The following is a 72,089-nucleotide window of genomic DNA, read 5'->3' as shown; positions in this document are numbered from 1 at the left end:
ACATACATTTAAAGCTACTGGATTTTTAATATCATGGTGTTTGTATAGGTTCACTATAGGAACTGCATTAGTACCGTGAGTCTTTAAAACGCAGATGAGATGACAGTGTTTGACTCAACCCACACCTCTAGTGACAAATTAAAAATTGTTGACTAAAATGATTACGTTGTGTCATCTTTCGAAATATCTTCATTGCTTTGTTTTGTGTTCTTTTTTTAAATTTGGGAGAGGGTACATGATGAGCGGGTACATGAAGAAGGGAGACTGGTTTAAATATGCATTATAGTATTCGATAGACTACAAGGTCATCATGTACCCGCTCCCAATAGCATGTCACGAGAATTACCTTTTATTTTATGTAATGTTACGAAAATTGCCTTGTAGTCTACAAATGATACGAGAACTGCTTCGTGGTCGATAGAAAGAATGTCGCGAGAAGTACCTATTTGGATCTATAATGTTACGAGAATTACGTTGTAGTCTATAGAATAATACGAAAATTACTCTCTAGTTGATAAAATGTCACGAGAGTTACCTTGTGGTGCCTAGAATGTTGCGAGAATCACAATGTAGTCTATTGAATGTCACGATAACTCTCTTGTGGTCTGTAGAATGTCACAAGAATTACCTTTTAGTCTGTAGAATGTCCATGTAATGAATAGAATGTCAAGAGAATTACCATGCAATGTCTAGAATGTCATGAGAATTACCTTGTAGTCTGTAGAATGTCGCGACAACTACGTTTTACTCCGTAAAATGTCCAGAGAATTACATTGTAGTCTAAAGAATGTCACAAGAATTACCTTGTATTTTATATAATGTTACGAGAATTGCCTTGCAGTCTATAGAAGGTCACGAGAACTACTTTGTAGTCTATAGAATGTTACGAGAATTGCCTTGCAGTCTGTAGAAGGTCACGAGAACTACTTTGTAGTCTATAGAATGTTACGAGAATTACCTTGTATTTTATATAATGTTACGAGAATTACCTTGTAGTCGATAGAATGTCACAATAACTACATTGTTGTCTATCGAATGACAAAGAATTACGTTGCAGGCTATAGAATATCACGAGAATTACCTTGTAGTCTATAGAATGTTACGAGAACTGCATTGTAGTGTATAGAATGTTACGAGAACTACTTTTTGGTCGATAGAATGTCACGAGAATTACCTATTTGGATCTAAAATGTTACGAGAACTACCTTGTAGTCTATAGAATGTTACGATGATTACTCTCTAGTTGATAAAATGTCACGAGAATTACCTTGTGGTGCCTTGAATGTTGCGAGAATCACAATGTAGTCTACTGAATGTCACAATAACTCTCTTGTGGTCTGTAGAATGTCACAAGAATTACCTTTTAGTCTGTAGAATGTCACGAGAACTACCTTGTAATGAATAGAATGTTAAGAGAATTACCATGCAATGTCTAGAATGTCATGAGAATTACCTTGTAGTCTGTAGAATCTTACGAAAATTGCCTTGTAGTCTAAAGAATGTCACGAAAATGACCTTGTAGTCTGTAGAATGTCACGAGAATTACCTTGTAGCCTAAAGAATGTCACGAAAATTACCTTGTGGCCTGTAGAATGTCGCGAGAATTACCTTGTATTTTATATAATGTTACGAGAATTACCTTGCAGTCTATAGAATGTCACGAGAACTGCATTGTAGTCTATAGAATGTCAAGAGAATTAAATTGTAGTTTATGGAATGTCAGGAGAATTACCTTCTATTTTATAAAATGTCACGAGAATTACCTTGAAGTCTATAGAATGTTACGGGAATTGCCTTGTATTTTATATCATGTTACGAGAATAGCCACATAGTCTATAGAATGTCACGAGAACTACCTAGTAGTCTATAGAATGTCACGAGAATTACCTTGAAGTCTATAGAATGTTACGAGAATTGACTTGCATTATTATAATGTTACGAGAATTGACTTGTAGTATATCGACTGTCACGAGAACTATCTTGCAGTGTATCTAATGTTACGAGAATTACCTTGTAGTCTATATAATGTTACGAGAATTGACTTGCATTTTATATAATGTTACGAGAATTACCTTGTAGTCTATAGAATGTCACGAGAATTACCTTGAATTTTATATAATGTTACGAGAACCGTCTTGTAGTCTGTAGAATGTCACGAGAACTACCTTGCAGTCTATAGAATGTCAAGAGAACTATCTTGTAGTCTATAATGTCACGAGAACTACCTTGTAGTCTATATGTCACGAGAATTACCTTGTATTTTATACCATGTTACGAGAATTGCATTGTAGTCTACAGAATGTCACGAGAACTAACTTGTAGTCTATAGAATGTCACGAGAATTGACTTGCATTAGTATAATGTTGCGAGAATTGCCTTGTAGTCTATCGAATGCCACGAGAACTATCTTGTAGTGTATCTAATGTTACGAAGAATTACCTTGTAGTCTGTAGAACGTGACGAGAATTACCTTGTAGTCTATAGAATGTTACGAGAATTGCCTTGTATTTTATATAATGTTACGAGAATTTCCTTGTAGTCTATAGAATATCACGAGAATTATCTTTAATTTTATATAATATTACGAGAACCGTCTTGTAGTCTATAGAATGTCAAGAGAATTACCTTGTAGTCTATAGAATGTCAAGAGAACTATCGTGTAGTCTAGAATGTCACAAGAACTACCTTGTAGTCTATAGAATGTCACGGAACTACCTTGTAGTCTGTAGAATGTCAGGAGAATTATTTGGAGTCTATAGAATATCACGAGAACTACCTTGTAGTGTATATGATGTCAGAGATTTGCCTTGTATTTATAATGTCACTTTCGTACCGTAGTTCAAATATACTCCGCTGTCAAAACAAAAATACACTCTATTTTTAAGAATGAGCTTAAGCATTTATTTATGAAAGTGTTGATATGCAATGCATAACTTGATTCATAATAATAGTAATATGTGTGAGATTTATTTCTTGATATCCTTTAAGTTTCTATCCTCAAAACGATGATGGCATCATTGGTTACAGTGTCAAGGTGCCCTGTTTACGAAATTCGCATCTCTTCTGTAAAGTTGCTGCATGCAAGTGAAACTTTAGAAAATATTACTGTATCTAACGCCTGTACAGTGATAGTCTAAGAGTTTCAGATAGTCGGATCAAGGAGGAAGCTGGTATCCAAAAACACCGCCAAAGTTCAGTTGCTGTGCAAAGTGTGTTTTAGTCGCACATTTTCCACAGTTGACGTATTCTCCTGAAACATGGAGATAACATTGCTGTGTCACAAATTGATACCTGAATATGCTAGGTGATTCTGTCTTGCCTGCGTAAGGACAAACACCTTTTCAACCTATGCATTCTTTTCATTAAGAATATGTTTTGTTTGTTTTCTTTCACCTTAAGCAGCAATACTACAAAATCTGTTGATAATTGCTGATTAGGGGTAGTGCTCTGAGTGTTGCACAATCTGTTCCCGGTAATGGCAGGATGTAGCATGCTGCTTGAATCAATCCAGTATTGGTGGAAATTTATACTTTCTAGAGCGTACCGGCCAATATATGGTATATGCCGGAATGTTACTATTCATTGCATATAGCTTGCTCGCTTGATAAAAGAGGTTCCTGATCAATTTCGGGGTCAAAGGTCAAGGTCACTGTTACTGAAAGAAACATCAATAGTTTCCACACAACGATATTAATTCTATAAGACAAAGCCATTCCAAAACTTATGAATGGTTTGCATTTGGGGTAAGGAAGGGGCCTGTTGGCCTTGGAGTCAAATGTTCAAAGGTCAAGGTCACTGTAACGGATATAAAAAAAATGATTTATGCACACAAACCTTTCAGTTATCGAACATGTATCTTCATCAAAGTCTGGCTATATCTTGCACACTGGATAAGATAAAAGCTATTAATTATGTGTCGAAATGTCAATTGTTATGGCTCCTGTGTCTAAAAGAAGAACACTGGCCTTTGCTAAAAATACTATGACACCAAGCCACTACAAAAATACTATGACACCAAACCACTACAAATATACTATGCCACCAAGCCACGGTAAAAAAAATATACTATGACACAAAGCTACTAAAAATATACTATGACGTTACGCCACGGCAAATATAATATTTCACTAAGCCACGGCATGTGTAATAACACCGAGCCACAACAAGTATACTATGACACCAAGCCATAGTAAAAATATAATATGACACCAAGCCACGGCAAGAATGCTATGATACCAAGCCACGGCAAATATAATAAAATACCAAGCCACGACAAGTATACTATGACACCAAGCAAAGCTGAAAATACTATGACCCCAAGCCACACCAGATATAATATGACACCAAGCCCCTACAAATATAATATGACACCAAGCCACGGCAAAAATTCTATGACACCAAGCCACGGCAAAAATTCTATGACACCAAGCCACAGCAGAAATACTATGAAACCTAGCCACGGTAAAAATAATACGACAAAAAGCCACACAAATAATAATAATAATAATAATACAGGAGCATTACTTCCATACATAATGTGACTGTCAGACTGAAAAGCTTGCATAATTAACATTTTTTCAGCCACTCTTCTTGATGAATGTATTGACCTTCTCTTCATCGATCACAGGTCTTATTACTGTTGTAGTCCAGATTTGAAATTAATCAATAGTTGGTATCTTTACAATGCAGATGAAAGTTTGTTGCAAACAACCTTATCACAAAGTCAATGGTATGGAACACTGCACAGCGGAAAGACGAAATTTCATTGATGCATGTATTGGAATGCAGGCAAATAGTTTTATAGTTTATAAACTAATGATTTTGTTACTTGATCATCTGATCGTGAAATGTGCAGTAACGTTGGGAGTCGCTTGAGGCAAAGGATCTCTCGTCTTCCATTCTTGTTATTGAAATATATTCTTGCATTCTGGTGGAGCCATTTCGTTTGCAGATATTTAAGAAGATCCAAAAAGCTATAATTCTACACGAAAATAATTAAATCAATTATGGCTATGCATGGGTTAATATGCAGAGCTATGTAACAGTAGAAATGCTTCATATTCGTTCGCATGGTTACTATAGAAACGGCTAAAACTTTTATATTGGTTTGTTGATTTGGCAACTCGAACATTACTTTTCGTAAACAGTGGACGTGGTGCCAGAAAAGAATACAAGTTTGTTTTATTATAACGTTGACTGGGTAATCTGAAGAATTCTGGATCTCTGCCGCTATGTCGGCCATTTAAATACTGTTGAGACTCGGATAAAATTTCATAATGGATAATTAGTTTCTGCTAATAACCAATCGATGAATAATAATCGATTTATTTGTACTCTTGGAAATAGCCCGAAGTCTGAGACAGCCTGGATTGCGCAGAACTACATTTTACACAAAAATCGATAACAAATCGTAGTTGATCAATTCTGAAGTGACCCAAGATTGACTAAAAGGAATGATCTGATTAGTACTGGCATGGAATCTACGATTGGGAAAGCTTTTGCTTAGAAAACAAAACACGAGAACTACGCAAATGTTATGATATCCTACGTACAGCACTACCGGTATCATTGTTTCTCATACATTTAGAGTTAGAAAGATTTTGCAAATGTTGTCATTTTGTTCAAACAGTATTTTATTCTAACTTTACGTGAAGAAAACTACCTGTTACCCGTGTGGGAAGGCTGCAAAATAAAACAACACAAGCATCCATGTGTTTGTGAAAATCAAGTCACTAATGTAATATCTTAAAAATTTGAGAAACTCAGTCTCTGTGTATGTGAAGCTAAAACTAATTTCTCAAAACGTTTCGAAAAACGTGTGTGTCTGTGTGCCCGCGTGCCCTAACGATACCATGTCAATCATTTTGAATGAAGTGCATTTGACAATCGAGGATCGCATTAATAATCTTATAAGTCTACAAAGCCACCGGCCAGAAGGTTATTTTAGGTCGTGGGTGAATGGTACCATGCTCCAGTCATTTCCCGAGAGCTTCAACTTACAAGTGAATCGTAAATCCTAATTTCTAACAACTTCTATGGAACTCTGCATTTGTCCATTGACCTACATCTATAGAAAGGTATGCTAACTGAATTGATAACATACTGAACGTTTCCTCCTGTATCCTGGATTATGTTCAATGTAATATTAATTACCTTCAAATTTCATCAATTAGTGAGAGTTAAGATTCATTCGATATTCCTAAGTTTTTCAATCAAATCAAAGGAAAAATAAAATTTCTTGAGGTATAACCAACACTAACTAATGAGACTGAATCGTCGACTTTCCTGTTATTGTGATTTCAGTTTACGTCGCTTTATTTTTAGTGAAAACTTCATTTAATTACACAACCTTCATTCTTCAAACAATCTCCTCCGTGTGTAAATATAAATGACAGAGAGCACGTTTGTCCTGACAGTGGCTTGCTAAATACCATTATTCATGCTTAATATAATTTTGTTTTCTTTTTCTGGAAACAGTTTATTGTAGACACGTGACAAAACACACTAACGAATTGGTTACAGTTTTAAATGAACTGACTTTATTAAATTTTTCAGTATTTTGTCCTTAGAGGTTAAAGAATTTGCTGTATTTTGACCAGTTGCATAATTATGCCAAATATAGAACTATTACATTTCTGAAGTCTCAAATAGCACATTGACGGAAAGCCACGTTTGATTCAATTGAGTGGTAATGGAATCGATCGCAAGTGGGTTTTCGAAAATGCAAGAGACATGTGTTCTCTTTTGCATAAATTGCAATTTGGATGTCCATTGCATTATGAAATGCTGTTACTATATTGTTTGGGGTTCTCTTGACAATAAAAAAGCGCATGTCTGCACTTTCTGTTCAAAAGGAATCATCAAGTAAATTACATATTATCATGTTATAATTCTATATATCGTAATCTGTTGCGCCCCCTCGGGTATTTCGTTCTATCCATCTATCTATCAATATATATATATATATATATATATATATATATATATATATATATATATATATATATATATATATATATATATATATATATATATATATATATATATATATATATATATATATATATATATATATATATATATATATATATATATATATATATATATATGTATATGTGTGTGTGTGTGTGTGTGTGTGTCTTGCCATCTCCTCTAGTCCGTTTTGAAGCAGTTTGTTCGTAGAAAATACAAAATTCTACTTGTATATCACTCAATAGTCGTACAGAACGATTTTAAATATAAGTAATACTAATCATGCAATCGAAATTCTGGTTATTTCTAAACAACATAATATAAAACACGACTGTAAATATGAGTTCCTTTAAGTTATTAGGAGTGTGACTGTATTGTGTATGTACTCCGAGCACAGATTTATTATAACAAGGCCCGAAGAGCATTATGCTTGAGAAGTCGACTAATGAGGGGCGTATAATCTATCTGATTTTGGTGGAAATGTAATCTTTTCGATTTTGATGGTTCTCTAACCATTTTTTTATTTTGGTGATACGTTAGTCTATGTGATATTGGCGGTACTGGAATCTATTTTAATTTGGTATTATAATCTATTTCATATTTCATTTTGGTGGTACTGTAATCTATTTCATTTTGGTGGTAATGAAATCCATTTCATTTTGGTGGTACTGTAATCTATTTCATATTTCATTTTGGTGGTACTAATCTATTTAATTTGGTGGTACTGTAATCTATTACATTTTGCTGGTACTAATCTTTTTAATTTTGACGATACTGTAATCTATTTCATTTTGGTGGTACTGTAATCTATTTCATTTTGGTGGTACTGTAATCTATTTAATTTTGGTATTACTAATCTATTTAAGTTTGTGGTAATGTAATGTGTTTCATTTTGGTGCTACTGTAATCTATTTCATTTTTGTGGTACTCTAATCTATTTCATGTTGGTGCTATTGTAAATCTATTTCATTTTGGTGGTGCTGTAATCTATTTTATATTTCATTTTGGTGGTACTGTAATATAGATCATATTTCATTTTGGTGGTACTAATCTATTTAATTTTGGCGGTAGTGTAATCTATTTCATTTTGGTGGTACTAATCTGTTATGATTTGGTGGTACTAATCTATTTCGTGTTGGTGCTATTGTAAATCTATTTCATTTTGGTGGTACTGTAATCTATTTCATTTTGTGGTACTGTAATCTCTTTCATTTGGATGATACTGCAATCTATTTCATTTTGGTGTTGCTGTAATCGATTTCATATTTCATTTTGGTGCTACTGTAATATATTTCATTTGGTGTTACAGTAATCTATTTCATTTGGTGCTACTGTAATCTATTTCATTGGGTGCTACTGTAATCTATTTCATAGGGTGCTACTGTAATCTATTTCATTTTGGTACTACTGTAACCTATTTTAATTTGATGCGACAGTCCAAAATGTACAATAACCATACATCTTACATAAACACATTAAAATTAAATTATTGCGCTCTTCTAATTGGCTTGTTTTCCATGGATAGATTCGCCTTGACCACAACCAGCAGTCTTTCTTTCTTGGAATAAGTGGTGACAGACTCTTGTTAAATCTTAGTGTACTTCTTGTATTCTGTAAAAACTGTGACATAATCTTGGAAGTTTCCTGTACAAACTGTGACATAATCTTGGAAGTTTCCTTTGCTGCAAAACTCACTATTTTATCGACATCACGATACTGACATAGTGCTTCCAATATTGTTATAAGAGATTTAATCGGGACGAAATTTTCTGAGGTTGATCCGGTGTTTCCAATGTCAGAATGAAGTTATATAATATGAATGAAATATGTTCAGTTTTCTCATTGCTGTCATAAAAATATTAGGAAGTGGCTAGTAATATTGTAAAGATAATAGGTCAATAAATCGGAGAGAGAGAGAGAGAGAGAGAGTAACTTTGTTAGAGAAAGATATGGGGTACGATGAATTGCAAGTAAAACTTCAGAAGGAATAAACAACACATTTTAATATGCAATACGATTACAGTGCATATAACCGATTCAGTATCATCATTTATTGGTGATGTGTGCTTTTTTCGTGATGGAATCTGGAATGGTGTGTGCAGGCAAGACGCGGGGTGCCGTTTACCAGCGGAACTGGGTTCCAATCTTCGTATATTATCGTTAAACATTTAGTCCCGTTCCTCTTTGATCTCAAATGTTTATGGTGTAAATAGCTTCTTCCTACTTTCGATAAAGCATTTCTTTGTAACTTCCTCAAACTTCCTATAGTCCATGGATTAAAAATATATTGAGCTGCCAGTTGAATAATCCCACATTTATTATGTCTGTCAATGAGTCTTAGCTACCACCATATCACACACCACATCAATCTTTGTTTGTGAAAGTTTGATATTTTATGTCATTTCATGGACAAACTGCATGCCATTGTTACTTTATGTAACTCCAGATGACTTTCCACCATTCTGTGGATTATTCATAGAACGACTGTGATGTATATATATATATATATATATATATATATATATATATATATATATATATATATATATATATATATATATATATATATATATATATATATATATATATATATATATATATATATATATATTAGTGATGAAATTTCATGTTCCTTGAGTTTCGCGGTAACGAACTTCCAGTGACTTTAGGTTTTAGATGACGGCATTTTTGTTTGTGGTACTTGACCCTTGACGTCACTGTTTATCTGTTAAAGGACTGTGATCTATGCACATTTATGTCCATGTCTAGTGACAAGGACCTTAATATCATCAGTCATACGAGAAACATGCAAACTCTGGATAAAAAGTTGACAGATTAATGAAGCAAAGCAGTTAAAGCATGGCACTATTTTGTTCCTAGTAGCAACCCTCCTTGCAACGGCATCACTTTGCTAACAGTATGCCATGACACAATATCTTCATACATATATATGTGTGTGTAATAATACACACACATATCTATGTATGTATCTATCTATCTGTTTGTCTGTCTGTCTATCTACATATATATATATATATATATATATATATATATATATATATATATATATATATATATATATATATATATATCGATTAAATTTTCCTTTAGGGGTATTTGCTGTATCATTTTGATTTTCAAACACAAAAGGTCTATGTTGCTTTGCCACACCACACAATTACAAAATGATTTTGTTACAAGTCATGAAAAGTTAACTTCAATGTTTATTTCTTATTATGCAAGAATGGAAGCAAATATCATATCTTTGCTGGAGTCATAAGTGTATGAGGAGGATTCAAAGAGTGTATCTGGAATCATACGTGTATGGTGTATGGGGAGGATGCAAAGAGTGTATCTGGAATCATACGTGTATGGTGTATGGGGAGGATGCAAAGAGTGTATCTGGAATCATACGTGTATGGTGTATGGGGAGGATGCAAAGAGCGCATCTGGAGTCATACGTGCATGGTGTATGGGGATGATGCAAAGAGCGCATCTGGAATCATACGTGTATGGTGTATGGGGAGGATGAAAAGAGCGTATCTGGAGTCATACGTGTATGGTGTATGGAGAGGAAGCAAAGAGCGTATTTGAAATCACACGTGTATGGTATATTGGGAGGATGCAAAGAGCGCATCTGGAGTCGTACGTGTATGGTGTATGGGGAGGATGCAAAGAGCGTATCTGGAGTCAAACGTTTATGGTGTATGAGGAGGAAGCAAAGAGCGTATCTGGAGTCATACGTGTATGTTGTATGGTGAATATTCAAATTAATAATAAAAGCACCTGTCTTCGTTGTTACTTTCAGTAAACATTTATTTTGACTTGATATTTTATTGCTTGTGCTTGTTTTAAGGGCAATTTTAACACATTATTAATTATATCATATATCAAACAGAGGAAATTAAACTTGGGTTGGCTGAAAAGGGTATCAACCCACGACTCTTTGATTACGATTCCAACACACTACTATCTGAGCTGATGCGACCCCTCTTCCGCGAAAATGGACTCTCCCTAGCAGATAGGAAATCAAGACGCTTTGAACATAGTTTTTGCTATAAAGACACCGTCTTATAACTATCTGCAATTTCCTGTTATATTCATATTCGCATGGCTTTCTTTAAAGAATAGAAGAACCCTAGTTATGTAAGAGTAATTTAGCTGATTTATACTCAAAGGAAACAATGAATCTAGTATTATCTCACTTTTTTCCTGTTTCTAAATAGTGTATCATGTGCGTAGGTTGCCCCCAAAATCCTAGGGAAAAAACGTTATTGTCACAATTCATGAATTCTTCAATAATAAGAAAATGTCAAAAGTGTAGAAATGTAATCTTATTTCATGTAGACGTTTTTAATTGATTCAGTCAAGGAAATATTATTTTCTTGGCTACAGATGTTCCTCCCTATATGAATACATGAATACGTCTCTAAGCTTTCAAAAAGGAAAACATGCCATTGACAAGTCCTAGATCAATTGTGAAGACAGCAAACATTAAATCGACCTAACAAAATGAGGAAAATCACCCCAGAGTTCATATTTCTACTAATTTAAATCGTAAATATTTCACTCGAAGCAATAGTTATTTTGTAGGTTGCCTCAATATGTGATTCTAAATAATGTTTATGTTAAAATTTAATTCAAAACCGGCGATTCAATGTCTGGGACTCGTTTTGTAATGGTGCCAGCTTCTCTGCATTCGAGCGTGTACAAGCAACCCTCGCTAAATTCAAACCTTAAATAAACACGGACATGCAATAATTCTTGTTTGAGAAAACGAGCATTCGGCTGCCAATTTTGGTCCGGGTTATCAAAACAATTTCCAGACAGATAATTATCTTACATTCAATCCACTATTGCTGATTAGACAAGAAATCGATTATGGGATGAAAGGTAGGAATATTATGGTATACGTGTTATACACAATAATAACAATATCCATAGGACTAAAACCTTTTAGAATCGACGAGATACTGGTCATCTCATGATTTGAATTATGATGTCATAGTTGGAAGATGAGTTTTAAACAACGGACTTTATTTAAATTGTACTAACTAAAGTCCTTAAACGTCCAGCAGGCCCATTTTTATATGTGTTCCTTTTATAATAAGAATGAATTTGTATCGTATAGTGGTTCAATCACTGTGTCAGTTCCACGTATACAGCTGTTGAAAAGATGAACCGTGTTCTTGAGATCTCTTGCCAAAACCTACATTCTCACAAACAATGCGTATGAATCTATTAGTGTTTAACAGCAAGTCAGCACAAAAATGGCTGTCTCCTGCTGATTAGCAATTAGAATTATACAAAAATAATTGGAAACACTTCCAACAAAGCATAAAATAAAATATGATATCTTCCGACTATCTTCCGACTCTATGGTCTTAAACCAAGTAACAGAAAAAGCAAAGCAACAAGTTTAGCAAAAGTTAACAAATAATTTATATGTTTTGAATTTAACGTGAGAATTTACAGTCTTGTGAATTAAATGCCAAATAATCCGAAAAGTCCTATTACAAGTCCAAAAGTATAGAGCGTTCCAAATGACTCCAATGCAGAATGTGCTGATGTGCCATAATTCTTGGATGAGTTGATGTGCCAACAGTCTTGATGTATCACAATGATATTATCAAGAGTGTCCTTCAATTTATTCACAATAATCCCAGATAATGTTTTAGTCCAAATTGTCAATGGGCACTTTGCAATTCCAACGAATAACTTACATAAATAATTCCTCTCAAATTATATTTGAACGCAACTAAAAGTAATTTCACACAGTGATATATAGGCGAAACTACATACGTGTTTTGTTCCGACGGGGCTGAAAGAACCAGTTTGATATGGCGTGTCGAGGCCGTAAGACCGATACCATGTTCCTACACGGTGCCAAATGAGTTCTTTCCCCCGACTCAATACAAACCACCTATTTCGTTTTGTATTTATTACATATCCACACATTCTTTTAATTACTTTTAATATATCCTTTTAAAAATGAGTTCGGCTTTTGACCCTTTGTGGAAGATATTGAACAGAATATCCCCATGTACATATCCAAGCCTAGGCCAAATATCTACTGTGGTTGTGTCATCGGTCTGTCTGCATTGCAAATATGGTGTTTAGCTTTGATATTTTTTTTAATGCTATATGTGACCTATAAAATGGATTTATTCTGCATTCACAGTCGAGTGTTTACGTACATCTCAAATGTAATAGGTTTTGGATCAACTATAGCCCTTTTCCTTACACTCTACTCAAGGTTTTCGACCAGTTATAGCCCCTTTTCTCACACTCTACTTTAAGTTTTGAACTAGTTATAGCCCCATTTCTTTCACTCTACTTTAGGTTTTGGACCAGTCATAGTCCCTTTTCTTACACTCTACTTTAGGTTTTGGACCAGTTATAGCCCCTTTTCTTCCACTCTATTTTAGGTTTTGAACTAGTTATAGCCCCATTTCTTTCACTCTACTTTAGGTTTTGGACCAGTCATAGTCCCTTTTCTTACACTCTACTTTAAGTTTTGGACCAGTTATAGCCCCTTTTCTTACACTCTATTTTAGGTTTTGAACTAGTTATAGCCCCATTTCTTTCACTCTACTTTAGGTTTTGGACCAGTCATAGTCCCTTTTCTTACACTCTACTTTAAGTTTTGGACCAGTTATAGCCCCTTTTCTTACACTCTATTTTAGGTTTTGAACTAGTTATAGCTCCATTTCTTTCACTCTACTTTAGGTTTTGGACCAGTCATAGTCCCTTTTCTTACACTCTACTTTAAGTTTTGGACCAGTTATAGCCCCTTTTCTTACACTCTATTTTAGGTTTTGAACTAGTTATAGCCCCATTTCTTACACTCTACTTTAGGTTTTGGACCAGTTATAGCCCCTTCCCCTTTTCTCACACACTACTTTTGGTTTTGGACCAGTTATAGCCCCTTCTCTTACACCCTACTTTAATTTTTGAATCAGTTATAGCCCCTTTTCTTACACTCTACGTACAAAATGGACACTACTTTCAAGCAAATTTCAGGGGAACTTTCACAGTATAACAGTAATTAAATACATTCAAGTTTATACAGAAAGCTTATGTATTTACCTTAAAACTCTCTATTAATATGTTTACATTTAATAAAAGACATTGTTGCTGCTTTGAACTTAAGTGATCAGTTAAGCATATATTTTTAGGGATATTTATTGCGAAATCGAAGATTTATTTGGTCTCTTTCTAACAAGCGGACTAGATTTTTAATATTTATTTGGATATAATTAAACAGTAAATTATAAATAATATTGCAGTATTGTTCTTCTCTTTATTTTCTACTTGAAGCAGTGGCAAGAATTTAAACTATAAACATACGGTTCGCTCTGTGTGACCCAATGATGAAAAAAGTTTCAACGCACTCTTACAAGATGTCATTATTACAAGATGTCATTATTCTAAATTTGAGCCACAATCAATACAGCTGAAATGCACATCACCTGCCCGTTGATACTTAAGGTACTCAACCAATAAATCCAGTCATGTAACAATCAAGAAAGATTTTTTTTTTTAAAGTCACTCTAAATTTTCACGTATCTACCCATTTTTGTTTCACCATAAAGATGCATACCACAAAACATCCAAATGAGATAGAAAAAATACGTATTTGAAAATTATAATTTGGCAAAACTGACAAACGTTTTATATGGTTACCATGGAAACCAGAAATAATCATAACTTTTGGAAAGTGTTCTTCCTTGTGACGCAAAGAAAATAAAAAAATTGTAATAAAATTAAACGTGCAACCATTCCAGAAAAAATAATAATTTCCAGGCAGATTAAAATTGGGTGGCAAATACATCATTTTAAAGTACCGTATATGCTCGCATATAATCGCTTATAAGAAGTGTCCAACTGCACACTACACAGACCAAGATCTGCCGTCGCATATTGTGCCTGCAAATCTGCGTCTGTGCAGTTTGATTGGAGTGATCAGTAGAACAAACAAGATATATCCTGATCTGCAGACGCATTATGCTAAGGTAAATCTGTTTCCTTGTTGTTAGCAGTTTGATTCGACTTATAAGTGAGTAACAACGGTATTAACATCTATAACAAATTGTAATTTTGCAAAGAAAAGTATGATTGAATTGTATAATATATTAAGTGTCCATCCATATTTCATTATTTAATACACCTTATCACAATTATTGTGATCAAATCATCTCTTTAATCGTACAATATGTGACTTCGACATTTTCAACTTTTTATAGCAAAAAATGAAATCAGATAGGAACATTCTAATTTCATGCCATTCAGGGAGTATTTGTTAACACAGTACAAAGCAGCAGCCTCCAATATAAAATAAAATGAAATAAAGTATGTGAATTCGAAAGGAAAATGTTATGGCACGTAATGTATCGTAGTACCTGTTACTGATGTGTAGCTATATGTACGAACAGTTTATAACAAATTCGGTATTTTGATCAGTTATTGTGACTGAGTATAACAATATATATATATATATATATATATATATATATATATATATATATATATATATATATATATATATATATATATATATATATATATATATATATATATATATATATATATATATATATATATATATATATATATATATATATATATATATATATATATCCAACAGTAATTCGATTAGAAAGGGGATATAACGTGATATTTATACAGTGCATAGAGGTATAGTGATATTTGAGTTTATAATGGCAAAAAAAATCAAATCCATAGTAACTAATAGCTTACTCAATTGAAGTGACACAGCAATACAATTAGGCCTATACATTCTTCTCCAGGGGCCCCGAGTGGCCGAGTGGTCTAATGCGCTCTCCGTTACGGATCACTGCCATCTCACCTCTGTCTGCGTGGGTTCGAGTCTAAGATTCGGCCAATGTGGGTATGTGAGAAAGCTTGCCAGTAGCTTCTCGTGGGTCGGTGGTTCTTCCCGGGGTTTTCCCGGGTTCTTCCTCCACCATTAATACTGGCCGCCATACATAGCCTATCATGTGCTGAAAAATGGCGTTAAACCCAACAACAACAACAACAACAACATTCTTCTCCATTGTAGACTAAAGAATAAAGCGCACACTGTTATTATATATTGTTATTACACTCTTTCATTTAATATTGTCTCATGTTTGTTTTGTTTGTTCGCCTTAACTATGTGTACCAAGAATCACCATACCCAACACCTAATCACCAAATGGTGGTGTCAAAAAGATATTCTACTTCCACTCACCTATACATAATGCATAATTCACAAGCATACACGGAACCTTTGAATCTTCTATGCACATGTTCTACACTGTCTAATGCAGGGCCAGAAACGGAAATAGATACCATAAGAAAAGGTCACAAAGTTATAATTTCATTGCTTTGAGCTCAGACTTGAAACTGGGTGCCTGATTATGGTTATGCAATAAACCATCGATCCATACTCCAGATGGTATAAAGATATGGGGTATACAAAGATATATACCAATAAAGCAAACGCTTCCACACAGACAGGTGGACAGACTAACAGTTGGGTATGATGATGGGTATATCAAATATCCTGATATTGTACCAACAATAGAACAAGTGGATCACTCACATCTCACCTATGTCCACGCGTGATTGAATCCCTCTCGACCATCGCGTGTATGTGCGAAAGCCAGCCAGTGGTTTCCCGGGGGTCGGAGGTTCTTCCTGTGTTTCTTCTGGGGTCTTCATGTATTCTTTCTACGGTCTTCCGGTGTTCTTCCTTCATCAAAAATATACTGACCGCTCTATGCTGAAAAAATTGCGTTAAACCCCACAAAACCAAACCAAACCAAAAAAACAAAACCAGTCTTTCATGAACGGGAATAGCTGCGTTTCACTTATATCTTTTTAAAATCTATTGGATTCGTTGCTTTCTTCAATTCTGACTTTTAAAGTGGACTGCGCACAGCACCATCCTCTCCATCTGAAGCATATTTATATTTTTGTTTTTCCAAAAGGCCTCCAGAATGAAGCATACTTTATATCTGCGCATATTCCAAAAGGTCTCCAGAATGCCAGAATGAACCATAATTATATATATGCATGCTCCCAAAGGCCTCCAAAATTGAGCATACTTTATATCTATGTATATTCCAAAAGGCATCCAGAATGAAGCATAATTAATGTCCATATATATATATATATATATATATATATATATATATATATATATATATATATATATATATATATATATATATATATATATATATATATATATATATATATATATATATATATATATATATAGTCTCATGTTTGTTTTGTTTACATTGATGACTGCGGTATGAATGAGGCATATAAGACTTCCAGAATGATGAAGTATAATTTATGTCTATATGTAGATATATATTCCAAAAGGCCTCCACTTGGTGCATACTTAATCTCTATGTATATTACAAAGGCCTCCACTTGATGAATACTTTATCTCTATGTATATTATAAAGGCCTCCATTTGATGCATACTTTATCTCTGTGTATATTACAAAGGCCTCCAGACCGTGAAAACCTTAATTGAATCAATGCAGATCTTTAAAGTACGCCCCAAGATTTCAAGTTAGAGACAAGTCCTTATGCTATTTCTGCAATCCGTATTGATAAATGTAATAATATCCCCACCCTCCCTATCCAATGCCTTTCTTCCATATTCTTCATATTTCTGGATCCATTTAGTAAAATAATAATTTTGCTATCACCTGCAAACAAAAGGCATTAGTAGTTCAATTAAATCATCATTTATAGTTTGAACTAGTGACAATGTAAATACTCTGGTATACTTAAAATGGAGGAAACTTATACAGTTCCGAAATATCATCATGACTTATAAATATCTGTCATTTTGAGAGGAGAGACAAGTACTAAACTGGTTGTTGAATAAATTAATCCAATTCAACAGTCATTGACATTTTGTCCCAGTTCATTTCTTCCGGGAGACGAGGCATTTGCATTGAAGCTTTGGGTATGAATGAGGCATTTGCATTGATGATTCTGGAATGAAATAGGCATTTGCATTGATGATTTGGGTATGAATGAGACATTTTCATTGATGATTGAAGTATGAATGAGACATTTGCATTGGTGATTTGGTATGAATGAGGCATTTACATTGATATTTTGGGTATGAATGAGGCATTTTGCATTGATGCTTGGGTATGAAAGAGGCATTTGCATTGATGATTTGGGTATGAATGAGGCATTTGCATTGATGATTTGGGTATGAATGAGACATTTGCATTGATGATTTGGGTATGAAAGAGGCATTTGCATTGATGATTTGGGAATGAATGAGGCATTTGCATTGATGATTTGGGTATGAATGAGGCATCTGAATTGAAGGTATGGTAAGGATGAGGCATTTGCATTGATAACTGAGGTATGAATGAGGCATCTGAATTGAAGGTATGGTAAGGATGAGGTATTTGCATTGATGACTGAGGTATGAATGAGGCATTTGATTTTAAAGGTAATGTAAGGATGAGGCATTTGAATTGAAGGTAGGGTAAGGATTAAGCATCTGTATTGACGATCTGAGTGTGAATGAAGCATTTGTTTTGCTGCTTGTGTACGAATAAGTATTTGAACTGATTTTGGTATAAATGAAGCACTTACATTGATGATTTTTATATGAATCGGGTTTTGCATTGCTAATTGGGGTATGCATGAGGAATCTGCACTCATGATTTCGGTATGAACTAGGCAATGCATTTATGACTGAGGTATGAATGTGGCATCTGCATTGATGCTTGGGTACGAATGAGGCATTTGCATCGATGACTTGATTATGAATGAAGAATTTGCATTTATGATTTTTTATGAATGAGGAACTCGCATTGATGCTAGGGAATGAGTGGGGCATTTGTATTAATGCTAGGAAATGAATACGGTATTTGCATTTGTGCTAGGGTATTAATTAGCTATCTGCATTGATGCTAGGAAATGAGTGATGTATTTGCATTAATGCTAGGGCATGAATACAACATTTGCATTGGTGATTTGTGTATGAAATAGGCATTAGTATTGATGCTTTTTGTATGAATGCGACATTTGCATTCATGATTTGGGTATGAAATAGGCATTGTTATTGATGCTTTTTGTATGAATTATTCATCTGCATGCATGATTCGGGTATGAAATAGGCATTGGTATTGATGCTTTTTGTATAAATGAGACATTTGCATCCAAGAGTTGGGTATAAATATGATATTTACATTTATGATTTTTGTACAAATGAGACATTTGCATTGATGATTTGGGTAGGAATGAGGCATTTGAATTGATGATTTTGTATAAATGAGGCATTTGCACAGATGATATTTTTTATGAAATAGGCATTTACATGTATGATTTTGGTATGAAATAGGAATTTGCATGGACTATTTGGGTATGAAATAGGAATTTGCAAGAATGATATAGGTATGAAATAGGCATTTGCGTGGATGATTTGGCCGTGATATACGAATTTGCAAGAATGATTTGGGTATGAAATAGGCATTTGCATGGACGATTTTGGAATGAAATAGGCATTTGCAAGAATGATTTGGGTATGAAATAGGCATTTGCATGGACGATTTTGGAATGAAATGGGCATTTACATTTACATTTATGTACATACATACATACATACATACATACATACATCCCTACCTACCTACCTATCTACATACATACATACATACATACATACATACATACATACATATATGAATTTTCATCAAATAAGTAACTTTGAAACTTGTTGGCAGCTAAGAATTCTATATCAAAGTTCTTTTTTATGCGAATCGGTCTTTTTACTCAGATTATACAGTTTAAAAAGTCTTGTTACGTATATAGCATGTTTTTGAATTAGAGCATATAAAATTTAGCAGGATATCGAATTTCGTCTTCAGCAGTGTAAAAGATAACTCCTTATGAGACCACAAGGTTTAAAAAAAATAAAGTTGTAATTGGGAATTTTATAGAACGCACATTAGCGGAAAAATAAATATCTCTGACCTTGGTAATGGAGCCAAATTTGGCCCCAAGACAGAGGCATGTGTCAGTACACGCCGAATCATCTCATATGTATACTTCAACCTTTACATGGTGGACACCATATTTTCATCAATGTCATTCGGTCCTGACAGGTGTACTGCGTCCACCATACATCGGAGGAATTCTGGAGACAGCGACAACAAGTATGTGTGTCTTCGATATGTCCCACCCAGTCACATTATCCTGACACCAGGCCGACCAGTCCTAACACTAACCTCTTAATGCTGAGCGCCAAGCGAGGCAGCTGTTAGTACCATTTTTGTAAGTCTTTGATATGACTCGGCCGGGGATCGAACTCACGAACTCGTGCATCCGAGGCGGACGCTCTAACCAGTAGTCCACCGTAGCGGTCCGCGACAAACAGTTATAAGTTTCATTTATTTGTTCTTTCTTCTCTGAGCGTGTGTGTGTGTGTGTGTGTGTGTGTGTGTGTGTGTGTGTGTGTGTGTGTGTGTGTTCTCCGTATACAGTTGTAACTTGCCAAATTTTACAGCAAATAATAGCCGATGGGTGTTATGTAAACTATTTACAGTGGCAGCTTGAAGGATGGATGGAAGTGGGAGGGAGCAATAGCCCACGGGAGCCAGGCAAAGGCGTCGTGTCCTATTTTTTCAGTTGATATTTTCATAGCTTTCACCTTCACCTCAGACTAACTGGGGCAATTCTTCACAAAACCTCTATAGTGGTGTGAGGGAGGTTTTCTGGACATATAAGTAAGCAAGTTAACGGCGCAACAAACGAACGTTGCTCACGGGCACATCGAACCCTCGCACAGCCAGTGACTATATGGTTAGGCAACTGGCAGTTTATGCCTCGATAAATGCAAAAGAAATAATGTTAAATTTTTCAAATTACAATCCTGAAATGATTTTATTATTATTATTATTATTATTATTATTATTATCATTATTCACTCGTGTTTATTTCAAAATGTTTTTTTTCTGACCTGACCTGAAACAGCTATTTTGGCGTCAGGGCATTTTTTAAAGACATTTAAGCAAATCTATTTTACCGAATAAAAATCCTTGTTTAGTTGACCGTCATGTAAATTAGCAAGAGGAATCAACAACATGAAAGAAATGTGTTGTAAATAGGTGAATAAATGTAATTTTCTTTAAACTATGAAGCCAGATTTTCTTAGCTAAAGGAATTTAATAAAAAGATCATACCAAAGGTGTCGCTTTTTCCAGATAAGGACTACCTGAACCAAACTTGTGTGGATTTTCTAGAGAGATAATCACTCTCCACTGCTTACTATTTTCCCCATATAGGCCTCAGCACCTCTCTTCAAAGTAGCAAATCAAAATTACTGAAGCTATTGCGTACTTTAAAACTCACAAGTGCAGTTTCAGGAACAATTGCTGTCGATTGTAGATGAACAAAATAAACAGTCATTGCTTCTTTATTTTTCTTCGCTTTGAATCAACTGAGTTATAGATGTGGAAAAGTATCGAGAAGGTAGTAATCCTAAAATGTCTCAGGTAGATTTTTAATCATGTATAGTATCAACGTTCAAGCAACAGTAGTGGCAAAAGTGAATTTTTCCTTGGCTAAATCACGCCCCCCATTCACTAAAACTTTCCTCCTCATATCGAGGTATTTCACTGTTTCCCTATCGCTTGGTTTTGGACAACGAGTTTTTCAACAACTGCTGGCAATCATCAATGAATAATATAGTCTTAATATTCACTATGTTTCCCTATCGCTTGGTTTTTGGCAACGAGTTTTCCAATAACTGTAGGCAATCATCAATGAATAATATACCGTCTTAATTGACCAGCTCGTGTTTTCTCAACATTCACTACTGTTTTTCAGTTACAGTTGCTATGAAACTGCGAATTTTTCTTACGAAAACATCAATACGTCATCGTGAATATTTCTCCAAAATTTGGACTCGTGTGGTTAGGTGCCATGATCAGGAGTAGATCGATAAAGCTTAAGGTTTCAAGTTTGTTTTGTGGCATAGCCCCACCCCAACCCCAATTCCTTGTGGCGAAGCACGTTAGAGTACCTTGAAGACACACGCTGTTTTTATTGATTTAGTTTCATGGAGTTGGATTTGAGTATCGTGGTAGAAATTCTACATGTGAAAGTTTCACAAGTTAATGTTTGTTAAGGACCTGCTCAGATTACTTCGAGTCATGGGAATTTCAATTTAGCTGCGTCCACATTGTATTGTCATTGACCTACCAAGGTCACGAAGTGCAGAAATTAGAGCGGACAGACATCTTACAACAATATTCCTTTCTGAGCGGTAATATAGTAGTGCCCTGATATTTAACTTTAAAGAAACAAACATGTATTGATTGTTTCTTCGATTGCTTGATCACACACGTTTAATTTTTATTAGACTACATGCATTAGGAACAGTAACACCCCTTTTATCAGAATGAGTCATATAGCCAGTCAAATTGATTGCAAATTAAGGATCTTGTGGCATGATCCTTTCGGAACTGGATGGTTTATGTCTTTAACTGTTGCATGAAAATGAAATATTTATATACGGAAATGAAGGATAATCCTGTCTTTCAATTTGAAAATATGGCATGACTTGAACGACAGCGAAGGTGATGTTGGAGTTTGGCAACAGTGCAACTTTAAAGCCCCTACCTGGCCGAAAGTGGGGACAGCCCCTTCCCCCGCTATAAAAACGTACACACAAATATACGGTCACTGTTCAGTTGAAATTTGACCATCGTTTTGTTTTTGTGCATGTGTATTGGCTATGATGCACACTTTGAGTAATTAGACACAGACTTTGCTGTGGTGCCCTTTGGCAGTTTGAACTCACCCATTCCAAACACTTAACCTGATCCGGCCCTACCTCCACCCCATCCCGCCATCTCTATATTATAAACACATAAACATCAATTGGACGAACATGTAATAGAAAACGAACATTCAACTAAAAATGATCCTTGTTAATGTTGAGAACCTTCACACCGATTTGTTTTGAATTTCGCATCTTCTGCTGACGTAGGCATACGGAATAAATCATGGGATAATCCAGAAAACCGGAAACTGATGTTGTAACTTAACCACTGTGCACGGTGCCCTTTTATCATTAGAGTTAGCCGCACACGCGGAGCGTTCGATTAAGAAAATGAACACTGTACTCTGATTGTCAATCAGGGGGCTGACAATGATTAGTTGTCACGTCACATTAAAGCTAATGCAACAGTGGGCACTGTTGTAATCATTCGAGCCATCTCGGTTGTGACTGTTACAAACTATCAGCAAGACTTAAATAATATCCATGAAATAAATGTAGTGGTCTGCCAGTAAATGTTTCGATAAGTCTTGCACATTACATTAAAAAAGTTTTACTGGAACCCATTTCGCTTACATCCATTATCTACATCTGACGCGTCAAAACATTTTAAATCGAAGCCTTTATCGGCGATTGTTTCACGATATCAGCCAAACACTAATCCATTAATCGACACAAAGTACCCCAAGGATATATATTTTTTTTAATGAAAAACATGACATTCCTCATGCTGATCGAGAGGATATATGAGCATTATGTCGATCTGGATCTTTTACTAAACATCAAAATAGGTACCATGAAAATAATTAATTTATTGTAGGATGCTGATTTATTAGAGGAGTGTTATCTAACAAAGAAATTGTTTATTTGATTCAGCCCTGTGTACAGGCCGGATTAATTTTTTTAGGTCTTGTTTTCTGTTTTAGGGGACAGATATACATTTGTTTTTACAGCGTATATTAATGGAAAATACATGCATAGAATAGACAACATATATTAATTGAAAATGCATGCAAAGAAACGACAGCATATATTAATAGAAACCACATGCATCACATGTAATGCATATTGTAATAAATTTGATATGCATATTTTGTTATAGTGCCCCGTTGTAAGGTATTCTAAGATTTTTTTGATTACTTGTTTGATTATGGGAACTCGGTCCTGTGGAAATATTCCTCAGCCCGAAATAATAAGCCACTTACTAGCAGCAAACGTCACAGAGTGAAGTGTTAGTGAGTTTCCATAATGCAATGGTTTACTTTTGGTGGATTCAGGTCAGATTCGTATGAGTGTCCATGTCGTTTCATATTCCCTATTAAATTCTAGTTGTATACATTGATCGCTTGACTCCAGGTGCAGTAATTAAGAATGGGGACTAGAATATTACACAATGGAATAAGTGAGAACGGACTGCTCCGTCGTCGGCAGGTACCGTTTATGCTGCCATGTTGGCAAATATGATGTAGTTTTATATGCGAAATGTGGCTTGAAACCATTATTTGACTGGCCTAAGGTGGCGTAGTTCCCTGTGTTAAGGGGAGTTGTATAGTTGAATTGTTTTACGGAGCGAAATGCTGGCGGTACGTTACGGAAAGTTGATCAAGATAAATCATGCAGATGTGCGGTTGATAGACAAATGGAAAGCTGTGAGATATGCGGTCTTGCGTTAATTAGAGTAAGATTATTTATAGAATGGACACGTTAGATCTAGTTTACAACAGTAATTGTATAGAGGTCTTTGGAATTAAGGGGACACTCATGACTCGTAGCGGAATCGCGCCAGGGATTGACACCTCTCGGTCAAGTAAAATCCCTTGATTGTTACAATATATTGATAGAAAATACATGCATGGAATATACAGCATATATTGAAAGAAAATACATGCATAGAATATACAACATATATTGATAGAAAATGCGTGCATATAATCTACTGCAAATATTAATAGGGAAAAAACATGCAAATAATTATGAAGGAAATCCCGTCTGTGCAACATATTTGCCTATATTTAGGTAAATTGTAGTGTGAAACTCCCAGAGGATTAAAAGCCATTAAACATTTAGTGGTTTTGTATAAGTTCAGCGTAATCGAATATTTTAATAAGCTTGTGAGGTAAAAACTTATTGGCACAACAGTCTAAAACCCCACACCTGTTCACTTGCGCTTTTGATTTATTTTTCCTGTAATTTTGTTTTCTTTTTTGTTTTGTCCGTGTCAGTAAAGGAATATGATCTTCCGGATAACTCTGCATGCATTTGGCATTTAATATGACCATTAAATTTATAAAATTTATTGCGTGCGTGTTGTGAATCATTTATAACATAGTTATGCGCACCGTTGCTATACGCTGTATGAGGCATTGTTCCAGTATTTCAAAAATTGTAAAGCCAAATCAAATCTGTTTCCCATAAAGATGACAGAGAAACAAATGCAAATGTGCTAAAGTTCCGTGTACATTATGGAGTTTTTGTCTCCTGCTTTTCTGCTCATAGCAAACAAGTGTATCGCATTTTAGATTAAATTTCTCGTATTTGATCGTGAGCCAATTGTTAATCAATTTGATCTCAATAGAAGAAAACAAAAATGATTTTAATGGATGCAGTGGTTATTTGGGGTTCTTTCCGCTTCTGATAGTTATTTTGTTTGATTATTTACATTTGAATGACGAACGAGCAGGTTATAAATCAAACGTAATAACAATTCTGGCTATCCCACACATATCGGTTCCTGGTGTTTCATACAACTGCTAACAGGTGGTTTTCACCTATAAGTAGGGACATACTCTTCTATAATTGCCTATGGAGTTGGATCATAAATATTTGAAGGCTGCCTTTCATTTCTGCCGTGTCAAATAGAGCTCCCAAGTGGCGCGAAGACACAAAGCACCATTGGACTAATCAAAAGTTCCGGTACCAAGAGAGGAAAACATCTCCACGATCAAGTACCATCTGTCCCAGTCAGTGCTCACATCCTAACACTTACACCTTCTAGTGGCAGTAATTCCATGAAATATTATACAATGTTTAAACTCTATGTTGATTCTAGTTCCCAATTCTAGCGCACTTATTTACAAACATAAACAGCGACGATGCATTTATAGATTGCTCTCATGGTCCGAGGACAGCAAGCCGAACCCGTACAGCATCTACATACAAGTTTGCGCTTTGTAATTACCATTCCCTAATTTTGGCAAGATATACAATGTTCCTTGCGAGTAGCTTGTTCACTTTTCATTTGGGGAGTGCGCCATTGTGCCAATCACCAGTTAAATGAAGTTTGCTCTCTTACAATAGCCGTCTCATCAGGGAAATCACGAATAGTTATATTTTGATCCATACTAAAAGATTATTTTGATGGAGATGTTTCTCGCTTGGTGGAATCAAAGCCTGCATGATCAACGTAGCTGCCAAGATACATTGAAACAGTTTTGAATCGATTTCATGTGTCGACATCGATGTAACATCGAGCACACGCTGAAACAGTTCTGAATCGACTTAATGTGTCGACATCGATATGACATATAGCATACACTGAAACAGTTTTGAATCGACTTCATGTGTCGATATCAATGTGACATCGAGCAAACACTGAAACAGTTATGAATCAACTTTATTTGTCGACATCGATGTGACATCGATCATACAGTGAAACAGTTTTGAATCAACGTCATGTGTCGACATCGATGTGACATGGAGTATACACTGAAACAGTTTTGAATCGACTTCATGTGTCGATATCGATGTGACATCGAGCGTACACTGAAACATTTTTGAATCAACTTCATGTGTCGACATCGAGCATTGGCCAGCAGATAGCCAAGAGACTAATTGTCCCGCATTTTGGTCACATTATGTCCAGCTATCAAAATGGGGAAATTGGCAGACCTTATGAAAAAATCTCAGACTGCATTGTATTTGATCATATACTACTAATTTCTGCATTTAAATTTACAATAACAATTCAAACTAAATTCTAACGTTTTATATTCTTCATCTCTTCAGCTAATTCACTGGACTGTCGCGATTGAACGTTTACTCACGCAGAATATAAAGATTTCTAAAGATTCTTGAGCGTCAAACTGACCAGGTTCGACTACTAGAGCTTATAAATTATGAAAAATGTATCTATCTACATATAGCCATGTTGCAAATTCGTGTTGGAGAAATGCGATTTGAGATTTCGAGAATTGAAGAAACCGACTGCACGTAATGGAAAGCTTCATTGCGTGAGTTACTGAAACACTATCATTGAAGGAGTCACTGTACTAATTCAACCCCCATGGTAAACATATGGAAAAACCATCATATTCAAAATTCAATAACTTAAAATTCTGGGTGCTGATGATCAGACTTATATTTCTCCATGCACACCTATCCTTGGTGCAAGCTTCTTTGTGGAGAACACCATATGACCCGCGGCATTTTTTTAATCTACATGTGCATGAAACACGTTATTGATTCTGCACCAAATGAATCAGGTGCTACTTTCATTATTGAGTACTCCTAAGTCAAGCCTGTAAAAATACTAAAATTGCATCAATATAATTTTGTCTATATTTTTTTTAAAATTACAGATAGGATAAGCTCTCAAAATATAATTTTACTAAAATTTTAATTTTCATTATTAACCAATTATGGACCACCAAACCCGTATATATTCTATTATTTGTTCACCCATTTCTAGACTGGTTCACAGTTCTTCCGTATAATTAGTACCGTGTGTCCTGAAAAAAGTGCCTTCTGCTTGACTTTCTCTCGAGTTTGTATAAACGAACCTCTATATTGCTAAGCGTTTCTGCGTTATGGCAACCGTTTACTGACAAATGCGCATTCTCGAGGCTCGAATATGCGATCCCGAGATGATCTATTAAAAAAAAAAAACCTGATTTTAACTATATATGCCTCTTTAGGTCTCGTATTCAAGACTGAAGATAGCATATTCGAACTCAAGAACAAGAATCACTTTTCAAATACGTTTTGCGGATAGAAATCATGTGGTTAGATACATTTATGTCCTTGGCTTTGTATCAAAAACATGCATTCCTGTTGTCTCGAATAGGTGATGAGGTGATTCAAAGAACCTATTCGATCGACTCTCTTGAGACTGCGTACTCGAGATACCTTTCCAACTGACTCACTCGACATCTTGAATTGGACTCACGGTGTATCCATACCTACTGCTTTGTCATTTGTCCATCGCCACAGGACAAGATGGTATTTGGTGGTGTGGGTGAGGGGGATGTCATATTTCTCGTCTAGGCCTGCCTGAATCCAGTGGTACGACAATGTCGAGACTTCGGGAGAAGAGTCAGTATGCAGTGGATGGCCATCAGTTCCTACTGTACCTAAGCTGAACTCTGCACTGACCACATAGCTGGACGATGAGCAATACTTGTTTGGCCGAATGAACCACCAGAAAGGAATTGCCAGAGGAACCAGGTGTAACTGTCTATCTCTGGGTCAAGTGTCATTGGTGGACTCAGATCACAATTATTTTTCCAATACTGTCTCTACGTTCGCTTCTTAGCTCTGAACTTTCCGCTATGTCCAAATCCGAATAAGTTATGTGCTTATCTAAACAAGCTTCAAAGATGAACTCACGGTGACGGTCTTGTCATAGGTTATCCATAATTTATTGAGAGGCTGTACTGTAAACAAAGCAAAATGCAGTGCCTCACTGATTTCACGAGTGTTCAATAAAAGTCCCGTTTTATATTTTACGAAGGTAACAAAGGTTCAAATTATTAAATGTCAAATTGAAACACATATTTTGGGTATTTGAATATGTAATCGATTTCAAATTGCCTATCTTTATTTACCTTTAGGCCGCAAGTTCTATTTCATTCACAACCAAGATCAGTTGTTGAATTTAAGTTCATCGCCGATATCCACATAAATTCCATCCAGTTTCAGTCGAAATATCGAAGACTTTTGACTGGGATTTTTAACTGTACGCTTAGTCAATTGCTAGGTGTAAATGTTCTGTTTAACTTTCTTCTCTGTTAAGTTCACTCCTTAGGTAGGTGTCAATGACATAATGAAAAGCATGAATTGCAGTCGAAGAACTGGATTGGATTTACGTGTCGAAAGTATGTGGGGTTTAGTGCATTACAATTAACATCTTCCAATTTAGGTGTTATGCGTATTGAGGAGGGAAAAATCTCAGATAAGGCGTCGAAGTTAATGAATTTACAATACATGAGGTAAAATCTGATATTTCTAATCTTAAATTGACATAAAACTTCTCCTATATATTTAAGACTTGTACAAATCGAGAAATACTAGGCTATGTTATTATTCCATATAAAACGGTGAAGTAGATCCACGTGTAGTATTTTTTCCTTCCATCAAATGTATGTTATCCGAAGAAAAGGATTATAAATCGGAGCTGGTTTCCTGCCTGCATTGATATGACCGCATTCCTTAGTCGGCCTGGTTTATATAAAACGTGGTGTCTTATCGCGCGGTAACACCACCAACATCAGGGAATTTCCGACCATATGTTTTATGTTTGCACATGAAAAAATAGCTCGAATATAATGTATTTCTAGTGTTAGGTTTGTCGCATTTTGGTGCTAAATTCAAAATTTTCAGGTCATTATAATACTGCGATTATCTATAGCTGATTAGATACCTTTCGACTGGACGAATGACTGAAGGCTGATTGGATTAATAGATGCATGCTTTCATATATATGAATGTACCGTTCAGTGACTAAAGGCTAATTATATTTTGGAGTCGATCGGTAATTCATTTTAGAAGATGGACACTCGTTCCTCGCAAGACAGGGGCATTGACTATAGGAAAACTTCTCCGGTTCATAAGAGTACGAATGTGTTAATTACATTTATATTTTTTGACTCATCTGAGTACGGTCGGGGAGACAAAGGTATTACTATTGTTGCGGTCACGGCAGCGAGCCATTCAAGTCAATAGCTTGTGTTAACTTCAAATACAGGGGGTAGGGTAATACATCAATGCAATGATACAGTTGAAACAGCTATTTCGCGAAACACTTGTTAGCTTTATTCCAATACATGTTTGTAATGTATGTATCCAATTAATAGAGAAACAAAATGTTCAATAATAATGTCCTGTCATTAAAACTGAACATAAAACTTCCAAATGAGTGGAAGCTCAAATTTCTAAAAGTAACTGTAGAAGATCAATCTTTCGTAGCCGTAAGCATTAGATATTAATCCCTTGTGAGCCACGAAATTTGAGGAAATAAGCCTAGTGATAGCTCCCATTTTGGATTATAAATAAAATACAAAAATGACATCTGGCTAGAAGTAAATGGGAAATCGTTCACAGAAGTAAAGAGAATGATTCCCGATCTGTGCATTCATTCAGCTGACATGGTATCATTAAAGTAACAAATATGAACGTAAAGTGTCACACCAATAAGGATTAGTGTTATTATTATATATACACAAGCCCAAGGATAATAGGTGTGACGACAGTTTACTTCCTGGCAACATTCGTGTATTTTAAAAGAGAGACTCAGATTTTAGTAATATAATGTCCAAATGAAATTTTCAAAGAATGCGGGTTACTTCTCGCTACAAATAGCTCAAGACAAACTTTTTTAAATTATGGAATCACACATTTCTTGTTTGACCAAACGCTTTCTTAAGAACTTTGGTATATGAGATGTCGTCGATGGTATTTTCGATGACTGGTGTAATATGGTATAACTTACATTTAATCATGCACAACTTCTTTGAGGAATAATGTATATAGTTCCTTGTTTTGTGTATGTTAAAGATGAAGTCATTTACACCAGGTATCAGTGATTAAAACTCTGCCACATGTAAGACGGGCGTGTTGTTATTTTGTTGTTTGCAAACTAGTTACCAGGTAAGCTTATAGTCCGTAAAAGGCGAACACGCTGTAGATCGATTGCCAGATTTATTAAGATATGCCAGATAAAAGAAAAAGAAAAAGAAAAGCAGTAAGAAATAACCAAAATGTTTCACAACAGAAATATCCACCTTATAATTGTCCTCTCCGTGAAACTTTTATATAAATTAGCCAGGCAGTAGCCTTACATAGATATACACAGCTGGGATCCAATTAAAACGATCGTTCTAAATTTTGATTATTGTGGGAAGTCCTAATCAAAGACGAATTTGTTCCCTATTGTTTAGATCATCCACCTAGCTCCAGTGCACCATATTGCGCTGATGGGCACTTCCAGCATCCATATCCACGATGGGGGGGGGGGGAAGGAAATCACCAACTGTAAGCATATGATATTCGAGTATGGCTCTGAGAGAAAACGGAAATGATATGCTCTCTTTGTGTTAATGAAGGCATCTATTTTTGTTGAAACTTGTTGAGTGGCTCAGAAAATTACATCACTGAAATCAATCTCGACAAGTCTATTGTACTGATCCATTTCATCCATTCGGGTCTATACCAAAGGTATTATATTATCGCCAATGTGTTGCATATGTCAAGTATATCACAGGTGTTATATTACCGCTAATGTTTTGCATATATCAATTATACCACAGGTATTATATTACTGCTAATGTTTTGCATATATCAATTATCACAACTCCAATGATTCATATAACTCACATGGATTCCATTATATTGTTCATTTTTCACGCTTAATACTCAAATTCCTGACACCGAGCTAAATCTAACATTACTACAGAGACATAAATCATCTGGTATCCATCAATATATTCAAATTTGCATTAGGTACTTTATTCAAATAAATTAAATTACATATTATTTCGTTTCAAAGTCTTTCATGCGATGCATTTTCATTTAACTATTTTGATATGATAATTGCATATTACGTCCAAATGGAAGGAAAACCTTCTAAAACAATGAAGTACGACACAGACATTACTGATTTTGACTACATGCACTATTTACTTTGTACATACAAGTATTATCGATTTTCATCTTTGTATTGTATTGTCAGTTATACTTAGACAATAAGTGTTTCCAGATAATTTAGACGTCTAAGTGAATGTATGTTGGGAGTGTGAGAAGAAAATACTTTTGTGCTACCAATGAATTAGGATCAACTATGAAACGAGAAAAAGGAAAGAAAAAAATTGACGAATTCTCTACAATAATTGACAGATCCATAATCAGAAAATATGTTCCTCATGCCGAATTTCCAGACGAAAAGTCATCTGGGCAATTAATGACTTACGCATAACTGGTGTGTTTTCTGTGACCTTAACCTTTGCATCAAGAAGTCTAGGGTACCATGTTGTTCGTTGGTATACGTCTCTATAACAATTTGATGCAAGCAACTGCGAATGCAATAGTTTCCAACAATACTTCCCAAATATCCATGCGATGCAAGTATTTAGTTCTCCTATCTCTAATTCAACAACATTTAATCTTGTTTTGTTTTGTGTGGGTTGGTTGATTGGTACTGTTTCTTTTTCCGTTTATTGAAAGTGTGTGGGAAAATCGGAGGAGAAGTGACCTTCAAGCCTCTTCGGAATATAAATATTGCTATTATTTGTTGCAGATTAAGCTTGGTTCAATAGGCAAATAGAAGTAATCACTATTATTAGAATTCTCCAAGGCCTCTTTTGCAGTTTCTACATTTCTGTTTCAGCTGTAGAGCACCTAAAACTCAGTATTTTTATTGTATTTTTCATTCGTTTGGTCCTATGGTCATTGAATGGTCTCTAATGCAAGAATAATTTATTCTCATAAAATAACGGATTTTTTTTTTCAATATATGAAACTTTGGTGCACGTGAATGTCTGGTTACACAAGAGTTCAGTACACTCGATACTGTGATCGGCACTACCATTAATTATGTACGTCATGTATTGAAGAGATCAAAGGTCATTCGTGATACAAGAACTTCTGTCCCTGCGATTACACACAAACATAAAGCGCATTTCAAGTCTATTGTAAAACCCTTTTGGTTATGTGAGAACTGAGACCAAACTTTGAAATATTTTGTGTTTTAATAATTTTCGAACGCATTCGAATTAGCATAGTAAATTGTCACCCCAGACGATCCTTGACGCATTGTAGAGTGGGAAACAACTTCCATATAAGGTGTAGATCAGTTTAGTTTAAATTATTTGACGATGGTGAGAGTGAATAGGAACTGAAGTCGATCTATATCAAGGAGCTGCATGGATTTACTCCTTGTCATTAATATATCTAAATAAATTACATATCTGAAATAACCAATATGGAGTTTGCGATTTCAAGACAATGTAAAGGAATGTTATCAGGAACTAAGCCATTTTTATCAGGTTTTAATCCAACAAACAGCAACAAAGTTGTACAATAATGCAGCATACTTTTCAATAACTTTAATATTTCATATCGTCATGATTGGAGATATAAAAATGGAAAAATAATAATTACTTCATGATTTAAGTCCCGAAGAACGTAAACTTTGTATATCACAGATTCGAAGAACCTATATTAACTAAGAAGGCAAGTACATACCAACATCATTATTATTATCAAACCGGAACAGTCGAATACTGGAGAGAATATGCCACATGAATAAATTCATTTTTGATGTTAAAGGCAGATAAAAATAAAACGGTCATATTTTTGGTACAAATATATAGTCTATACCAAGTATCAGGTCTTATGCGATGTGTGTTTAGGCAAGGTATCATGTGATGTGTGTTATAGGCAAGGTATCATGTGATGTGTGTTTTAGACAAGGTATCATGTGAGGTGTGTCTTAGACAAGGCATTTGTGACGTGTGTTTTAGACAAGGTATTTTGTGATGTGTGTTTTAGACAAAGTATTGTGTGATGTGTGTTTTAGACAAGGTATTTTGTGATGTGTAATTTAGACAAAGTATTAGGTGATGTGTGTTTTAGACAAGGTATTTTGTGATGTGTGTTTTAGACAAAGTATTATGTGATGTCTGTTTTAGACATGGTAATTTTTTATGTGTATTTTAGACAAAGTGTTATGTGATGTGTGTTTTAGGCAAGGTTTTATGGGATGCGTGTTTTAGGCAAGGTATTATGTGATAACGTGTTTTAGGCAAGGTATTATGTGATAATGTGTTTTAGGCAAGGTATTATGTGGTGTGTTGTAAACAAGGTATTATGAGATAATGTGTTTTAGACAATGTATTATGTGATGTGTGTTTTAGGCATGGTCTTATGTGATGTGTGTTTTAGGCAACGTATTATGTGATGTGTGTTTTAGGCATGGTCTTATGGGATAATGTGATTTAGACAAAATATTATGTGATGTGTGTTTTAGGCAAGGCATTGCGTGTTGTGTGTTTTAGGCAAGGTATTATGTGATGTGTATTTAATGAACGGTATTATGTTATGTGTGTTTTAGGCAAGGTATTACGTGTTGTGTGTTTTAGGCACGGTATTATGTGATGTGTGTTTTAGGCATGGTATTATGTGATGTGTGTTTTAGGCAAGGTATTATTTCATAATGTGTTTTAGGCAAGGTATTACGTGTTGTGTGTTTTAGGCAAGGTATTATGTGATGTGTATTTAAGGAACGGTATTATGTGATGTGTGTTTTAGGCATGGTATTATGTGATGTGTGTTTTAGACAAGGTATTATTTCATAATGTGTTTTAGGCAAGGTATTACGTGTTGTGTGTTTTAGGCAAGGTATTATGTGATGTGTATTTAAGGAACGGTATTATGTGATGTGTGTTTTAGGCATGGTATTATGTGATGTGTGTTTTAGGCAAGGTATTATTTCATAATGTGTTTTAGGCAAGGCATTGCGTGTTGTGTGTTTTAGGCAAGGTATTATGTGATGTGTATTTAAGGAACGGTATTATGTGATGTGTGTTTTAGGCATGGTATTATGTGATGTGTGTTTTAGGCAAGGTATTATTTCATAATGTGTTTTAGGCAAGGCATTGCGTGTTGTGTGTTTTAGGCAAGGTATTATGTGATGTGTATTTAAGGAACGGTATTATGTTATGTGTGTTTTAGGCAAGGTATTACGTGTTGTGTGTTTTAGGCACGGTATTATGTGATGTGTGTTTTAGGCATGGTGATATGTGATGTGTGTTTTAGGCAAGGTATTATTTCATAATGTGTTTTAGGCAAGGTATTACGTGTTGTGTGTTTTAGGCAAGGTATTATGTGATGTGTATTTAAGGAACGGTATTATGTGATGTGTGTTTTAGGCATGGTATTATGTGATGTGTGTTTTAGGCAAGGTATTATTTCATAATGTGTTTTAGGCAAGGTATTACGTGTTGTGTGTTTTAGGCAAGGTATTATGTGATGTGTATTTAAGGAACGGTATTATGTGATGTGTGTTTTAGGCATGGTCTTATGTGATGTGTGTTTTGGCATGGTCTTATGGGATAATGTGATTTAGGCAAAGTATTATGTGATGTGTGTTTTAGGCATGGTATTATGTGATGTGTGTTTTAGGCAAGGTATTATTTCATAATGTGTTTTAGGTAAGGTATTACGTGTTGTGTGTTTTAGGCAAGGTATTATGTGATGCGTATTTAAGGAATGGTATTATGTTATGTGTGTTTTAGGCATGGTCTTATGGGATAATGTGATTTAGACGAAATATTATGTGATGTGTGTTTTAGGCAAGGCATTGCGTGTTGTGTGTTTTAGGCACGGTATTATGTGATGTGTGTTCTAGGCAAGGTATTATTTCATAATGTGTTTTAGGCAAGGTATTACGTGTTGTGTGTTTTAGGCAAGGTATTATGTGATGTGTATTTAAGGAACGGTATTATGTGATGTGTGTTTTAGGCATGGTATTATGTGATGTGTGTTTTAGGCAAGGTATTATTTCATAATGTGTTTTAGGTAAGGTATTACGTGTTGTGTGTTTTAGACACGCTATTATGTGATGCGTATTTAAGGAACGGTATTATGTTATGTGTGTTTTAGGCATGGTCTTATGGGATAATGTGATTTAGACAAAATATTATGTGATGTGTGTTTTAGGCAAGGCATTGCGTGTTGTGTGTTTTAGGCACGGTATTATGTGATGTGTGTTTTAGGCAAGGTATTATTTCATAATGTGTTTTAGGCAAGGTATTACGTGTTGTGTGTTTTAGGCAAGGTATTATGTGATGTGTATTTAAGGAACGGTATTATGTGATGTGTGTTTTAGGCATGGTATTATGTGATGTGTGTTTTAGGCAAGGTGTTATTTCATAATGTGTTTTAGGCAAGGCATTGCGTGTTGTGTGTTTTAGGCAAGGTATTATGTGATGTGTATTTAAGGAACGGTATTATGTGATGTGTGTTTTAGGCATGGTCTTATGTGATGTGTGTTTTGGCATGGTCTTATGGGATAATGTGATTTAGGCAAAGTATTATGTGATGTGTGTTTTAGGCATGGTATTATGTGATGTGTGTTTTAGACAAGGTATTATTTCATAATGTGTTTTAGGCAAGGTATTACGTGTTGTGTGTTTTAGGCAAGGTATTATGGGATGCGTATTTAAGGAACGGTATTATGTTATATGTATGTTAGGCAGGATATTATGTGATGTGTGTATAAGACAAGGTATTATGTGATTTATGTTTTGGCAAGGTCTTATGTGATGTGTGTTTTAGGTAAGGTGTTATGTGATGTGTGTTTTAGGTAAGGTCTTATGTGATGTGTGTTTTAGGTAAGGTGTTATGTGATGTGTGTTTTAGGTAAGGTCTTATGTGATGTGTGTTTTAGACAAGGTTTTATGCGATATATATATTTTGGGCAAGGTCGTATGTGATAATGTGTTTTAGGCAAGGTCTTATGAGGTAATACGTTTTGGCAAGATCTTATGTGATAATGTGCTTTAGGCAAGGTCATATGTGATTTGTTTTTAAGGCAATGCCTTATGTGATAATATGTTTGTGCAAGGTCTCATGTGATAAATTGTTTTGACAAGGTGTTATGTGATAATGTATTTTGCTGTTGTTGCTGTTGTAGGGTTTAAAACCATTTTTCAGCACGAGATGGGCTATACAGGGCGGCTAGCATTAATGGCGAAGGAAGAACCCTTGAAAACCCCTGAAAAAACCACCGCCACACGAGAAGCTACTGTCAAGCTTTCTCAAGTACTAAAACTGGCCGAGCCCGAAACTCGAATCCACGCAGATAGAGGTGAAATGGCAGTGATCCGTAACGGTGAGCGCTTTAGACCACTGGGCCACTCGGGGCCCCAATAATGTGTTTGAAGCAAGGTCTTATGTGATAATGTGTATTAGGCATGGTCTTACTGATAATTGTTTTTGGTAAGATCTTATGTGATAATGTGTTTTAGGCATGGTCTTATCTGATAATTGTTTTAGGTAAGTTGTTATGTGATAATGTGTTTTAGGCATGGTCTTATGTGATAATGTGTTTTAGGCATGGTCTTATCTGATAATTGTTTTAGGCAAGGTCACATGTGGTGTGTGTTTTAGGCAAGGTCTTGTGTGATAATATGTTTAGGCATGGTCTTATGCGATAATGCGTTTTCGGCAGGGTATTATGTGGTGTGTGTTTTAGGCTAGATCTTATGTGATAATGTGCTTTTTAGGCATGGTCTTATGCGATAGTGTGGTTTAGGCCTGGTCTTATGCGATAATGCGTTTTAGGCAAGGTCTCATGTGATGTGTGTTTTAGGCAAGGTCTTATGTGATAATTTGTTTAGCCAAGGTCTTATGCGATAATGTGTTTTTGGCATGATCTTATGCGATACTATGTTTTAGGTATGGTCTTATGAGATAATGTGTTTAGGGATGGTCTTCTGTGATAATGTGTTTAGGCAAGGTCTTATGCGATAATGTGTTTTAGGCAAGGTCTTATGTGATACTGTGTTTTAGGCAAGATCCTTTGCGATAATGTGTTTTACGCATGGTCTTATGTGATAATGTATTTTGTCAAGGTCTTATGCGATAGTGTGTTTTTGGCAAATTCTTATGTGATTATGTATTTTGGCAAGGTCTTATGCCGTAATGTGTTTTAGGCAAGGTCTTATTTGATGTAATGTTTTACGCAAGGTCTATTGTGATAATGTGTTTTAGGCAAGGTCTTCTGTAATAATGTGTTTTAGGCAAGGTCTTTTTCGCTAATGTGTATTAGGCAAGGTCTTATGTGATAAGGTGTTTAAGCAAGGTCTTCTGTAATAATGTGTTTAGGCAAGGTCGTATGTGATAATGTGTTTTAGGCATGGTCTTATGCGATAATGTGTTTAGGCAAGGTCTTATGCGATAATGTGTTTAGGCAAGGTCTTATGCGATAATGTGTTAAGGCAAGGTCTTATGCGATTTGTAATTTAGGTCATCTGACTACAATCGAGAGCATTGAGACGACACATATACCGTCTAGCGTTATGCTGACCTTTCAATTCACACAAAAATTGCAGCTTCTATAAAAGTGCATACCTTTGTGAGAAACATATGATAACTCGCTTCAACGCGAAATGCAACGTCTCTCCTGAAAGGTTACTAAAATTAAATGGACCGGGAATTAAAATGTCGGTAAGACACAAGCCTGTACCGGTGCCTGTCCAAGCAACTTTTTCGTCAGATTTGTGGTTTAGGTGCTCAAAATAGAATAAATATTATAAAGTGTGTTTCTGATGTTCAAAGCACAGTAAGAAGATTAATTGTATCTGAACAATGATATGACTTTTAGATGGAAACATTAAAATACGACTTTCACTAAACATTTCTGATTCTAACGTTACACTAAACTGTGTTATTGGTGGTAATGGCACAACTTTGTGGCTAAGTGATATCGGGATGAAGACGAGTAGCATCTTTGGATATAACAAAAACTTATAAAAGTCTTCACATACAATAAAACTGGGAATAAAAATAATACCAGCAGCTGATAAACATTTTCCAAATATTGTCAAAGATAGATTACGATGTAAGAGAATAGAAAGTGTTCAATAATTGTGTGGATGAAAATTGCGAAAGTCTTTAAATTACAACAGCTCCATCGGAAGCTCATGATTTCAAAGGAATAGATTACAAAACAAGATCCAAGTGCTTATAATTATGTCTGTAGATGCAGGATCTGACGTAATTTATTTTCTGAAGCAAGTTATTAACGTTGTTATTCTAACACCGTAAAGGACAACAACTAAGTGTATGCGATGCCTAAATAGTTATAGGGAAATAAAATAAAGAAGGTAAGTCTTGTTGTCTGGGTAATCAAGTCATTTGTATACAATGATTTTGACTGCTGCGGTGATCTTCCTCAGACGCAAATGATCACGGGTTCGAATCACGGCCGCGTCATACCAAAAACTTATAAAATTGTTGCTAGCAGCTAGTACGATCATGTATAAGATATCTGTTTTGTAGTTAGTGCAAAATTTTGTATTGTAGGTTGTTTACCCTTTTCATTGCTCTATACCTGTCTTCTGTAAAACATATTCCGTTGGCATTAGGTTTCTTGTTTTAAAGTCTAGTCTTGAAATTAATTATGTCAATTAGTTGATACTTCAAATCTCTTTCTAAAGTTCCACCAAACTTTCATAATCTTTTCACGACACTGAATTTTCTTCCATTAATTTTGATTGGTACTTGTTTATCCATTTAAAAATTTTAACGGGCATTACTTGACACATGGTCATTTTTTATAAATTATTGGTATGAAAAGATAATGAATGACCTTGGCCTTGATTATCATATTCTAAGTTTATCTGTTTCATTAATTGTTGGCTTCGCTATAACGCTTATGATTTGCTTCAACATAAATATTCTATATCCTACTGAGTTCTCTCCTCCAATTCCATATTCAATTGTTTAAAACGTGTCATAAGATGTATTATTCTAACTCTACCTTACTTGCCATGTACAACAAATGTCACGTAACAACAAAGAATCGTTCTTTACGTTGTAGTCGATAAAGATTACGAAGTTAATTCAATTTTAAATGTTTCTGATTATTTTCTGTTTTTAGCAATGCAACTCTGACTATATCTGGAAGTAGTAATATTTGCCTATTTTCAACTTTGGGTGTTGCAAATATCTTCGAATAGAATTTTCTTTAAGAATAATCGACTGGAAAATAATACATATATTTGCCTATCCTTTATATTAAGAAATTATATATTTGCATGTTTAAAAAACACAAGAATTGTCTCTAACATTTTTATGAGCGGAACATTTAAATTGCCAGTTCTCTTAAACAACTCTTAAATATCAACGATTTTTAAACATGAAACAGGTTCTATGTATATTTGATGCTAAGATTTTTTTCTTCTTAAATTTTATATCCATTATACCTTTGGGAATTTCTTTTTTTTTTTAACTACATGTCTCCAGGATAATTCTTGAAAATCAGAAATGAAAATATAAAAAGTCTCCAGTCAGAATTGCCAAACATAGTTAAATTTTAGAAGCTATGTTATTAAATTCAATGATTGAAAATGTCAAATTATATATATCTTGGTATTTAATAAATCAAATAGCTGTAACAAGTGAACTATCTCGTTCTGTAACAAAGCTGTTAGCTGAAACAAGTACACAAATAGCTAAATCAAGCGAATTATCTCTTTATGTAAAATGCAAATAGCTGAGTAGAGGTGAACTGGGTTGTCCTAATTTGATTTATTCCGTCTGGCATTTGATTAAATTAGACAGTGAAGGTAAATAATTGGCAAATTGACAATTAGGAAAGCGTCGTTTAAAATGTACTACTAAAACTGCAATGTCTTAGTTATGCTGAAAGTCTACTCATTGGCTACAGTAAAGTAGGGCAGACCCTGTTTCATTATTACCTTTTTTCTGTTTTTTTGCTGAAAAAGATTTTATGATGCATCAGAGAAGATCGGGTATACCTTTGACGTGTCCTTGTTGCACTTACATGTGTGCGGCAGTCCATGTTAATTGTATCGTACGTGGTCTTATATATAGATTCGACCATGTCTACTTGATGTTTAACTTGATGATTACTATATATATATATATATATATATATATATATATATATATATATATATATATATATATATATATATATATATATATATATATATATATATATAAGTAAATGCTTTCATGAGTGTAGATACTTTACGTACTAAAGTATATCATAACTCTATAAATAGTGGTTCATGTATTTTATTATTTAGCTTTAAATGTGAGTTGATAACATTGAGGGTCCATGAGGTGAGACAAATAAATTGCCGATAAATCTTGCTTGTCTTTGTGTGACCAGTTTCTTTGTTCAAAAATGATATCCCACATATTTCCTCACACACACAACAGCTTAACCTATTGATTGTCGTACAAGGGAATAAGGAACTGGATAAATATAATATGTTATCGAACAGATATAAAAGAAAAAGTAACATATATTTGGAAAACCTACTAGGCGCGTACATACTATCAAATTCTTCTACTAATCTTAGTAGTCTAAAACTAGTAAAATACTTATATGGAGTGAATATCTCTGAAGATGCCACAACCAACAAACTACAACTATTCAGTGAGTAGTCCTGAATGCGCTACAACCAACAAACTACAACTATTCAGTGAGTAGTCCTGAATGTGCTACAACCAACAAACTACAACTGTTCAATGAGTAGTCTGAACGCGCTACAACTAACAAACTACAACTATTCAGTGAGTAGTCCTGAATGCGCTACAACCAACAAACTACCACTATTAACTGAACAGTCCTGAATGCGCTACAACCAACAAACTACAACTATTCAGTGAGTAGTCCTGAATGTGCTACATCCAACAAACTACAACTATTCACTGAACAGTCCTGAATGCGCTACAAACCAACAAACTACAACTATTAACTGAACAGTCCTGAATGCGCTACATCCAACAAACTACAACTATTCAGTGAGTAGTCCTGAATGTGCTACAACCAACAAACTACAACTATTCACTGAACAGTCCTGAATGCGCTACAACCAACAAACTACAACTATTCAGTGAGTAGTCCTGAATGTGCTACAACCAACAAACTACAACTATTCACTGAACAGTCCTGAATGCGCTACAAACCAACAAACTACAACTATTAACTGAACAGTCCTGAATGCGCTACATCCAACAAACTACAACTATTCAGTGAGTAGTCCTGAATGTGCTACAAAGAACAAACTACAACTATTCACTGAACAGTCCTGAATGCGCTACAACCAATAAACTATTACTACGTAATGAGTATCCCTGAATGCGTTACAGTCAATAATCTACTAATATGCAGTGACTAGCCGTGTATGCACTACAGTCAATAATCTACTACTATACCGTGAGTAGCTGTGAATGCGCTACAATAATAAACTGCTACTAAGCAATGGGTAGCCCTAAAGGAGCCAAAAGCAATAAACACCTACTGTGCAGTCAGTAGTTTTGAATGCGCAGTAACTAATATTAGGCTTTGATTAGCGGTGAATACCCTAGAAACAATACGCTCTGCTATGCATTTAGCAATCGGATTAAAATCACATCTCCACTGTCGTACGTTAGGTTCTGTCCGCTTAGAGGTCTTATTCTGATGACCTTTGAATTAGTCAATGGAAATACAGCTTTGCAGAAATTGAAAAGTGAATCAAATCTTTAGGCACACATGGATACTCTTCAGTCATACTGATCAGCCTCCCAAACGCGAGGATATAAGACTTCATCTGATTGGCCGATTAAATTAACGATTGTGGTATCAACATGGGTCACTAAAACATGACCCTTTAGCGGTCGCTGTCTGATTTTCACACAAAGGATATTGGAGATCTTATTTTAATCTGACTGATGCAGTGAGTATCCCTAAATAGTTTACAATTTACTACTGACAGTGTGCAGGGAGTAGTAGTGAATACGCTACAACCAGTAAACTGTCACTGTGCAGAGAGTAGTCATGAAGGCGCTGGAACGAATAAACTGTTTTTATGTCGTCGAGTCGCCCTGAAGTCGCTACATCTAATAAACTGCTAATGTGTTTTGAATCGCTGCTAATGCACTAGGACATATCAACTACTACTATACAGTGAATATCCGTGGATGTGTTAGAACGAAAAAACGACTACTATGCAATGAGTAGTCGTGCAGGTGCCACAACCAATAAACTACTACCATACATTTTGATAAATTGATTAGCAAACTTTTTAACCCCTGTACCATACGTGTCTAGAAAATAAATCTGCTTTGTAAAATGATGCATGAAATAATAACGCATGGACAGATTACACAAGAAAGGTCAGGGGAATAAAGCATATACATATTACACTAGGAAGGTTATGGGAATAAATCATGTACAGATTGCACTAGGAAGGTTAGGGAAATAAAGCATGTACAGATTGCACTAGGAAGGTATGGGAATAAAGCATGCACAGATTGTACTATGAATATTAGGGGAATAAAGCATGTACAGATTGCACTAGGAAGGTATGGGAATAAAGCATGTACAGATTGCACTAGGAAGGTTAGTGGAATAAAGCATGTACAGATTACACTAGGAAGGTTATGGGAATAAAGCATGCATAGATTGCACTAGGAAGGTTAGGGGAATAAAGCATACACAGATTGCATTCGGAATGTTAGTGGAATAAAGCATGTACAGATTGCACTAGGAAGGTATGGGGAATAAAGAATGTACAGATTGCACTAGGAAGGTTAGGAGAATAAAGCATGTACAGATTACACTAGGAAGGTATGGGAATAAAGCATGTACAGATTGCACTAGGAAGGTTAGGGAAATAAAGCATGTACAGATTGCACTAGGAAGGTATGGGAATAAAGCATGTACGGATTGCACTAGGAAGGTTATGGGAATAAAGCATGTACAGATTGCACTAGGAAGGTTAGGGAAATAAATCATGTTCAGATTGCACTAGGAAGGTTAGGGGAATAAAGCATGCACAGATTGCACTCGGAATGTTAGTGGAATAAAGCATGCACGGATTGCACTAGGAAGGTATGGGAATAAACATGTACAGATTGCACTAGGAAGGTTAGGGGAATAAAGCATGCACAGATTGCACTAGGAATATTATGGGAATAAAGCATGTACAGATTGCACCAGGAAGGTAAGGGAAATAAAGCATGTACAGATTGCACTAGGAAGATATTGGAATAACGCATGTACAGATTGCACTAGGAAGGTTATGGGAATAAAGCATGTACAGATTGCACTAGGAAGGTTATGGGAATAAAGCAAAGCATGTACAGATTGCACTAGGAAGGTTATGGGAATAAAGCAAAGCATGTACAGATTGCACTAGGAAGGTTATGGGAATAAAGCATGTACAGACTGCACTAGGAAGGTTATGGGAATAAAGCATGTACAGATTGCACTAGGAAGGTTAGGGGAATAAAACATGTACGTGTTGCATTAGGAAGGTTATGGGAATAAAGCATGTACAGATTGCATTAGGAAGGTTAGGGGAATAAAACATGTACAGATTGCACTAGGAAAGTTATGGGAATAAAGCATGAACAGATTGCACTAGGAAGGTTAGGTGAATAAAGCATGTACATATCGCACTTGGAAGGTATGGGAATAAAGCATGTACAGATTGCACTAGGAAGGTATGGGGAAGAAACCATGTACAGATTGCACTAGGAAGGTTATGGGAATAAAGCATGTACAGATTGCACTAGGAAGGTTAAGGGAATAAAGCATGTACAGATTGCACTAGGACGGTATGGGAATAAAGCATGTACAGATTGCACTAGGAAGATTATGGGAATAAAGCATGTACAGATTGCACTTGGAAGGTATGGGGAATAAAGCATGTACAGATTGCACTAGGATGGTATGGGGAAGGAACCATGTACAGATTGCACTAGGAAGGTTATGGGAATAAAGCATGTACAGATTGCACTAGGAAGGTTAAGGGAATAAAGCATGTACAGATTGCACTAGGACGGTATGGGAATAAAGCATGTACAGATTGCACTTGGAAGGTATGGGGAAGAAACCATGTACAGATTGCACTAGGAAGGTTAAGGGAATAAAGCATGTTCAGATTGCACTAGGACGGTATGGGAATAAAGCATATACAGATTGCACTAGGAAGGTTATGGGAATAAAGCATGTACAGATTGCACTAGGAAGGTATGGGGAATAAAGCATGTACAGATTGCACTAGGAAGGTATGGGGAATAAAGCATGTACAGATTGCACTAGGAAGGTTATGGGAATAAAGCATGTAATGATTGCACTAGGAAGGTTAGGGAAATAAAGCATGTACATATTGCACTAGGAAGGTATGGGAATAAAGCATGTACAGATTGCACTAGCAATGTTAGGGGAATAAAGCATGTACAGATTGCACTAGAACGGTTATGGGAATAAACATGTACAGATTGCACTAGGAAGGTTATGGGAATAAAGCATGTACAGATTGCACTAGGAACGTTAGGGAAATAAAGCATGTACAGATTACACTAGGAAGGTATGGGGTAAAAGCATGTACAGATTGCACTAGGAAGGTTAGGGTAATCCAGGCTTGCAGTTTAAGCTCTTACAAATGAAATGTAATTAATTTTCCCCAAGTATTCGCTCACTCTCGGTATGGACTAATTTACTGTTTTGATTTGACGATGTATATCATGATGTACTTGGAACCACAATATGTAATTAACTAATGTCATCAAATGAAGAACTAATCACCATCTGTCGTTAATGAATTAATATGATCACTATGGGCTTAAACAAAAGATTGCCATCCACCCGTTGTGAATAGCTTCATTTGAGTTTTGAAGGCAACGTGTAAAGACCTCGTTTATTTCCTTGATATTGTAATAGCAGAAAGAATGAGACAAGCATACATTCTAAACCACGTTCAAAAGGTACGTGCATCCCTTGGACTATAATTAAAAGCATTGACCACGTTCAAAAGGTACGTGTATCCCTTGGACTATAATTAAAAGCATTGACCACGCTAAAAAGGTACGTGTATCACTTGGACTATAATTAAAAGCATTGACCACGTTCAAAAGGTACGTGTATCCCTTGGATTATAATTAAGAGCATTGACCACGTTCAAAAGGTACGTGCATCCCTTGGACTATAATTAAAAGCATTGACCACGTTCAAAAGGTACGTGCATCCCTTGGACTATAAATAAAAGCATTGACTACGTTCAAAAGGTACGTGCATCCCTTGGACTATAATTAAGAGCATTGATCACGTTCAAAAGGTACGTGCATCCCTTGGACTATAATTAAAAGCATTGACCACGTTCAAAAGGTACGTGTATCACTTAGACTATAATTAAGAGCATTGACCACGTTCAAAAGTACGTGTATCACTTGGACTATAATTAAAAGCATTGACCAAGTTCAGAAGGTACGTGCATCCCTTGAACTTTAATTAAAAGCATTGACCACGTTCAAAAGGCACGTGTATCCCTTGGATTATAATTAAGAGCATTGACCACGTTCAAAAGGTACGTGCATCCCTTGGACTATAATTAAGAGCATTGACCACGTTCAAAAGGTACGTTCATCCCTTAAACTATAATTAAGAGCATTGACCACGTTCAAAAGGTACGTGTATCCCTTGGACTATAATTAAAAGCATTGACCACGTTCAAAAGGTACTTGTATCACTTGGACTATAATCAAGAGCATTGACCACGTTCAAAAGGTACGTGTATCCCTTGGACTATAATTAAGAGCATTGACCACGTTAAAAAGGTACGTGTATCACTTAGACTAAAATTAAAAGCATTGACTACGTTCAGAAGATACGTGTATCCCTTGGACTATAATTAAAAGCATTGACCACGTTCAAAAGGTACGTGCATCACTTGGACTATAATTAAGAGCATTGACCACGTTAAAAAGGTACGTGTTTCACTTAGACTATAATTAAAAGCATTGACCACGTTCAAAAGGTACGTCCATCCCTTGAACTTTAATTAAAAGCGTTGAACACGTTCAAAAGGTACGTGTATCCCTTGGACTAAAATTAAAAGCATTGACTACGTTCAAAAGGTACGTGCATCACTTGGACTATAATTAAAAGCATTGACCACGTTAGAAAGGTACGTGTATCACTTAGACTAAAATTAAAAGCATTGACCACGTTCAGAAGATACGTGTATCCCTTGGACTATAATTAAGAGCATTGACCACGTTCAAAAGGTACGTTCATCCCTTAAACTATAATTAAGAGCATTGACCACGTTCAAAAGGTACGTGTATCCCTTGGACTATAATTAAGAGCATTGACCACGTTCAAAAGGTACGTGCATCACTTGGACTATAATTAAAAGCATTGACCACGTTCAAAAGGTACGTGTATCCCTTGGACTATAATTAAAAGCATTGACCACGTTCAAAAGGTACGTGCATCACTTGGACTTTAATTAAAAGCATTGACCACGTTCAGAAGATACGTGTATCCCTTGGGCTATAATTAAAAGCATTGACCACGTTCAAAAGGTACGTGCATCACTTGGACTATAATTAAGAGTATTGACCACGTTCAAAAGGTACGTGCATCACTTGGACTATAATTAAAAGCATTGACCACGTTCAAAAGGTACGTGTATCCCTTGGACTATAATTAAAAGCATTGACCACGTTCAAAAGGTACGTGTATCCCTTGGACTATAATTAAAAGCATTGACCACGTTCAAAAGGTACGTGCATCACTTGGACTATAATTAAAAGCATTGACCACGTTCAAAAGGTACGTGTATCCCTTGGACTATAATTAAAAGCATTGACCACGTTCAAAAGGTACGTGTATCCCTTGGACTATAATTAAAAGCATTGACTACGTTCAAAAGGTACGTGCATCCCTTGGACTATGATTAAAAGCATTGACCACGTTCAGAAGATACGTGTATCACTTGGACTATAATCAAGAGCATTGACCACGTTCAAAAGGTACGTGTATCCCTTGGACTATAATTAAAAGCATTGACCACGTTCAAAAGGTACCTGTATCCCTTGGACTATAATTAAAAGCATTGACCACGTTCAAAAGGTACGTGTATCCCTTGGACTATAATTAAAAGCATTGACTACGTTCAAAAGGTACGTGCATCCCTTGGACTATGATTAAAAGCATTGACCACGTTCAGAAGATACGTGTATCACTTGGACTATAATCAAGAGCATTGACCACGTTCAAAAGGTACGTGCATCCCTTGGACTATAATTAAGAGCATTGACCACGTTCAAAAGGTACGAGTATCCCTTGGACTATAATTAAAAGCATTGACCACGTTCAAAAGGTACGTGCATCCCTTGGACTATAATTAAAAGCATTGACCACGTTCAAAAGGTACATGTATCCCTTGGACTATAATTAAGAGTATTGACCACGTTCAAAAGGTACGTGCATCCCTTGGACTATAATTAAAAGCATTGACCACGTTCAAAAAGTACGTGCATCCCTTGGACTATAATTAAAAGCATTGACCACGTTGAAAAGGTACGTGCATCCCTTGGACTATAATTAAAAGCATTGACCACGTTCAAAAAGTACGTGCATCCCTTGGACTATAATTAAAAGCATTGACCACGTTTAAAAGGTACGTGCATTCCTTGGACTATAATTAAGAGCATTGGCCACGTTCAAAACGTACGTGCATCCCTTTCACTATAATTAAAAGCATTGACCACGTTAAAAAGGTACGTGCATCACTTGGACTATAATTAAAAGCATTGACCACGTTTAAAAGGTACGTGTATGCCTTGGACTATAATTAAGAGCATTGTGAGTTAATGAGAGGATGTGAGGAAAATCAACCTGATAATGTAGTAGATTATCATTTGTTTCGTATTTGACTCCATCTTACCTTATCACACCCACTCTTATTATCCCTCCTTTATTATCGGGCATTCTAAAGGTTAGATTTTCTTTTTCTCTGAGAAAATTGTCTCTTTTTGAATTGTCACGTGTGTCATTTTTGCCACAATATTAGTTCCTGCATAGCCATAATATATATGTACTGCACTGCAGTAACTGCATACAATCAGAAATGACTATTATTCTACAAAAAAATCTCTTTTTTGTTCGTTGTTTGTTTGTTGTGAATGAAAGACCGTCTCACATTGAGCATTATTTGTTCCCCTTCTGCTCCTACTCAAATATAATCTGTAATGGTCATTGTTGGAATGATCACATGACCTGTGCGTGCTTATCGATTGGTGCAAAAAGGCGCATGGCATCATACGAAAGTATCAGCACTGAGCTCACAAAGATTTACTTATCCTTCAAGCTGATCAATTTTTCCAATTACTGATATAAGTGGTGTATATATCCTGTGTTTACGTTGCATTAAATGGCTCAAAATGAACATCTTTTTAAAGTGCTGAACGAAAATATTTTAACAGGAATTTTGTTTCTTGAAGCTCTATCAGGCATCAATCTTAATCCGGATAAACTTCACGCAACAACATCAGCCATAAAAAATGAAACTATATATATCCTCGTGCTTCTGTACATAATGGTAAACGTTTCTATGTAAATCTCGCCTATGACATAACATTCTGACCCTAATAATAATAATAATAATAATAATAATAATGATAATAATAAATCTTTTAGAAAAACTTTATGCGCTTTACATCAAGTTAACACATGAGGGCATAATCACAGTTTGCATACAGACAATCTAAAATACATGATAATCTCTCACAAACACTATAAAAGTTCATTAATTATTACACAAAATAACAACATGAAACACATAAATGGGTTTACAAAAAGGAACTTAAAAGTAGAAAATGAGTTTACAATATAGCTTCAAGCTAAAATGATGGTAAATGGATGAATGTCGAATGTGAAAAAGATGTGTCTTGAGAGCATTATTGAATGTGATCATGGTCTCGTGTCGTACCTGAGATTTGAAAGCTGTTAATGTCTCGTGTCGTACCTGAGATGTGAAGGCTGTTAATGTCTCGTGTCGTACCTGAGATGTGAAGGCTGTTAATGTCTCGTGTCGTACCTGAGATGTGAAGACTGTTAATGTCTCGTGTCGTACCTGAGATGTGAAGGCTGTTAATGTCTCGTGTTGTACCTGAGATGTGAAGGCTGTTAATGTCTCGTGTCGTACCTGAGATGTGAAGGCTGTTAATGTCTCGTGTTGTACCTGAGATGTGAAGGCTGTTAATGTCTCGTGTCGTACCTGAGATGTGAAGACTGTTAATGTCTCGTGTTGTACCTGAGATGTGAAGCTGTTAATCTCTTGTGTTGTACCTGAGATGTGAAGGCTGTTAATTCGATGTTGATGGGTCCTGATATGCAAATGAATGTTGTCCATAGGATTTAGTCTTTACTTTGAGAATACGTTTGGGAATCATGAACGTAAGCTAGCTGGAGTGTACACATGGGTGAGATCAGAGAGATATTTCGGACAAGAGGCAGTCATCGAAATGTAACAAAGAAAAGAAATTGTGTGGTTGATTCTGCTGCGAACAAGTAGCCAACGGAGTATGTGAGGAAATGGGTGGTATGATCAGTTCTTTGTGGTACAGTGTTTTCGACCTTTTGAAGTTTCTACAAAAGACACAGTTGCAGACCAGAAAGAATATTGTTGCAGTATATATGTTCTAGCAACAATTCTCCTTTTGCTCTATGCACACAGCCCCTATCTCAACTGCACAAATCTAGCTGTCTAAATGAAGTTTCTTCCACCATCAAAAGCATTGAGAAACGCATCTCTGATGTTATGTCATAGATAAAGTGTAATAAGCTACAAAAAGCGCTAATAAACCTAAAGCAAGTGTGGCCTTTGACGGACTAAGCGAACATAGGTGAGAATGCAGAGGCATCGGTCTACAAACAAAACTTAAGGTCTACAAAGCCACCATGTTGTCAATCCTGCTGTATTCTGTATAACCTGGACTGTGCAGGACAGAGTCACATGACTCAAGTTCTCACATAGACGGACTTATGTATGTATAAATTAATAGATGGATAGATGGATCCCAAACATTATTTGAATTAAAGTGTAAGCTATTCTTAGGAATGACATGTTAAGTTATGTCGGCCAACTTAATTGGTTTACTTTATAGATGTTTACAGAGAAGCCAACGATCCCAAGAAGATGCCTGTCTTCCATTAATATGTGACGACATTTTACGATCAAGATATTAAAAGATAGATTATGAAGAGAAGGAGATAAATAAATTTTCTCACAGGCGGGAACCTGGTTAGTAAACCATCAAATTTAAATTGATACTATACCACCGTTTTGAGATGGATATTTGTGAGTTTATGTAGAGGGAACAAAAAGGCACCATACTCTTGCAGTTACTGCGTTTTTTATTTAAGCATTTTTTTTTTTTCCTTTTTAACTGAAGCTTATTCACAAAAGTAGTTCTCCATAAGATAATTCACTTCAACCTGAAACAAATGACTGTGTGAAGTTTTCTAATTATTTTCCACTTGTGAATTTGAGCGCCTGTTGTATTTGTTGCTGTGAGGACAGTCTGGCGATCGTTTAGCAATGCCGGATTAAAGACTGGTATTGACCAATCGGCATATGTTAGTCAATTACAAGTTGTATAGGTGACTAATTGGACTGTGGACAGAAGTAATTATGTGTAGCTGATGACGAAGCTTAATTGTTTACACCAACCCATCGTTCGCAGATATGACAGTGCTAAAATAAGAAATCTTAACTATCGCAGCAAAAGGGTGTATAAAACGTTAAGATTAGTTTTACACATCCTAAATAATGGCACAACTCATCATGCTATATTGAATGCCATAGTTTTGAAAGTGGTGATACAAATCTGCAACGAGTTTAAGATAGAAGCAATAATGTCTGAATTTTTCAGATGCTGCCTGCTCCATTGCAAGAATGGAATGAAAATGTAACCAGATCTAGTTGTGTTGAAGAAATAAACACCAATTTATCTGAATTCATTCAGTGAAAAAATTTATACATCGGTGATTAGGAACGCTACAGATTTAAATGACTGAAAATGAAAAGTATTTAATACATCTTTATTACGGTCACAAGGGTCATGTAATTTCCTAATATCAGAATCAATTGTGGACAAAATTAAAAGGAACACAAAGGAAACAGAAGAACCAGTTTAGAGAATGATTAACTGGACAAAATACATCCACATTATACAACAAAAGAGTAAAATGTGTCCATGTAGAAGGAGCCATGTTAGTCACGTAGATTATAGACAGACCTTCTTGACATGGAAATATTACAAATACAACGATGGATCCAAATAAAGTGTTACAGTGGCCTTTTTTATTGACATAACCTTGGGCTTAACAGTCTACATCTTACAAATCCCGAAGAGATGCAGTTTGATTATGTAAAATAGCCCTACACCAGAGTTTTTTTTTTTGCTGGAAACCACTGAATACCTTTTAACGTTTTCAAAGACACCAGTATTGGAAATGTTTAACAGAGCGCCAAGAACAGTACTGTGTGCATATTTGACTTTAAATGAAACCAGAAAAATGGGTTGACGTATAGTAAATCCATTTGAGGGAGAACACTATACATATCACACATCTGTATATCTGATTCCAGTTGCACCATGCAAGGAAACAAACTGGAAAACACCTTGGGCGAGACTATTCTGTTAATCTCATTTACAAATTGATGAAAATAGTATGACAATCAAAATTCAGTAAAATTTGGAAGCGTGCTACCTTCCTAACTTTACCTTCAAAATCAAACAATGTTAGGTGTTCCATTGGTTTACAGGCTGGACGACTAAATCCAGCTGCCTGCATCTTAAATCCTGGAGTGGAAATTCGATAGGTGGCAACCTGATTATTCTTGGAGATTTCAACTTTCACTTTGACTGTCTCGGAAACCCAAACACATCAAAAGTCATAGATTCCATTAATGTTTTCAACCTCAAACAGTCAGTTAACCAACCCACCCATAAACATGGTCACATTTTAGACTGGATTCTTCATGGACCTGATGATAACATTCTACGGTCCTCCCTGGTATCCCATGAACTTGCATCAGATCACCTCTGCATTATATGCCATCTTGACGTATCAGTCCCTAACCCTCCACCTTTATCTGCTACTAACAGAAACCTCTGTATGATAAATAGAACCAAACTAATGCATGACATGCAAGAAAACCTAACAACTTGCTTACCTCCTACACCAGAACAACTCGATAACTGCCTGCCTTCATTGCTCGACAAACATGCCCCAGCTACTAAGTGCAGAGTATCAATTCAAAAGTGTTTTCCATCGTATAGCAGTGTTAGGGACCAGCTTCGCACTGCTAAAAGAGACCGCCATAAAGCTGAAAGGCTTTGGCTTTCCACCAGACTCACTATTCATAAGCAAATCTATGAAGCCGCTAAGAAGAATGTCACAAATATAGTCCATGCAGCGAAATCAGCCCACTACACTACTAAGATCATGGAAACTTCAGCTGCAAAGAGCTCTTCGAGATTACTAACAAGCTAATGTCAAGGAACAAATCTTCACCACTTCCAACTACCTTCTCTCCAGTCGACTTTCCGGATAAGTTTGCAAATTTCTTCCGTGACAAAGTACAAACCATTAGAGATAAGCTTGACACCACAATTTCAGTTGACTCGTCACCATACAGTTGGGATACAGAATCTGAGAGGCAACCATTATCAGCATTTGAACCTGTCTCTGTGGATTTCGTACGTACAATCATGATGAAGAGTGCACCAAAGTCATATGAACTTGATCCAATTCCAAAATCACTTCTGCTTGAGTTCTTAGATCCACTATTGCCTTCACTAACTGATATTATTAATACCTCTATCTCATCAGGGAAATTCCCATCATTTTTCAAAACTGCCATTGTAAAGCCTCTGGTGAAGAAACCAACACTAGACCATAACGATTTAAATAACTACCGCCCAGTTTCTAATCTCCCATTCATATCAAAAATCATGAAAAGGTTGTTCTATATCAACTTGTATCTCATCTGAATTCAAAGTCTTTTTAGAAATGTACAATCTGCACATCACCCTTGCCACAGTACTGAAACTACTCTTCTAAAAGTAGTTAATGGGATTCTCTCTGCTTTTGATAGCGGAAAGATTACAGTCCTCACCCTCCTTGATTTGTCTGCAGCATTTGACACAATAGACCATGATATATTACTTCACCGTCTCCAGCATGGATTTGGCATTCATGATACAGCCTTACTATGGTTCAAGTCCTACTTGGTCAACAGGACACAAATTGTGTCTGCAAATAGAATACACTCCAGCCCAGTTGATTTATGTTGTGGTGTTTCACAGGGGTCTGTTCTTGGACCTGTTCTCTTCATTCTATACATTCAGTCGCTCTCAAGTGTCATAGATCATCATCCAGTGTCTCACCAATTGTACGCTGATGACACCCAAATGTACAAATCTAGCCACCCAAGTGAAGTTGATGCTACCATCCAAGGTGTAGAGAGGTGCATTTCTGATATGAAATCATGGATGATATGTAACAAGCTGCAAATGAATGATGATAAAACTGAGGCCATTCTGATTACAAAACAAAGACTTTCTCATTCACATCCTTTACCTCAAACAATAAATATCAGCAACACGAACATTAAATTCACTCAATCAGTACGAAACCTAGGTGTTACTCTGGACAGTCCTCTCACATTGCACCAACATGTCATGAACATATGCAAGGCGGCATATCTTGAGCTGAAACGCATCAACTCCATTCGCAAATATCTTTCAGTTGATGCCACTAAAACACTTGTGTGTTCATTAGTACTTTTAAGATTAGACTATTGTAACTCAGTTCTGTCTGGTTCATCTCAATATCTACTCCAAAAACTTAAAAAGTTCAAAACACAGATGCTCGGATCATACTTAGAGTACCACGATCAGAGCACACCTCCCCGCTGCTCTGTACCCTACACTGTCTATCCATTCGATCCAGAATCAAACACAAAATGTGTTCTCTGTACTACGTTTCACTGACGGACTCTAGTCCAACATACCTTTCCGACCTTACCCATGTGTACACACCAGCAAGATACTTACGCTCCTCTTCTGACAATCGTATACTCATTATTCCCACTATGAAAACAAAGTCATATGGACAGCGTTCTTTTGCATACCAGGGCCAAGCAACATGGAATGAATTGCCCACTGAACTTAAGACACAGTGATCCCATTCAAGAGTGCTCTCAAAACTCACTTATTTCGACTGCAAGAACAAACTTAAAGACCTAATAATGTTTCCTACCTTAAATATTCTCAGCATGTTTTTTTTATGTTTTTCTAATTTCATGGTGTTTGTGTTTTTAATCATATCATTATATATGTTTTTATCTTATAGGTGTTGTCTAATGTTGTAAAGCGCTTAGAGCTTCTAAAGATTAGGCGCTATACAAAGTCCTCATTATTATTATTATTATTATTATTATTAAAAGAGAGAGGATACAGCGTTCATATTTACTGTTACCTATATAGACCCAGCACGATGTAATATACAATGTTTCAAAACAATATTGAAGACGACCAAACCAATGAACGGTAAAAAGAAACTACTTGTTAAATGGAAAGTATGTGATGAATTGTTTAAATGATGGGAACCAGAAGAAAATATTATGGCATTACAATTAATAATGTTCTAAAGATACGACTCTTTTTCCAGAGACCTTTCCTGTGGAGACGATAGAAGCCCGATACAAATTTGTTGCATTGTTGAATATAAAACCTTTAAATTTTTTAAGATAATGAGTTTATAGAATGTAACAGATGTAGAGAAAAAAATTAAACAAAATGAAATTGTGCATTACAGCATGTATGAGCTAAAATGCGCCTCATGCGTGAAATACAAAGGAGAAAAAGAGTGTACATCCCAAAACAGCACAGGTATATAACGAAAGGTACACATGAAAAACAGGTTGAGGCGACGATATTGTAGACGTTGGGTAATAAATCGCATAAAAGAAAATATTAAAAGTTTCAACATTAAAATATTGATAGTTTATTGTAATCGCTTCTCAAAAATGCTGAACAACAACTACAATAAAAGTCTACAAGTTGGTATATGAGGATTTTAATCAGGTAACGAAAATCACAAAACTTTGATGCAATCATTGGAAACCTAAGCGTGTTTAAAATCATATAAAAAGAAGGTAAAATAAAAAAAATAAAGTGAACAACCAAAAATACATCATCAGACAGCAGGTATCAAACATTTAGCTTCCTGGCAATTCAATGGCTTAATCACTCCACCACAGGTACAGTCATCCAAGGTATCAACAAATCCGACATATTAAAAACTGAATGAACACAGAACCCAAAAGTTGGCTTCATGGTTAACAGATAATGGTATATATTGAGATACCAAAATATCCAACATGTCTCGCTATGCACTCCCGGAGACAAATTACTCAAATATTTGTTTGAAATAATATTTATTCTTTCATCAAAATCATTATATCCGTGGGTGTAGCTCACATAGGATGTTATCTGTAAATGTCTAGCACGAAGTAATAAGACTACAGCGGAAATCAGGTATTTGATGCGCCACAGCAAGCCCCTAGTTTTACAACATCAACAAACGTGACGTCGACAAATGTATACGTCAGATGTAACCGTATTTGATATTTTCACAGCCATACTCGTACGATCAATTTTGATCAGCATTTCAAATGCACAAAATACACACACACACACACACACACACACACACACACACACACACACACATACATACATACACACACATACACACACATACATACATACATACATACATACATACATACATACATACATACATACATACATACATACATACATACGTATGCACGTACCATTGTTGACTGCATGCTTCCACATTTACATTGCCATACAAGAGCCCTCGCCTCTGCTTTAAATTCCTGAATGACACACATTGGAACGCTGAACATCTGTGAATATCTAATCATTGCCTGATGCTAGAGATGAATACAGATTCAACAGTTTACCAGAGATATTCTGTACGCGCTTAACCTCCTTTCCCGTCACTAGATAACTGGATCTAAATTTAAGTTGTTAGTCTTCCTAATTTTGTGGCGCATTCATTACAGATGAGCTCCTCGCAAGCTGTATATTCTGAGAATTCGTGTTCAACTCCTTACAGCATGTATATATTACCTCGCTCAGTTACTCTGACGTGGAAATTAATGTGAATCGTTAAAGATAAACTCAAGATACAAACGTAAAAATGCGAACATATATTAGTATGTCATATATAACAGACAATTGATCGGGTACTGGAACAGTATTCCGATAAATTTAAAATTCCAACAAACGCTCAATTTTAAAAAACCAACAATAACTTCAATAAACGGAGCCAATCGATATAAAAAATGTGTTCGACCTGAACCATTCCATTATGAATGACAGGAAGTAAACAAATCAACAACTTAAAGCTTCGCGTAATAGTCGTAGTTTCGAATTTGTATGCAGAAATACTGGTGGAGATATGAAAACGAAAACGTTCTTTTTTATTGTTTCTTTATCATAAGGTAATACATTATACCGTTTTCGTGTTATTTCTTGACGGTATGACTGAATTGTCTGAGTGGTTTTCCTATTAGTTTTTCAGATGCCGAGAAAGTAGCCAGGGTCACCGAGGTGTCCTAGTTGCAAACATTGTCTGCTAATCAGACTGTCAGAAAGTCTTCCACAACATTAAAATGTTTAATTTACAGAGGATATGGGAACACACCTAGGTGCCTCATTGGTTGTGCAGCTCCATATAATCGATTTCCTTGGTTTCTGTGATTGACTGATCCACGCGGAAAACAGCTGTTTTGTTTATTTCTTCAGTTGTGTTTGGGCTTAAATAGATAAATCTTAAAATTGTTAGAATTTACAATTTCTTTATGAAAAATTGCACATGATTATAAGTTATCGTAAAGGTGTGGTGTGTCGATCTATACTGGTTTATTGATGTACCTATCCAGTCACCGCTCAACTGAAATATAATTTTTGGTAATGCTAGATAAGTCCGTTTATTCTTTTTAATTGCTGAGTATTAACAGCATCTCTGATATTCTAGAGAAGCTCAAAGAGACCTAAACTGCCAACATTAAGATTTTCTAACTTTGAGTTAACAAGATACCCGTAACTGCAGTACAAACTTTTCCTTGACTTTGAACCTGTTCGTATGGAAGGAATATCTTTAAAACATGTCTCTCCATGTCAAGATGCATGTCAGGTTTTTTCTAGTCTATAAGTAGCATTGCTTGAACAAACAAAAAACCAAGTTATCATTTATTGCATCATTCAATATTTCCACAAACTGTGTTAAATCATGATCATCCATTCATACTCGTTTGTGTTATCATGCACTACTACATCCATACAGCTTGAAAAGAAAGTAAGCGTCCTTGACCTAAAACGCGATGTCTGAATGCTTACTATCAGCTTGTTCACTGGAATGCAGATACATAAAATGCATACCAAATCTGGTCATGGCTCATTTATGGAGCAATGAAAATAGATGCGGCTGCCTTTTTAGATCTCAAATAGACACCAATTTCATTTAAGACCACTATGAAGATTAAGTAATATTTTCATCTGACATGGTGGCCATATTAGATGTCAATTTGGTATCATTTTTTATTGAAGACCAACAAGAGGTAAAGCCCCATGTCAATGGGACCGTTCAGGACGAGCAGTGGTAACAATATATTCAAGATGGCTACCTTGGATGTTCAAGAGAATGTCGGGAGGATATCATCTTAATTTAGAAACAACAAGATATCATAAGAAGTCCTTTAGTGCAAGCTCGGTTTCGATATATTCAGGAGGAATAGCGATAACAGTATTTTCAAGACGACCGTCGTGTTGGCTACATTGGATGTTTCAGGGAGATCATATTCAATGACGACCAACTAGACTTCGTACAAGATCTTTTAGCGAACACCCCATGTCAATAGGGATAACAATCATTAGACAAGGACTTTTTCTCAAAATGGATGCAAAGAGTGTCAAGATTGCTGCCAAACTGCCAATGAGATAAGAAATTATGTTCTGATGGACTAACAAGAGATCATAAAATTTGTTTTACTGAAAATCCGATGTCGATATATCGATTTCACATTCCATTCAACACGAGTGCAGATAGCACAGTTTCATATATGGCCGCAATAATGAAGCAGCATTATTATATGGGTAGTAAGAAGTCATAATAAAAAATTTTGTATTGAAAACCCAATATCTTCGTGTATATAGTAAGAGGAGGCTAATGGAGACAACATGTTTACCATGGGATGTGTCCATATATAGACCCAAATATTGATAACGGCACAAATTCGACACGAATTCCTAACGTTTTGGGACTAAACAAAGTCATGAGAAACAACAACTTACATATATAAAACAACCACGTAACACATAATCTACGAACAACTTTCGACACCTATACATTGTTATGTGTTTATGTGTCCTTAACTTGTATTATTTGTTGACATTTTAATGACTTTATGTTATTTACTTTCTATGGACTTGACCTTATCCAAAATCAAATTCAGTGTGTACCTGACCAGGGACATTATTTTGTAAACAACATAATATATAGCAAGTATTTCTCTGTGAATGTGAATTAAAGATTCGGATCATTATTAATGTAAACATGTATATCTGAATTTGAGATGAAAGTTACAGTCTTGATTCTGACCTTAGAATCTTCTAGAATGGAAATATCTATTAATTGTCAGAATATTTTCAGAAAATGGTAATTACGACCTAGGTCAAGTAGAGTGGTATATAACATTGTTCAACTAAACATTACTCGCTCTTGCTTTATACTTAAGATTATCTACCTATCCATTTGCAAAATATGTATTTCCTTTTCGTTGACCTTTATCATAAATCACAAAATAAATAAATAAATGTTTGTCAATCTTACGTCCACGAATGAGAGAAATTTGATTAAATCAAAGCTGCATAATGTAATAAGATCATATGACCTTTTATGTGAACTTTCGTTTACTTTTTATTAATGATCACTCTGATCATATACTTCATGATTATTTTTCATCAATTAAATATTTGGTGGTGTATAATACATAAGTAGTAAAAAATATTGTTCGTTCCAGCGAAGAATAATATTATCATATTAACACACTCGTGTGGTGATACACCAACACTAAAACAAAACTTGAGGAATGTTTGAGAGCTTAGCCAAAGTAAATATAACCCTGCCTCTCCCCCATCCAACCCTACTCAATTACGATGATGAATCTATCTTCAAAACAAAAACACGTAACTCTTCTGATAAAAAGATTAAATTCATTGGTCAACATATATACCCTCCATTGACGAGAGCAACGTGTTTTGTCGTCATGAGCGTCTTCAAATGATGACCATAACATGCAGTCCATAAACAAACTGCAAAACAAATTGTACTGACATGATTCTGTCCTACACTTCTATCAGCTGCATGACATACAGGGAAATAGCGCAAAACAAAAATTGCGATAGCAAAGTAATTTATCGAAATTAGCCCATTCAAATGATAGCCATAATAAGTGTAAAGTTTCAGGGCGATTTATTAAAAACTGTGAGACTAGTTCACGTCATTCTAGTATGCACTGCAACAGGCTTCAGGTCAAAAAGACCATTCTATCATACACTGCAACAGGTTTTGAGTCCAACATGCCATTTTATCATCTACCGCAACATGTTTCAAGTCAAAATGGCCAATTTATCATACTCTGCAACAGTCATCAAGTCAAACAAGCTTCAAGTGAAAATACGATTCTATAATACATTGCAACATACTTCAAGGCAAACAGGGCAGTAAGTAGGGCACAAATCTCAGCTCCACAGTGATGTGTTGATATGCTCATGAAGACTCCAGGATTGCTGTATATCTCTAGAAGGGTTATTGTTGATATGCTCATGAAGACTCGAGGATTGCTGTGTATCTCTAGACGGGTTATTGTTGATATGCTCATGAAGACTCCAGGATTGCTGTATATCTCTAGACGGGTTATTGTTGATATGCTCATGAAGACTCGAGGATTGCTGTATATCTCTAGACAGGTTATTATTGGTATACTCATGAAGACTCGAGGATTGCTGTATATCTCAAGACGGGTTATTGTTGATATGCTTATGCAGACTCGAGGATTGCTGTATATCTCTAGACGGGTTATTGTTGATATGCTCATGAAGACTCGAGGATTGCTGTGTATCTCTAGACGGGTTATTGTTGATATGCTCATGAATACTCGAGGACTGCTGTATATCTCTAGACGGGTTATTATTGATATGCTCATGAAGACTCGAGGATTGCTGTATATCTCTAGACGGGTTATTGTTGATATGCTTATGAAGACTCGAGGATTGCTGTATATCTCTAGACGAGTAATTGTTGATATGCTTATGCAGACTCGAGGATTTCTGTATATCTCAAGACGAGTTATTGTTGATATGCTCATGAAGACTCGAGGATTGCTGTATATCTCTAGACGGATTATTGTTGATATGCTTATGCAGACTCGAGGATTGCTGTATATCTCTAGACGGGTTATTGTTGATATGCTCATGAAGACTCGAGGATTGCTGTTTATCTCTAGACGGGTTATTGTTGATATGCTCATGAATACTCGAGGATTGCTGTGTATCTCTAGACGAGTTTTTGTTGATATGCTTATGCAGACTCGAGGATTGCTGTATATCTCTAGACGGGTTATTATTGATATGCTCATGAAGACTCGAGGATTGTTGTATATCTCTAGACGAGTTATTGTTGATATGCTCATGAATACTCGAGGATTGCTGGATATCTCAAGACGGGTTATTGTTGATATGCTTATGCAGACTCGAGGATTTCTGTATATCTCAAGACGGGTTATTGTTGATATGCTCATGAAGACTCGAGGATTGCTGTATATCTCTAGACGAGTAATTGTTGATATGCTTATGCAGACTCGAGGATTGCTGTATATCTATAGACGGGTTAGTATTGATATGCTCATGAAGATTCGAGGATTGCTGTATATCTCTAGACGGATTATTGTTGATATGCTTATGCAGACTCGAGGATTGCTGTATATCTCTAGACGGGTTATTGTTGATATGCTCATGAAGACTCGAGGATTGCTGTATATCTCTAGACGAGTTATTGTTGATATGCTCATGAAGACTCGAGGATTGCTGTATATCTCTAGACGGGTTATTGTTGATATTCTCATGAAGACACGAGGATTGCGGTAAATCTCTTGTGAAGTGTCGAATTTTGAATTGCAGTGAACTTTAAAGTGAATGCATTGAGCATTAAAATTTTATCGCATTTAAGCCATAAAAGTCTTTGTGAAGGGTAACTTCGACCTTTCTTCGTTCATCTCCCCCCATGTAAGTGTAAACTTCAAAGGGGCAGCATTCCAACTCAGTAAAATTGACCGGGGTATCTTAACACGGTCCTTAGAAAGTAAACATTTGAGCTACCAACCCTAACCGCTTCGTAGGAACCTGTGTCTACTTATCTTTATTTTTCAAAGGGAAATTGTTACGCACGGGCGTTCACAGATTCTGAGCTGTCTGAACCTGATGAAAGGAAATAATTCCTTGGGAAAAATTAGGGACCGCTGCCTGTGATTGGGCAGAAGAAATTATGGCGTACACTTTAGAGCAATCAAACTTTAAAGTGACGACCTTAGTCGAAATTCTTTAGTCTGAAAATTTCCTGGAAGGAGGATGTGTAGTCGACTCCAGGGAGGCATACAGAGATTAGTGCTTTCAAGAAAGGGATCAGGTAGCCGTCTTGTAAAAAGAAAGACACATTTTAGTGCTAGGATGCACAAGTTCTGAAAGAGAACAGCAACAAGGTACGCAATTTTAGTTTCACGTAATATTCTATTATTTGATTGTTTATTTTACGCAAATGTGTTTGCTATGACTAGGTTTCCATATTATGTATCGTTTATTCAGTTTCATGGAAATGTGTTGATGCTAGAGTTGTTATGCAGTTTATTTTATTCAATTTCATGGAAAGTGTTGATGCTAGAATTATTATGCAATTTATTGTATTCCATTTCATGGAAAGTGTTGATGCTAGAATTGTTATGCAATTAACCTTTTTAATTATACAGTCATTAGTTCATTGGTAGAATTGATTGCATGCGATCCAAATGTTCATATGTGTAGGACTTTATAAGGTTATATGAAATAACTTCTTTTGTGTGTTAGGACATAGTGATCAAAATTGTCTAATGGTTTGCACATTAGATTGTTGCTTTCAGTGTAGTAGCATTTCAGTTCGTTAAATTTATATGTTAACTTGGTGAAAGTGAGTTAGCCAATTTATTTTATTAAATTACATTAGAATGATAAGAGTCTGCTCTTTTGTTCCTTTATTTTGAGTCTCTTAAACTGAAGTCCATTTTATCAGTGGGAACGTAAGTAGAAATTTACCTCTATTTGGTTAAGACTAGTTCCACTGATGTAGACTAAAACCTTTCTGTGACGTTTGCCTTTTTGCTTTATTCATTAGCCTCTATCTGGTCATTTTAAACATTCAATCCTAATTCTTTGTTAATTTAGCTCTCTAATGTAATGAAAAGGTATGTGAAAATTGCATCTTCAAGATTTCCATATCTACGCATTATGAAAGGTGTGCTGGATTTTGCTAGATCTTTATAGTCTGAAACCTTGACTAACCAATTAATTGTCATCAATATTGTGCAAATTCTTTGCAAAACAAAAAGTGTAATGGATGTGTAAAACTTTTACCTAGTAAATATATTACTCAGAAAAAAATGTACATTTTGTTTTGTAGTTACAGGTTCTATTCGCATAAAATTTCGCTAACTTTGGCATTTGAAACTTTCATTGTGTAACGTATCGCTCTTAGTAAGAGGGGTGGTTAATTGGATTTGGCTGGCGTTATGTAGAGGATGACCTCCTCCCTCGATATTATAGCCCGGCGGGAGTGAAAGAAGAATAGAATTTTAACAGAGAACTGAGCGAGAATACTGGGAAGAAATAAAGCAATACGAGCCCCCTTTGACAAGAAAATAACAAATTCAATCAGAACAAATTAATAACGGCAATTCCAATTCAAGTTAGATTATATCAATAGAATTTAAGAGGAGTGTCGAATTTGGAATTATTTTATCATCCTAACGAGAGGTCAAAAGAGCGCAATGTCCACGATTGATTTGGATCAGCTTCCTTTGCTTGACGATATATAAATGTCCTCCTAGTTCATCAACTTCCTAAGCTCTATGCTTGGCCCCTTTATGGACTTCCTGGTCCTTGTATTCGGACCTCATCCTTCTTTTTCCTCGGACTTCTGTCTTCAGACTATCCCAACTCTCTCCCAGAAAGATGTTCCTTAAAGAACAAAATTAACCCTAAATTTCTGTATACCCCACTCTCTAGACGTACATAAAAGTCCCTCACGTTACTCAGAGCATGCTGGCTATCCCCACACTGCGTAAATTCTGACATAGTACTGTAGGAGATTGACCTCGCTTCCAGCGGCAGGTCTTAAATTACCACGCGAGCGTCTATCGAATATTACCTTATTATTTTACATAAGCTACTATATGTTCGATTACTATTGCATGAAATTCACAACTTGTAGCTGACAGCAATCCATAACCTACAAGATTATTCAAACATTAGAAAATCCGATATAATCAGGCAAGTATCGTTAACTCACGATAATCTGTATCATCCTAACAAACAAAAGAAGTTATTTCATATAACCCTATGAAATCCTACACATATGAACATTTGGATCGCATGCAATCAATTCTACCAATGAACTAATAACTTTAAAATTAAAAGGTAAATTGCATAACAACTCTAGCATCAACACTTTCCATGAAATTAAATAAGCTATGCATAATACGGAATCCTAGTCATAGCAAAACACATTTGCATAAATAAAAAAAATCAAATAATAGAATATTACATGAAACTAAAATTGCATACCTTATTGATGTTCTCTTTCAGAACTTGTGCGTCCTAGCACTAAAACCTATATTTCTTTTTACAAGACGGCCACCTGGTCTCTTTCTTGCTTAATGAGGAAAGTACTATTCTCTTTAGGCTTCTACGGAGTAAAGACTGCTTTTCCTCTTTCAGGAAATTTCAGACTAAAGAATTTCTACTAATGTCGTCACTTTAAATTCTGATTGCTTCTAAAGTGTACGCCTTAATTTATTCTGCCCAATCGTAGGCAGCGTCCCTAATTTTTCATAAAGGAATAAATCATTTAATCAGATTAGACAGCTCAGAATCAGTGAACGACCGTGCGTAACAATTTTCCTTTGAAAAAATGATAAGCTGACATAGGTTCCTACCAAGCGGTTAGGGTTGGTAGCTCAGATGTTTATTTTCTAAGAAGCATGTTAAGATACCCCGGTCAATTTCACTGAGTCGGAATACTGCCCCTTTGAAGTTTACACTGACATGGGGGGGGGGGGGAGATGAACGAAGAAAGGTCGAAGAGACACTTCACAAAGACGTCTTTGGCTTAAATGCGATAAAATTTTAATGCTCAATGCATTCAGCTTTAAAATTCACTGCAATTCAAAATTCGACACTTCACACATAGACTGGCTTGTATTTTTTATTTTTTATTTGTTTTCCAGTTCTTTACAGGCACATTGAATTACCTTCGTACTCTAGAATGTTATCTCTTTCTCTCTCTTAGTTAATGCCGTTAATTACCTTGCTAAGATACTGCCTACATTCACCTTATAACTTTTGTTTATAAGTATACAATTTTATTATTTACTGATGAAATTTATGTACCTAATTTCTTTCAAGGTCTGGCATCAAAATATATTCAGATAGCATGCATGTTTTAGTTTAACTTCTTCTTCGTTTGCCCTCGTTTTCCGACAAGCATCACATTATATAAACTCATTATTTTTGAAAGTTTTCTTTATCCTTAATACTTCTACTTACTTTATTATATAACGTGTTGTCTTGATCTGTCTCCCAGATGTTTGGTCTTCAGGATCGTTTTCTTGTGAATGTATGTAAGTGTTGCCTTCGTACCACTCACCCAAGTAAAACTAACGCGCTTACTTGTGTAACGTGCAAGTAGATTGTTCAATTCAGGACATTTTAGTTATTTTTTATATTTATTTGTCCGCACATTAAACTTGTATTTGTTTAAGCAACTAGTCAGTCGGGATAGTCGTTAAGTGTGTCTTAAACACTAGTTTCTTTTACTCATTCCAAAACATAACAAAGATACAAAAAATGTTTTACTCCTAATAAATTGCCGTTCAGTGTTATCAAACATCCAATCACACGATCGACTAAAACAAATATGGATCATTTTCCCCCATAATTTGTAATATTTCTTCAATGCTTTCATGTCAAATTTTGTCCGTTCTATGACTGACTTTGCTGCAGTTACTTCATAGACTGAAATACCATATCGATTTTGTCCTCTATATATGCTATGTCCATTTATGCCAAATCGTTGTAAATCGGCCTTATGAAATTGTCCAGTTTACGTGGTATATTCCTTCTTCGCATTGGACTCTTTTAACGATGTTGTCATCAGAGTAGATGCTACCTATATATATTTGAATATCACTGAAAGTAATCTGTTTATCATCATCTTTTCCGAACCACTGTTGTACATAATTTGTTTCTAAAGTTCGATATCAGTATATTAAAATCTGTGTTGACTTTAATGTTATTTTTTGACACAACTTGCTTAGACCACACCTTTGTCATGTCCAAACGCGTAGATCAATAGGCATTATATATTTTCACCAAAAGTCATGTATTTGTGTTCAACTCGTGAAATAGTTGTATCACTTCTCTTAAAACCGTTGAATTCAGTGCGAATGTTGCACCGTGATATTATTTATGAAGTGTACAAAAATGTTATTTAGTTTCACCTTTGGTCTTAGTCTGACTGGTCTAATACTTTTTAACATTAATTTTCGTTGTTATCCTACCCTGTACGAGTATTTCAGTGAGAAAATATCATTTTACGCTAGAAATGTTGGATGTTTTATTATAGTGGTGTTGTATGTTTGAGTGCAAATAATATGCTTCACAAAATCTCTTAATCTATTTACTTCTAGAATATATAGCTGAGTATGAATTTGCTATCACTGGTTATGGCTGTTAATTTTAATACTTACTCTTAATAAATTAAAATACGACGAGTTATCACATTTGGATTTCGGCATTAAGGTTCCTGTATATTTATGACATATGCAAATCAGACCACAATGGTCTTCCTTTAGTATAATGACCACTCGAAGTCTATAAGCAGAATCAAGAAAGATGTGCAAATAATATATGCTAGTTCTGGGCGAAAGATTAAACATTTATGGCACATGCGAGTGAGCAATAAAATTAGTTTGGCACTGGTTAAAATTCTGTTTGAGGTCGCTTTATTGATGTTCGATAGCACAGAGAAGCAAATAAAAGCAGGGAGATTGTTTTACAATGGTGTGGTAAAGATTTCAGGACGTAACATTTATGGTCGTCGGTCTTGGCAGCCTTCGTTTGACCCTTCATGCCTAATGTCATTATGAACTTTGACCGACTGTCAGCTTCGCCACTTCATAGCCTCGTAAATTATTGCAACGCCGTAGTACCAATGCGCTGCCTCTAAGTTTCTACGAATTCAAACTTCCCAGTCTGAGTATTCCATAGATTAAACCCATTGCTACCTGAAATATTTTGTTCAGTCAACCTAGAGTTACAGCATGGTTATTACACTTTTGGGGTTATCGTCATAAGAGTAATTTTAGGGGTTTTTGTTTTTGTTGTTGTAAGAATAGAAATTAAGATATGGGGGTTGATAAGGCATAGATACAGTAAATGCTCCTCTCCGCCCTATTTATTGGCAGTCTTAGCGGAGATAAATAAATCGCACTGTTTCTCGCCGATGTTGATAAACACATGATGTTACTCATCGGGCCCTTGAGTCACGCTTTACCTTGTTTGTTGTACAGCGTGGCAAGGAAATTCGGCGATAGTCTTCAAAACATTATTACTGCAGCAAAAGTAACTTTGTGGATTTAAAGAAAAAAACAAACAGGAAAACTAATGCAACGAGAATGTAATGGATTTCTTAAAACATTGTTTTAGCTTCCTTTATGTATCTTTTGACTGATTTATTATCAGCTGTCATGAAAACTGTCCTGATTTTGGAGCAAACTCTAATGCGGGGCGGGGAAAATTGCATGCATTGATAGAAAGAATTATTGTTTGAAATCTACGGAGGCTCAGTATTGAGCTCGTATTCAGAAATATTCAGGTTCTTTTAACACCGCTGCCGGGGACCCCGAGTGGATCACTGCCATCTCACCTCTGTCTGCGTAGGTTCGAGTCTCGGGCTCGGCCAATGTGGATATGTGAGAAAGCTTGCCAGTAGCTTCTCGTGGGTCGGTGGTTCTTTCCGGGGTTTTCCCGGGTTCTTCCTCCACCATTTATACTGGCCGCCATGTATAGCCTATCTTGTGCTGAAAAATGGCGTTAAACCCTATAACAACAACAACAACATTAACACCGCTGCCATTGCGTGTAATTGATCAGGGCATTTTAATCGATTTGACTCGGCATGATCGAACTCTTGATAGTGTTGTACTGCCATAAAACACAAAACAAAAAAGGTCAAAACCCAAATAGTATTTTAGTTCCGGAACAATTTTTGTTCCTCAAGAAAGGAAAAAAAATCTCTTATGGACTTTATAAATCAATGACAAAAAAGGGAAAATAACTCGGCGCATGAAAAAACTTTAACCGCCTTAACTTTCTCATGGCACAGTAAAAATAAATGAAGCCATCAACGATTAACCTACATGAATGACTGTACGTGATGGAATAGCACGTATACTACTAGATCAGCCAACCTCTTTAATTTGAACGTCTACAAATTAGGTACCATCTATATAGCAAATATTTGCCACATGCCAGTATAAGTATATGTCCATCCCTCAAGGTCTTATTATGTTCTACGGTAATCTGAACATAAATCGATTGGACTTACTACGATGAAAATAGGGATGACATTGTCCTAGAAAGAAATATGTTCATTTTTTGTCGCATTTCGAAAAAATATTAGCAATCTATGTTAATTTTTTTAAGGCTTCTCTCAATCCATTCCGAGGCATTCATGTACCATATTTGATTTCATTGGTCAGTTACACTGTCCAATCATGTGATGTGAGCGTGCGTGCGAGCGTGCGAGCGTGTGTGATAAATTCTTCTCACCAAATCACATTTTTCTTAAAGTAAAGAAACACTTTATTAGCTTCATCATAACTTTCAAAATGTGACCTCAGCGTTTTTATTTAAACATTTCTTGCCAACCACTCACACACTTTTGGTATATACACATAGTTCTGGTATGTACAATATAGCACATACATGTTTGAGGCACCGTAGCGGACAAAAGCTGGTCCAAAGAGAAAGTTGCAGTTGAAATTTCGATGTTGTATGTCGAGAAATCCAACATCACGTGTTGGATCAAACTGCGTGTCCTTAAAGTTCCATTTTCTAGATCGAGATTTTAAATTTTATATGTTGAATTTATTACTAATATTAGTACCCCTTCTCCTACCTCGTGGACGGGGTACTAACATGAGCATATATGTGTCAACGGAGCAAGCCGGGTGTGAGTCACATTCAGCGCTCTTTTAGCCTAATATCAACAATTTGAACATATTCCTTGCATATAATGCAATAAATTGATTAGTCCTCTTATTTAAAATCGGAAGTATCGCAAATCATTGTAGAAATAGTTGTAAAATCTCGTTTACATCATTTTTAATCCGATATTTTCGTTTAGATCGTCCGCCATATTATTTCAAATGATGATTACTTCCGTTCTCAGCCTCAGTTTTTTTTGTGTGCAATATAAGGACATTGAAGCCTTATCTGGAAACGTAAACAAATCGTAGTAAAAATATGGCGCGGTTTGAGTGAGAAATTCTGCGCATTAAAAATAAATACGCTTTATCGGCAACTTTTGAAATTCCACCAAGAAGCTATTATGCGCCTCTTGATTGATAATAACATAGCGTAGAATATCCAATTATGGTTTGGCAAGCCTTATATAGAAAAGGGGTCACGGCGAGAGTCTCACGTTATCTGTCATGGCGGACACAATGAGGTTAGCGTAACCATGCCAATTTATTTTATCGTGTAATGGCGTAATAAATTCAAGATAAGCAAAGCTTGTTTCACATCATGATTATACTGATGTAGTAGATTTCTACATGATTTGTTTTTCTGACTTTACTGATGATTTTGTTCTTGCTCCATTACATGATATGGGATCAGTTGTAGCCTCAACCACAACAAATCAAGTTGAGCTACGACATAGTCGCTATGTTGAATTATACAGTGGTAGTTTAAAGTTCTATTTCCTATGTCAACGTTTTACTTAGTATATTCTGAATTACACAGCGCTGGTTGAAATTTCAATATCGTATGTCGAGAAACCCTAATTCACGCGTTGTATGTAACTCTCTGTGATGAAACTTCCATTTCATACGGCGAGTATTTTGATTTCTTCTGCTGAATTTCACAGCAACGAGAAACAGCCTCCTTGTTTAAAAATAACGCGGTCCGTTCACGAGAGCGACATCTAGCGAAGAAATTCATAGTAATTCTCTATCTGTGAATGCTACCTTTCAAACTGTAAATGCATGAAATATAATGACGCATTTTGAATTGTTAAAGTGGACATTGTGTAATGTCACTTTTAACAACAACACATCATTTCACCATATAAAATAGCCATTCTGAGCAAGCACAATACAATGTTCAACCACTGCTCTGTAATTCAACAGATACAATCTAAGAAGTCAACATACGAAATGGAACCTTCAGCATAATCAATGCGATTCAACATGTTAAATTGAAACTCTCGACATATTACATTGAAATTTCAACAACCGCCGGGTAATTCAGAAGATACAAAATAAAATCTCGACCTAGAAAATGGAACTTTGAGGACAAGCATTTTTAATACAACAGATGAAACTGGAATTCTGGACATATGACATTAAAATTTCACCGGCAAAGTTCTGGTGGGACCACATTTTGTCCGCTCATATCTGTATTCTTTACGTTCCTTCATTTTAGCAACGGCATGGGCATTATCTTTATATTAACCATTTCAAATTATAAATCCATCGAACTAAGATACAGATTGGAATCTGTTGAAGGGATTATTGCTAAGACCATGTGTGTTTATTTGAAAGGTGGCCTCATTACGCCTAGCTGAAAAATATACACAATACATGTCCACTTAAGATCTGATCTGCTCCCTTTAATTACGTAGGCATAAGGCAATAATCTGAAGATGTGACTGTGACTGACCGATATAAACAGATGTCCTTACCCTGAGAATCTTGAAATTCTGAACGACTGATGTGTCGCCTGAGAAATCTGCTTACTACTGAACCTTAATTATATGCATGGACTTTTGTTTTAAATCCATTTTCGATTAATCCTGTATTTGATTCTGTGCAGTGATAGACTGAGGTGCAAAAGTATAGAGACCTACAAAATGAAGACATGCAATAGAAGTTCAAAGTCGATAGATTCATTCTAATAATTTAAGTTATTGCATGAAAAAGGCTCAGATAAATCAGATACACTTAAATAAAATATGTTCCCGCAAAATACAGGAATCCGTTCCAGTAGAGAAGATTCGAGCCAGCCGGACAGAAAGTAAAGTCTACATGATCTTTTTATTTTTGTCCATGCCAGAGTATTTCTTTAGTCTCATAAGTATTCACATACCAGTATATTGTACCTTATTATTCTAACTACTTGATAACTCAGACTTTTAATTAGACTTCAGTAATGTAGTAATTGGCGGTGAAATCTTCTAAGAAATTTAAAGTCAGGTTAATACTGAAATCACGAATAACTTTTTGTCGATCTTTTTACAACTGTGTAAGAGATCTAATGATTTACATTGATGTTCCTAGCAGTGGAATACTTCATTATTCGAGGGTTTGTCCGTCTGTGTTTCGTGATAAATACAATTATATTTTAAATAGCTTACGAAAATTAAGATTTTGTTATGGACAATTCCTTATCAGCTTTTTTTTTTTTTAAATGTGTGCCAAATTTAAATTTCTTAGACCTTCTTTATTTTCATGTACAAATGTTACCAGGTTTTGATCTGGGCATCGTGTGCCTTGACATTTTTTAAACAATTATGGGGCCAGTATAAATATACTAAATCCAGTATATACATGTACTGATATAACATTCATTTTGCCAGTAGTGTCCGAACATGCTTGTAAAGTGCGTTGTATGCATTACAACCACTTCAGCAGGAATAACTGTAATATTGAATAATGGTGGATGTTGACAAAGAGCATAATCGATGATGTATTTTGCTTATCCATTTTAACATCGTAAGAAGCCATTAATGATGATGCAACTCGAACACATACATGTCTTTTCTCAGATGCAT

This window comes from Sinohyriopsis cumingii, chromosome 4 (assembly GCF_028554795.1).
Source record: "Sinohyriopsis cumingii isolate HCF-2022 chromosome 4, ASM2855479v2, whole genome shotgun sequence".
NCBI classification, from domain to species: Eukaryota; Metazoa; Mollusca; class Bivalvia; order Unionida; family Unionidae; genus Sinohyriopsis; species Sinohyriopsis cumingii.
The sequence above is the reverse complement of the archived record's forward strand: the minus strand, read 5'-3'. Positions refer to the sequence as shown.